This window comes from Schistocerca cancellata, chromosome 8 (assembly GCF_023864275.1).
Source record: "Schistocerca cancellata isolate TAMUIC-IGC-003103 chromosome 8, iqSchCanc2.1, whole genome shotgun sequence".
NCBI lineage: Eukaryota > Metazoa > Arthropoda > Insecta > Orthoptera > Acrididae > Schistocerca > Schistocerca cancellata.
The window spans coordinates 460,426,789-460,498,877 of NC_064633.1; the positions used below are offsets into that span (position 1 = coordinate 460,426,789).

Genomic DNA, 72,089 nt, shown 5'->3' on the forward strand with positions numbered 1-72,089 from the left:
TGTGTGATGTCCTTAGGTTAGTTAGGTTTAAGTAGTTCTACGTTCTAGGGGGCTGATGACCACAGAAGTTAAGTCCCATAGTGCTCAGAGCCATGAACTATGAAAATTAAAACGGTCTGATGTTTAATACAGAACTTTTATTTAAAGAAATCGAACTTTTATTAAAAGGTACTATACAGGACTACACAAGTAATATAAAAACAAACTTACTTTCTTACGACTGGGAATGGCTTTTAACACTTTAACAGCTCTGGACTTGTTAACGCGCGCGCCTTTGTACCTACCTGTCCCTGTGTGCTCTGAACGTGTTTACGCGTGTCTACGCGTAGACTCGTTCAGAGTACCAGGTAGAAGGACTGGTGGCGAGCATAAACACGTTCAGCGCACACAGGGACAGACAGGTAGGTACAAAGGCACGTGCGTTAACACGTCCATAGCAGTTTAAGGGTTAAATAATGTGTTTATAAATATGTTTATAAACAGTCTGCTGTACTAATCACCTCTCGTTTTTCTTTTACTTGATGTTATTTCTCCCCAATGTATAGACTTAAACAGTAAAGCGCAGGGACAAAAAAGGCAAAACCCGTTAAAGTTGACAGAGGTTTGATACATTGATGTACTTTCTCATTCTTCTTATATAAAATTAAACTGAAAAAAAGTTCGGAAGAACTGGAGTAGGAAGTTTGATAAGTTGTGTATCTAAACATATGAAGGTTGTCTGTACACTCCCTTGTTAGCTGACTACCAGGTTGCAGCAATGAAGAAGATAAGCAACATGAGGTGCAACTTAGTCGAGGATTAGGCCTATTCCAAATTAGGTCTTTCTGGAAATGTGAGAAAGATGGTGTATTTGAAAGTTGTTAAAAACACTGTAGATCTGAAACAAGAAAACACTACTACTGAACGATGGAAGCTTTACCATGGAAAACGGAATGAACATAGGAGTCCTGCAATAAATATTGAGTCAAAGTATGAAATGCATGCAGTGTCTCAATTCATAGCTCTGGCTGGTAAAATATAAGTCGATGCAATATCGATACAGTATCAATAGATAAAGTATACAGAGCAAGTCGTGAGCCGATAAGTACCTACAGAGCAGAGTGATAGCGAATGAACACCAACGAAAAAAAACATGGACGCGGTGGAGCTTATTTTAGATGAGTATGTACGCCATCTAGTTGTTAAAAAAGTAGCAGGAAATGAATGAGAAATCGTACAAACAAGTTGTCAAATACAACTAGAAGATTACAACAAAGGTAATAATATTGATGCAAACATGTCATGAGAATAGGGGACTACCGTTCGCTGAAAGAGCTGTGATACAAAAAATGAAAAGACTACCGCTGCCAACTCAGAAACAATAAATATATCTGATCATGTAGTGCAGACGTTTAAGCAATGGAGATCAGAAGAATTCGCCACAAAGGAAAACCAAATCCACTTTTTGAATTGTCGTATACATTTTGAAAGTCTGAACAGCTTCGTAAGAAAGTTGTCTAACAATATTTACACGGCAATTCGAAAGGTTGCACACCAGTTGAACCAGCTGATAGAGTATTTGGAATACAGCAATTTTGGAATAGGAACTTTTGAAGTCCCTTTAATTCAGCAAAAATAGTGCACTATTTCTGTGTACTTGCGTTCTGTGGGTGAAATTAGACGGGGCACCTTCACGCTCTTCTGTGCAATTACGTGACGAACTCAGCGCCTCATATTCCAGGCGTTAGATAAGAAGGGTGGGTGGGTGGAGGGGGGGAGGTGCAGTAGCATTGCCACCTCGCTACACAGATGTGACGGCCTTTAGCATATACAGTATATACGTGAGGGCACACAAAAGACTTGTGTGCGTGACACCAGTACCAGAAAAAGAAAAACTTCTTGTCAGGATGTCTGTTGCGCCTGATTCATGCGATGCCTTTTGTGGTTGGTAGAGAGCGCCAGGATTTTCTGCCATACTTCTATTTGTACACGTAAACATTGCAGCCGGAGACCGGCTTGTTCCAAGTGCGGAGCAGAAGATCATGCTAGAAAAAACTGCTGTAAAACAGGCATATGTATGCCCTGTATAAGGAGGGTTAAAAAGTCATGCGGTGCCACAGGTAGGACCTGCACCACGTATAAGGTGCTGTAGCAGCGTCTAATTTCAAGAACAGACTATGGCTGAAGACGTTACTGGGCCCAGGATGCCCAAAAGAATGTCTCCGAGCAAAAGGATGGTAGATGACGCAAGGGCCAGCAAATTTAAGCACTTTCTAAAGTTAACCTCAGCAGCTCGAACCTGTGTAGTGAAAACAGTGGATACTGGTATACGAACTGAGCCTCAGACTCCAATTGGAGCTCTCTCCTCCGACAGCCGGGGATACAGGTCGACAGACGACCGGGAACAGCAAATGGGGCGTCCTGTGGTGGTAGGTCGACCTGTGGTGACGCAAAGAAATGAAGTGCCAAGTGGCCAGCTTCAGGACACTACGGTGAGTAGTATAAATCCAAAAACTCCTGTACAAGTCACCTCCCCCCCCCCCCTCGCCGCCCTATTAGAGGGGTTGGAACTGATCCCGTAAGGGTATACCCAAATATAGAATTTGCCTTGCAACTTGCATGGCTAAAAGAGCCGGTTGTCCGGGCCACTGCTTTGCGGCACGTGGTCCGGGTAGGTCATAAATGCGGGAGGGTGTAGACAGGATACAGATGAAGTCGATGAATCTTCCCAGTGACTTTGGACAATGTCAAGAAGGTTTTCGAAACTCGAATCGAGACCACTGATTTGGACGGAATTTACGCTCAATCAGTGTTAGCCAACGGCGGTCTTGAGCTCGACTGAATGAAGACGTGGTCTGACTGTAAAGTCCACGCTTACTTCCCATAATATGGACGTGAGTGTAGAGCAATTAACAAGCATAACAGCAAACTTGTAATGCAAGAGCTACATAAAGTGAAGGAGGAGAGGAGACTGGATATGCTCTGTCTGCAGGAGACATACTCCCTTGTCGGACAGATTGCTTTCATGGCCAATACAAGGCAGGTTATAAGTACTGGTGATGAGCCAAAAGCCGTGCTAACCGTCATTAATAAAGCGCTGAGAACCACGATTACCTCGCCCACTGCGACGCCGTTGAGCTTCAGTGTTCACTGAGAGCGCTGTATATAGTCACTATGTACTTTCAGTATGGTAGCGACTTTGAAGAGCACCTGTACCAACCTCTGGTATGCTCATGGCGTTGCGGGAGCAAAAACTCTTCGTGGCGACTTTGGTTCAGTGGGATTCGAGACGGCAATGGAGGTTAGGCAGAGGAGACAGTCGTGTCCTTGCCAGATAATCCCCCCACCTATATTGGAGGGCCGTGACCGAGCGGTTCTAGGAGCTATAGTCTGGAACCGCGCGACCGCTACGGTCGCAGGTTCGAATCCTGCCTTGGGCATGGATGTGTGTGATGTCCTTAAGTTAGTTAGGTTTAAGTAGTTCTAAGTTCAGGGGACTGATGACCTCAGAAGTTAAGTCCCATAGTGCTCAGAGCCATTTGAACCATTTTACATTGGCGGTGGGGGTGGTGGGTCGCACATAGACGTCACTCTGGCGACACCTGGTGATCCGGACAATATTAAGAATTGGATAGTGCACAACAGGGCCACCACAAGTAATCACAATTTGATAACATTTACGTTAAATGACAGAGAGTGCCATTGGGATCTAGGGTGGTAATTTCAGCTTAACTACAAGAGATCAGATTGGGAGTGACTGGCAAGGATGTGTGCCAGAAGGCGACGACAACGTGGAGGAGTACGCCGAGGAACTGTTACGGCATTTACCATGGCAGTGTAAGCAGCTGTACCAATCAGGAGGAGGGCCGTAGCGGCCTCCCCATGACCACGGTCTGCCGATCTGGGACATAGGCATCAGTCTGTCAGAAGGATGAGGAGGTACTACCAGCGAAGTGTCGTCCAGGAAAATAATAATCTGTACTGGCTTCAGCAGTACCAGGAAGCCAAGGAGCTCTTTCAGAAGGAGCTAAGAGCTGTTAGACTCCGTAGCTGGGAGCGGTATGTGCTGAACCAGCTGGCAATTGATCCCTGGGGCGTTCCATACAAACTAGTTATAGAAAAAATTGGATTGCTTATGGTGTTGTCCACCGTCAGAGATGGGGACCGGATGACGAAGTCTATGTGGGAAACTGCTAAGGTCCCTGTTGCCCGACGAAGACGGGGAAATGGATACAGACGAGCAGCGCCGTATTAGAGAGGAAGGCAAAGTTGAGTATGTAAATAATACCATGATATGCCCGTTTTCGGGAGAGGAAGTATCTGCTCAAACAAAATCTTTAAAGGAGGTAAGCTCCAGGGCCAGACGGGATTGTAGAGGAACGAGCGCAGTTCCTCGCCCCACAGCTAGCTGCGCCTCTAACGAGGCTATACAGTGAGTGCCTGATATTGCAGAAATTTCCGGCCATCTGGAAGAGGGCCAACGTGGTAACCACACAGAAAGGTCCAGACAAGGACCCCGCAGTGGCAAAATCATACAGACCTATCTGCTTCCTAGACATCCTTGGTAAACTTTTTGAAAAGTTATCTGACAGATTTGCAGCACACAGTGTGCTGTGCGGACTGAGCGACAGGCAGTTCAGCTTTCGGCGGAGCGATCAGAGTCTGTCGCTTTTGCCCACTGGGCCGAGGTCTGTGGCTCATTTCCGCACAAGTACAACGTCGGCATCATGGTGAACATCAGTGGTGCCTTTGACCACCTGTGGTGGTCTTTGCTCTTCTCCTTCTTGCGGGAGAAAGAGTGGCCAGAACTGCTATACGCTTGTCAAAATGGTTCAAATGGCTCTGAGCACTATGTGACTTAACATCTGAGGTCATCAGTCTCCTAGACTTAGAACCACTTAAACCTAACTAACCTAAGGACAGCACACACATCCATGACCAAACCAGGATTCGAACCTCCGACCATAGCAGGAGCGTGGTTCCGGACTGAAGCGCCTAGAACCGCTCGGCCACAACAGCTGGCTATACGCTTGTCTGAGGAGCTATTGTGAGGGAAGGGAGGTCTGGCTATCGTCCCCTAGCGGGCGTGTTAGTAAAAGAATGACGATGGGGTGTCCACAAGAATCTGATCTGGGGCCGCACTTTTGGGATTTTAACATCGAACCATCATTGGAGAGTCTAAAACGCAGCGGTGATGTGCTAGAGGTGATAGCCTACGCAGACGACTCCTCCTGCTGGTGGGCGGCCGTAGCCGGGAAGACTTGTAACGTAGGATAGAGCGGGCACTATCTCTGCTATGAGAATGGTGTCGAAAAGCTAAAATTAAGATTTCCGCAAATAAATCTATCTATCTGTTGATAAAGGGACAGTTAATTAGACACCCAACTGTAAGGTTCGATGGTTCACCAGTTCTTCGGCGTCGCGAGGCCCGATACCTGGGAGTCGTCGTTGATGAAAAATGGAATTTCGCCACACACGTCGAGACCGTGTCCCAGAGATCGCTGGAAGTACATAACAATCTGATTGGAATTGGACATAAAAGATTCTACCTCCTGGCGAATCTAATTAAATTGTACCATAACAGTATCCTGCAACGGCCTTGCCGCAGTGGATACACCGGTTCCCGTGAGATCACCGAAGTTAAGCGCTATCGGGCATGGCCGGCACTTGGATGGGTCACCATCCAGGCCGCCATGTGCTGTTGCCATTTTTCGGGGTGCACTCAGCCTCGTGATGCCAACTGAGGAGCTACTCGACCGAATAGTAGCGGCTCCGGTCAAAGAAAACCATCGTAACGACCGGGAGAGCGGTGTGCTGACCACACGCCCCTCCTATCCGCATCCTCACCTGAGGATGACACGGCGGTCGGATGGTCCCGATGGGCCACTTGTGGCCTGAAGGCGGAGTGCATAACAGTATCCTGACCCAGATCGCGGGTGACAGCTCCGGAGTTTGGGCACACAGGCTCACGAGGGTTGTGCCTGCCATGATCGTGCAAAGAGTCCATCGGAATACTCTAGTATGTTCAGTCGGGGCGTAAAGGACAAGTCCGGGAGGGGCCTTGCTAGTCGTAGTGGGACTCTGGTTGCTCGACATCAAAATACGAGAGCAGGCAGCCTCGTACTGGGTGAAGAGGGGCAGAATTGAAAAGATAGCCGAGATCATGGGGGTTCAAGTAGGGGACAAAATTTCGATCAGACGGCTAGGGGAGGAGCTGTGGCAAGAGACCTGGAAGACCGACGAGGCTGGGCGTAGAACATACCAATTTTTGGCAACCATAAGGGAACGGATGCAACTTAAGTATCTGTAAGAGGTCTGTTGCACTTTCTCACGGGACATGGGCCCTGTCCGACATATCTGTGCCAGTTTGGGATACGGGCTGCGCCCTCGTGTGACTTTGGAGCCTCGGAGGGCACTCGTGACCACGTGATCTACGATGTGGCAGCTGACCTGAGGCGTCGGCTGCCAAACCATGACACCCATCACCTGAACAGTCCTCAGAATAACTTCGAGATCCTCAGCAGCTTGGCTAACGAGATATCGGCTAAGATCTTATGGGACTACTTGAGGGATAACCAACGAAGGTCTTAGTTGAAAAGAAACGTATCCACGCACTTGCCCTGTAATGCCGAGACGTGGACTGGCCAACTACCGTTACAGTCGAAATCCGCCACGTCACAGACTAGGAGGTGCGTTTCTCACCGATGGAGGAAATTGTGCTAGTTTTAAGTTAGTTAGTAATAGAGTAGTTAAGCAGTAGTTAGTATTCTGCAGCGACAGTCAAGTTCTTAGGGTCAGCCCAGCGCCAGGGGCACGCCCACTGGAGTCAGCTCGCTGGGTACCCCTGTAATGCTGCAGGTAGTGTAGTGCAGTGGGAAAGTAGTTCAATTGCAGTTCTTAGTAGCGTAAATACTACAACAGTAGCTTTCTCATTAGAATTAACTATATTAACACTACCAGACATTAGCTGCATCTTAATACTATTGAAAATTCTTAGGAGCTACTCATTAGTTAGGTAACGGGTTATTGATGTATCATCAACATTGTTACGAAAAATAATTTTTAAAAAAGTAATGCAAAAATTGTACATTACCTGCGCTGAACTTCAGTGCCTGTGCATTGATTGTTCGTGTTCTTCCTGACAGTCCAAGGTTTTTCTAGCTCAGGGAAACCCCGTCAGCCCATATAGTATCGAGAATGGATAAACAAAAAGTAGAGAAACGTTTAGATGGTGGTTTCAATGCTCCAGGAGTTCTACATAGTTTCCCTTCACTTGAGTACAACGCACAGATCATTCATACAACAATGTGAAACTATCACAGCCGGCCGCGGTGGCCGTGCGGTTCTAGGCGCTTCAGTCCGGAACCGCGACAGTGCTACGGTCGCAGGTTCGAATCCTACCTCGGGCATGGATGTGTGAGATGTCTTTTGGTTGGTTATGTTTAAGTAGTTCTAAGTTCTAGTGGACTGATGACCTCAGATGTTAAGTCCCATAGTGCTCAGAGCCATTTGAACCATTTTTTTTGAAACTATCACAAAAGTTCTTTTATGGGATGTTGTTTGGCTCGCGTGTCACATTGGCTTCAATGTCCGTTAGGTTCGTATTGATAACATCTCGTGAAGATTTTTTCCAGAAAAGAATTGTCTTCGTTTTGCATTTCAATCATTCTGGAGAATGTCTTGAACACTTCATATAGAATCGACGCGCAAGTCGCCGAAGTGGCGTCATATCGAAAGACTTGCACCAGGCGAGCGGTCTACCCGACGGGTGGCCCTAGTCACACGACTTCATTTAGAGATGTTGCCGCCCGCCTGTGGCCGAGCGGTTCTAGGCGCTTCTGTTCGGAACCACGCTGCTGCTACGGTCGCAGGTTCGAATCCTGCCTCGGGCACGGCTGTGTGTGATGTCCTTAGGTTAGTTAGGTTTAAGTAGTTCTTCGTCTAGGGAACTGATGACCTCAGATGTTAAGCCCCATAGTGCTTAGAGCCATTTGAACCATTTTGAGATGTTGCTCCATTGCGATTTGTGACACACTGTTGACACATTACAGTAGCCCGGCCTCTACTTAACACTTCCTGCTCACAAATAACTGATCGAATGTACATATATTGTTCAGCGTTATTGATTCAAGCTGACATCGTCAGTTACGGCGGTAATGTTACTTATACACCAGTAATGAAATCAGTCTCGGAACATTTTGGATGGAATGTGTTCTTCCCAGACCATAAGTTCTGATTTCAAATTTTGTGTACTTCGACTCCTGCATCAGCTTCTTCAGTTTGTGCACAACTTTATGAAATATATGAGAGATAGGTGGCAAAGGAAACGGGGGAGGGGTCGAGATCAGGGTCGGGGGGATGCTGTGTATCAGAAACCGTGCACTTCATTATAGTAAGCCCATTGTGTTGAAAGTTAATGTAACGTTACTATTTGTTGCCTAGTACGGATGAAACAGTTTTTAAGCGCCGTTTATCAGGGATTGGGGCGTAGCTGTCTGAAAGCGAATTGTCTACAGTACGCGATGGCGTAGACACCATCACATGGGATTCCTATACGGAGGGAGCTGGCTAAGATCCCCGTCTGTCGTTCATCATATAAGATTTCTGGTAGTTGTACTAAATAAATGTAGACGAATTCATCACGATTACAACTCGCCGATTGTCTCTCGCGTCCTTGTTCGACTAAGTTTCTTGAGCGCTTCAATGTTCTCGTCATTGACGGAAGGTAAGACTCTGTTTCTTTCACTTTCTTTATATCAAATTCACTAATTATGAGCCTTAATATTTGGTTCGCGATCTCAGTGGAATGTGTAAGCTGAACCTATACTTACCGAAGCTTTTGAAACATTTTTGAAGTTGTAATACTTCCTGAAATAAACGAAATAACCAAGTAAATAGTATCATACCTGAACATCGACATTTACGTTTATACTCCGCAAGATTTACGGTGTGTTGCGGAGGGTACATCTGGAATCAGTGTCATTTTCCCGCTTTTCCTGTTCCTTTAGCGAATGACGCATGGTAAGAACGGCTGTCGGTGAACTTCCACATGGGCTCCATTTCCTTTGATTTTCTTGTTGCGGTCACCTCGCTGGCTGTATGTAGGAGGAAGCAATACGTTACCCGAATCTTCTGGGAACGTACGGTCTCAGAAACGCACAGCGAGTGTTGCAGTTGAGTAAACCTCACCTTGACGCAAAACGGCTTCCCTGTAGCGTCTGCCACTGGAATTTGTTTAGCATCTCTGCAACGTTGAAGAGAAACTCCGCCTTATGCCAGACAGACTTTGTGGCTCTGAGCACTATGGGACTTAACATCTATGGTCATCAGTCCCCTAGAACTTAGAGCTACTTAAACCTAACTAACCTAAGGACATCACACAACACCCAGTCATCACGAGGCAGAGAAAATCCCTGACCCCGCCGGGAATCGAACCCGGGAACCCGGGCGTGGGAAGCGAGAACGCTACCGCACGACCACGAACTGCGGACGACAGACTTTGTTAATGTTTCCTTTATATACATATATGTCAGCACTTTCCGTGCCATATTCAATGCCTTTTTCGTCTGTTATTCTGTCTCACATAATTCCATCTGTCACAGGGCCTGAATAAAAATATGAAAACACTAGAAAACACAACACATGACCCACCTAATACGGTGTAGGAAGGCCGTTGGCATTCAAAACAACTTCCAACTGTCTCGGAATGTACACTACTGGCCATTAAAATTGCTACACTAACAAGAAATGCAGATGATAAACGGGTATTCATTGGACAAATATATTATACTAGAACTGACATGTGATTACATTTTCATGCAAATTGGGTGCATGGATCCTGAGAAATCAGTACCCAGCACAAACACCTCTGGCCATAATAACGACCTTGATATACTCGGGCATTGAGTCAAACAGAGCTTGGATGGCGTGTACAGGTACAGCTGCCCATCCAGCTTCAACACGATACCACAGTTCATCAAGAGTAGTGACTGCCATATTGTGACGAGCCAGTTGCTCGGCCACCACTGATCAGACGTTTTAAATTGGTGAGAGATCTGGAGAATGTGCTGTCCAGGGCAGCAGTCGAACATTTTCTGTATCCAGAAAGGCCCGTACAGGGCCTGCAACATGCGGTCGTGCATTTTCCTGCTGAAACGTAGGGTTTCGCAGAGATCAAATGAAGGGTACAGCCACGGGTCGTAAAACATCTGAAATATAACGTCCACTGTTCAAAATTCCGTCAATGCGAACAAGAGGTGACCGAGACGTGTAACCAATGGCATCCCATTCCATCACGCCGGGTGATACGCCAGTATGGCGATGACGAATACACGCTTGCAACGTGCGTTCACCGCGATGTCGCCAAACACGGATGCGACCATCATGATGCTGTAAACAGAACCTGGATTCGTCCCAAAAAATGATGTTTTGCCATTCGTGCACCCAGGTTCGTCATTGAGTACACCATCGCAGGCGCTCCTATCTGTGATGCAACGGCAAGTGTAATCGCAGCCATGGTCTCCGAGGTGATAGTCCATGCTGCTTCAAACGTCGTCGAACTGTTCGTGCAGATGGTTGTTGTCTTGCAAACGTCCCCATATGTTGACTCAGGGATCGAGACGTGGCTGCACGATCCGTTACAGCCATGCAGATAAGATGCCTGTCATCTCTACTGCTAGTGATACGAGGACGGTGGGATCCAGCACCGCGTTCCGTATTACCCTCCTGAACCCACCGATTCCATATTCTGCTAAAAGTCATTGGATCTCGACCAACGCGAGCAGCAATGTCGCGATACGATAAACCGCAATCGCGGTAGGCTACAATCTGACTTTTATCAAAGTCGGAAACGTGATGGTACGCATTTCTCATCCTTACACGAGGCATCACAACAACGTTTCACCAGGCAACGCCGGTCAACTGCTGCATGTGTATGAGAAATCGGTTGGAAACTTTCCTCATGTCAGCACGTTGTAGGTGTGGCCACCGGCGCCAACCTTGTGTGAATGCTCTGAAAAGCTAATCATTTGCATATCACAGCATCTTCTTCCTGTCGGTTAAATTTCGCGCCTGTAGCACGTCATCTTCGTGGTGTAGCAATTTTAATGGCCAGTAGCGTATAAACACTGGTCACGTAGGGTTTTCAACGGAATCTTGTACCATTCTTCCCTCAAAATAGTGGCGCGTTTAGGTAACGTTGCGCCGCAGGGTAGCCACGCGGTCTGAGGCGCCTTGCCACCGGTTCGTGCGGCTGCCCCCGTCGAAGGTTCGAGTCCTCCCTCGGGTATGAGCGGGTGTGCTGTCCTTAGCGTAAGTTAGTTTAAGTTACATTAAGTAGTGTGGAAGCCTTGGGACCGATGACCTCAGCAGTTTGGTCCCATAGGAACTTACCACCACAAAATCAGGTAACGATGATAGTGGTGGATAGCCGGCCGGTGTGGCCAAGCGGTTAAAGGCGCTTCAGTCTGGAACCGCGCGACCGCTACGGTCGCAGGTTCGAATCCTACCTCGGGCATGGATGTTCGTGATGTCCTTAGGTTAGTTAGGTTTAGGTAGTTCTAAGTTCTAGGGAGCTGATGACCTCAGATGTTTAGTCCCATAGTGCTCAGAGCCATTTGAACCATTTATAGTGGTGGATAGCGACCACGCACCCTTCTCTCGCAAGTAGGCCACAAAGGCCCAATAACACTGAGATTTGGTGGCGGTCGTAGTCAGGGGAGATATGCCGATTCATCCTCATGTTCACATGAACAGTCCTGGACGCTGCGAGATGTGTGAACGGGATCCAGCCATTTGAACCATTTATAGTGGTGGATAGCGGCCACGCACCCTTCTCTCGAAAGTAGGCCACAAAGGCCCAATAACACTGAGATTTGGTGGCGGTCGTAGTCAGGAGAGATGTGCCGATTCATCCTCGTGTTCACATGAATAGTCCTGGACGCTGCGAGATGTGTGAACGGGATCCTTGTCGTCTTGGAACAGGGAACTTACCTTGTTTCATGAGATGGACCTCACCAGCCAAAATGGTCACATAATCTTTGGCAGTCTCTGTCGTCCCTGCCGTCTTGGAGCACAGTATCGTCATAAGGGAACAAACATTGTACCATCGGATGGACGTGATGAGCCCAAAATGCTAACATAATCATTGGCAGTAATGCGACCTTGCAGAATAACCATGGGGCTAATGGAATATCATAGTATGGCTGCCCAGATTATCATCGAATTCTCGCGATGTTTCACTCTTTCGACGTAACGCGACCAGAAGTTGGAGACAGTGTGAAACAAGAGTCATCCCACCAAATTATTTTTTTCATTGCTCCAGAGTCCAGGTTTTATGGCTTCGGCAACACGTTTACTGTTTAAGACTATGTGCGTCACTGATGGGTGCCTTTGGAATTCCAGCTAGCCTTTCAATTCCCTACGTACGGAGCTCCCTTCGTGTTGTTTCGATACTGACAGGATTGTTCAAATGTGTGTGAAATCTTATGGGACTTAACTGCTAGGGTCATCAGTGCCTAAGCTTACACACTACTTAACCTAAATTATCCTAAGGACAAACACACACACTCATGCCTGAGGGAGGACTCGAACCTCCCCCGGGACCAGCCGCACAGTCCACGACTGCAGCGACTGACAGGATTTGCGAGTGCGACATTCAGTTCCGCAGTGGCTATTGCGGCTGTCTTCTTCCCATTTTTCGTCACAATCCTCTTCAATGACAGTATGTCACGATCAGGCAGTACACGATTCCTCCTGCACTCTGACTCACGCGATGACGTTTTCCCACTTTCACTGTATGTGGTATAAATCTTCGAAACGGTGCCTCTTGAAAGGCGAAGCATTTCCACTGCCTTGGTTACGGAAACGCCCACCGCACGAGCACCAACGATTTGCCCATGTTTGAATTCACTTAGCTCCGATATAATGCACCTGCAACTAATGTAACACTCTTTTGACCACGACGGGCACTTGCAACGTATTGATGGCATTTCACTGGTGCCGTTGTTGTCAAACAGCGCAACTTCCGGGTTTCGCTAGCATTAGCATTTACGTTCAAGCATGCATTACTCGCGGTTCTTCCGTATATTTGTCCAAGCCCATGTATAATGCTGGTAATTTTATATGTGCTATACATCATACGGGGCAACGGCCTTGCCGCAGTGGAAACACGGGTTCCCGTCAGACCACCGAATTTAAGCGCTGTCGGGCGTGGCGTGGCGTGGATGGGTGACCGTCCGGGCCGCCATGCGCTGTTGCCATTTTTCGGGGTCCACTCAGCCTCGTAATGCCAATTGAGGAGCTACTTGACCGAATAGTAGTGGATCCGGTCAAAGAAAACCATCTAACGACCGTGAGAGCGGTGTGCTGACCACACGCCCCTCCTATCCGCATCCTCAGTTGAGGATGACACGGCGGTCGGATGGTCCCGATGGGCCACTTGTGGCCTGAAGACGGACTGCATACATCATACACTTTCTCGTTGCTTCTGATACTGTACTCTTGTTTCTCATTATTTTAGATGTGTTAAAAACGCATATTATTCCCTGTGTCTGTTTTTTTATCGCTTCACACTTTTTTTTTACTGCGTAGATCCCGGAAACACAAAGTTTCTGCCGTCAGCTCACGAGGCCACCTCGTGATCGGTATGGCGACAGGACGCAGGACAGATCGCATTATTTTGTGTTCTTTGGACACCGATAACCGGTAGTGTCCACCTTGGATTACATTGTTATAAAAATGCGGGGAGAAACTGAAGAACCACAGTAGGGGATCTCTGTGCCTATTAACACACAGTATCCTAAATTTATTTACGTTCAGGTTCTGCTGACAGTCCTTGTGGGTCTGTTGCATCTACAGACATATCCATAGTCTGCAAACTACTGTTAAGTGAATCACAGATGGTACTACCCGATGTACGAGTTGTTAGGGTTTCTTCCCGTTCCATTCGCGTACGGAGCGCGGGAAGAATAACTATTTACATGCCTCTGTGAACGCTGTTATTAACTTGATATGTCCCTCACGATCCCTTTGAGAGTGATACGTACGAAATTGTAGCATATTCCTAGACTCGTCATTTAAAGCTGGTTACAGAATTTTTGTGAGTAGGCTTTTTCTTGATAGTTTCCTGCTGTCTTCAAGTGTGTCTCAGTTCGATTTACTCAGCATCGCGGTGATACTCTCCTATGGGTTAAACAAACCTGTGACTATTGGTGCTGCCCATCTCTGTATTATTTCAGTATCCACTGCTAGTCGTGGTTGATAGAGGTCCAACTCTCTTGAGCAATACTCTAGGATGGATCGCACAAGTGATTTGTAAGCAACCTCTTTTGTATACTGATAACATTTGCTTAGTATTCTACCAATGAAACAAAGTGTACTATCTTCTCTACGTGCAACTGAGTCTATTTAATCGTTCCACTTCTGACGCCTACGAAGAGCTACACCCAGGTGTGTGTAGAAGTTAACAGATTCTAATTGTGAGTTCTTGATACTTTAGTCATAAGATACTATGGTATTTAGTTATGTACAGTGCACAATTGTACGTTTGTGAACATCTCAAGCAAGTTTCCAATCTCTGGATCATTCCGAAATCTTATCATGATCGAAATGATCTATATTTTCCAAACAGTACTTCATTATGGTTAACTGCATCAACTGCGAAAAGTGTGAGATTACTATTGATATCGTTTGCAAGAATCATTAGTATACAAAACGAACGGCTATGGTTGCAACATACTTCACTGTGGCACACCTGAAGTTACTTCTTCATCTGTCGACGACTCTCCAGCCAAAATAACATGCTCAGTTCAAATGGTGCAAATGGCTCTGAGCACTATGGGACTTAACTGCAGTGGTCATCAGTCCCCTAGAACTTAGAACTACTTAAACCTAACTAACGTAAGGACATCACACACATCCACGCCCGAGGCAGGATTTGAACCTGCAACCGTAGCGGTAGCGCGGTTCCAGACTGTAGCGCCTAGAACCGCTCGGTCACTCTGGCCGGCCAACGTACTCAGTCTTCCCTACAAAAAAATCTTCAATCTAGTGACAAATTTCGCTTGATACACGATACGACCGTACTTTTGATAATAAGTTTGGGTCTGGTACTGCGTCAAATGTTTTTCGGGAATTGAGAAGTACTGCATGTACCTGACCACCTTGATCCTTGTGGCTTTCAGCATGCCATGTGAGAAAAGTGCGAGTTGGATTTCACATGATCGATGTTTTCGGTATCCATACTGGTTGGCGTGAAAGAAGTTGATGTGTTCGAGGCAACGCATTAAATTTGAGCTCAGAATAATATACTAAGATTCAACAACAAATGGATGCCAAGAAAACTGGACGATAGTTTTGTGGGCCCCTTCTGCTACCTTTCTTGAAGACGGGTATGACCAGTGATGTCATCCAATTACCATACACGGTATTTTAGTTCGAGGGATCTGCGATAGATTTTGGTTGAAAGACGGGCTAACTCAGCTATAAATTCGGTGCGAAATCTGATAAGAATTCCATCGGGCCGTGGAGCTTTCATCAGTTTCAGGCATTACAACTCTTTCTCCAATATCACTGACACTAATTTATGTTACACTCATGTTTTGTCTCTTTTAGCGGCTTGATACATTACTTAGGGGGAATTTCAATGTGTACCATGTCTCCAGACACGCAGCTGCAAACAAACACAAAAATAATTTCTTAACTTTTTTTTGTGGTGGTAATTGAAACTTTATAACCAATCTTCGTAAAGTGGAATACGTGTTATGGATGTAGATGTAACTGATTAATGATGGATGATGTTGAATTTCAATTGAATCGGCAATGCTACAAGTCGGAAGATAACCCACCAGTTTGGTAGGTTGATACCCGAAACAGGTCCGAAACTGCTTCTCGCAGTCTCACCGAGACGGAACGTTGGAGCTGTGGTCGTCAAACGTTTTTGCCCAAGAGCCAACTTGACACTTTCGGAGGGGGAGGTGGGGGGGCACCTCTGGCCCCATATGCACCTATCTTACTATTAGTTGGTAACTTACATAAATTAGTACGTTACGAATCCCCAGTAGAATATCAGTAATAAGGGCGCGGTAAGTCAGTCGCCGGACGCAAGTCGGCACCGTTCGGAACACTTCCTGTCGGCTGTTCCTCTTCTCCCTCTCGTATCTCAACGGCTGGCTGTTGTTACGTCTCGAAACCAAGCGGATTTAACAAAACTATTGTATTCTGTGGCCGTCCTACATCATGATTGGTCTAAACGTTATTCTTGCAATGGCAGGCGTTTAGGTGGCATCCTTTCGATGTGGTTATACCACCTTTTTTGGTAGTATCTACCCTCTTCTGCCAGCGACATCAAAACTGCGACACTGAAATTGCCTAACGAAGTGTAGTTGTGATGTCGGTGTGAGTTGAAGATTAATAATAGTAACTGTTCTGCATTGCGCAGTATGAGACGTGATTACAAATGTATACTAACTGATTTGAATGTCTTTCTCCTTCCGTGCTTTGCGTTGTGCACAACAGCCTTAATTTAATTTCATATTCTTTGCTAGAAGTGCGCACGGCTTTTTAAGATGACCAGTCTCCATAATGGGCAATCATGAATCCATGTTACTTTCGTATACCATAGCAGATGATTGTTGGAGGCTTGTGACTTATCAGTATTGGAAGACAAATAATAAAACATCACCCCCTCTCACACCATCGAACCCTGCAGCGGCCGCGCTACTTGCGCTCTGTCCCTGAGATAAGCGAGCAACTTCACTCACTTCACGTCTGTATTTGCCAACGTCAATTAAAAATTAAGCACTTAATAAAATCTCACTGTCCCTGTCAGTCTTTTTGTTTCCGTTCTGATAACTTACGAGAATGCAGCCGGGTGACGTCGTCGACAACCGCCGATACTTCGAGAGGAGCACACCATGCCGTTTTCAAGGCAAAACTGCAGCAAATAAAGCGCTGTGCAAGCGAATTTAAAACCTCAGTTTCCAGATAAACTCCGTAAAGATAACACAAACACACACACACACACACACACACACACACACACACACACACACACACACACACTATAAACGCTAGCGCCTACATACGCACTGTAAACACTAGCGTCAGAACAAACCAAAGACGACCGACGTCAGAAGTACGCTATCAACCAATTATGCACGGTGTAAGTGATGATAATACCAAAGTGGCACAAAAATCTACGGCCTTTTTCCTTACACAGGGAATATTTCGGACTGGGCTGGTCGTAGTTTGCGAAAGTATGATGACAAATGTGTTTTTCGACCACCATCTAAGATCGCGAGTCCTTCTAGGTTCCGTAAATCTTCGTTTGGTGTCTACCTTGTTCCTTGCAGTTGTGGTATGTCATATATTGGTCAGACTGTCACGATCGTGGAGGACCGGTGTACTGAGTATATTCCGCATGCACGCTTACAACAGCCGAGCAAATCCGGCCATCCGATGGAATGTAATGACACGGAGATACTGGTTGGTTGATTGGTTTGGAGGAGGGGACCAAACAGCGAGGTCATCGGCCCCATCGGATTACGGAAGGATGAGAAAGTAAATCATCCGTGCCCATTCAAAGGAACCATCCCTGCGTTTGCCTGGGGTTACTTAGGGAAATCACGTACACTATGTGATCAAAAATATCCGGGCACTCCCAAAACTATACGCTTTTCATATTAGGTGCGTTGTGCTGCCACCTACTGCCAAGTACTCCATATCAGCAATCTGAGTAGTCATTAGACATCGTGAGAGAGCAGAATAGGGAGCCCCGCGTAACTCACGGGCCTCGAACGTGGTCAGGTGATTGGGTGTCACTTGTTTCATACGTCTGTACCTGAGATTTCCACACTCCTATACATCACTAGGTCCACTGTTTCCGATGTGATAGTGAAGCTGAAACGTGAAGGGACACGTACAGTACAAAAGCGTACATGCGGACTTCGCCTGTTGATGACAGAGACCGCCGACAGTTGAAGAGGATCGTAAAGTGTAAAAAGGCAGACATCAATCCAGACCATCACACAGGAATTCCAAACTGCAAGTACTATGACAGTTAGACGGGAGGTGAGAAAACTTGGATTTCACGGCTGAGAGGCTGCTCATAAGCCACACATAACGCCAGTAAATGCCAAACGACGCCTCGTTTGCTCTAAGAAGCGTAAACATTGGACGATCGAACAGCGGAAAAACATTGTGTGGAGGACGAATAACGGTACACAGTGTGGCGATCCGATGGCAGGGTGTGGAAATGGCGAATGCCCGGTGAACGTCATCTGCCAGCGTGTGTAGTGCCAACTTTAAAATTCGGAGGCGATGGTGTTATGATGTGGTCGTGTTTTTCATAGAGGGGGCTTGCAGCCCATTATTGTTTTGTTGGCACTATCACAACACAGGCCTACATTGATGCTTGAAGCACCTTCTTGCACCCCACTGTCGAAGAGCAATTCGGGGATGGCGATTGCATCTTTCAACACGATCATAATGCACGGCCTGTCGCGGAGTGGTTACACAATAACATCCCTGTAATGGACTGGCCTACACGGAGTCCTGAGCTAAATCCTATGGGATGTTTTGGAAAGCCGACTTCGTGTCAGATCTCACCGACCGACATCGATATCTCTCCTCAGAGTAGCACTCAGTGGAGAATGTGCTGCCATTCCCCTAGGAACCTTCCAGCACCTGATTGAACGTATGCCTGCGAGTGTGGAAGCTGTCCGCAAGGCTAAGGGTGGGTCAACACCATATTGAATTCGAGCATTACTGATGTAGGGCGCCACGAACTTGTAAGTTATATTCAGCCAGGTGCCCGGTTACACTTGATCACATAGTGTAAAACCTAAATCAGGATGGCCGGACGCGGGTTTGAACCGTCGTCCTCCCGAATGTGAATCCTGTATCCTAACCACTACGCCACCTCACTCGATGGAGATTGGCATGCACTTCCAGCTATTGGGATGCAGTTATTAAGGAAGCTGTTTAAATTAAATTAGCAAGTAACCTTATAAATAGAGATGGTGGTTATTGTGTAGATTCTGCATGGAATTGTGCTCTCTCACTTGTCAAAAAGCAGAGGGACAGAGTTTGTGATAGCTCGCACGTTGACTATCAATTTTACCAACCGTAACTTCTGACGTCAGTCATCTTTGGTTTGTGATGATGCTAGTGTTAACAGTGTGTGTGTGTGTGTGTGTGTGTGTGTGTGTGTGTGTGTGTGTGTGTAATCTTCACAGAGTTCCTCTTAGAACTGAGGTTTAAATTCGCTTGCACAGTGCTTACTTGCTGCAGGTTTGCCTTGAAAACGCAGAATGTGCTCCTGTCGAAATATCGGCGGTAGTAGACGACGTCATCTGGCTTCATTCTCCTAAGTTACTTACATTGCATACGCCGGGAAAAACTAACGTCTCATATTTTTGTTTCTTACTGAATACGAATACGATACCCTTTTGAAACTGTTCATATTAGTTGTAGATTCGGCTGCTAATTATTAGACGCATATTATTATAAACTGAGAACTGCGAGTCCCGCGAATACTACATTCGGGCTGCATGCAGGCCGCGAGCCGCAGTTTGACGACCACCGAGTTGGAGGGTCCATCAGCTTTTCCTAGTGCCGGAGGGCCGACAGAGGCCAACCTGACGCAGCGCAGCCACTGGACGGCGAGGTGAAGGCAGGTCGCGAGATAAGGGGTCCACAGTCCGTGGGGCATCCCTGCTGCCCGCGTTTACACGGAGAGAGGAAGGCGGGCCGGTTCTGCGTAGCAGTAGCGCTCGCGGAGGCCCGGGCAGTGACGTTCCCGGAACGGAAGTCGCCCCGATCGGGCCAGGAGCGCCGCACGTGAAGCCTGACGTCACAGCGGGTGGATGGCTGGCGGGGAGGGGGTAGCGCCGCGTCGCGCTGTGCACAAAACGTGCGCCGCGCGCCGGACGGCGCACAGTCGGCGGCGGCCACCATCCACCCACCGGCAGCGTACCGCAGAAGCGTCGCCATGGCAACCGTGTGGAGCCTCGCAGTTCTGCTGGCGGTGGCTGCGGCAGAGCCGCTGGGCCCGGCGCCCCCCTCGGGGCGCAGGTTGCCAGCGCCTGCTGAGGTAGAGGTGGAGGACTTGCCGCCGCAGCTGCGGCCGCTGCTGCCGCGCGCGCCGGAGGTCGGCGACGCCTGCCTCAGAGATACCGCTCTACTGGCGGAAGCAGCCCGCAACCGCTCCACGTGGGCCCTCTCCAGTAAGTCCTACTGTCCTTCAATTTTAGGGTCGGTTCTGTGCCAAAGTCTGTTATAGGATAGTACTGCTCTCCGTCTGTCTGTCCACTGTTATACTGTATTCAATATACATGGTGAATTAACCTGCTGCCGTGACCCAATGGTACTGGGAAATGTCAGCATATGTGGGTGGTCTATTTCTTAATTTAAATCTTTTCCCAGATGTGTAGCAGGCCTCGTAACAAACTAGACATATTGCTGTTTTATTTTGAGCATGCGTCTATAGCACCACATTTCAAAAGAATTTAGCTTCTGGTCTTCCTCTGTCCCGAGAGTCCAGGTTTCACACCCATAGCATGCCACAATCCACACATATGATTTCAAAAATCTTTTCCTGATTTCAAGGCTGATGCTCTTAGATGTTAAGATTTTAAGGTGAGAAGAAAAGCTTTTGGAGTTTCATTATTAAAAAATAATTGCAATTTAAAGGCCATCTTTTAAGACATAAAGGACTCCTGAACACAATCATAGAGGGATATGTCGAGGGAAAAAGACCACGACTGAGGTACGTGGATCAAATCGTGAAAGATGTGAGATGTAACACCTATAAAGAAATGAAGAGAAAAGCTGAAAGACGCACAGAATGGAGACAAGCTGCCATTGTAGCTGTTGCAAACCGATCCTCGGATTGACCACTACAGAGGAAGAAGATTGCTGTTTCCCTCGTGGGGGACCATAGTGATAGAGATTTTTTAAAGAAATTCCTGCCATTTGACTGTCAGTTGTTCATTTATTTTCCACAATACCGATTTCGGCCTTGTAGGCATTCTCAAGTAAATGTTGAAAAGTTGAAATATGTCTGTCACCGATGACATGTCACAGACAGGTCAGACATGTTTTCACTTTTTAACATGCACTTGAGAATGACTACAAAGTCGAAAACGTGAATGTGTAAAATAAATGAGCAATTGACAGTTAAATGCCAAAACTTTCTTTAAAAAATGTATTAATAGTTCAATCGGTTCTTGGTAGAATATTTTATACGCTACGAATGGGAACACACATATCACCGGTGTAATATTCTAGAATGTTTATTATTTTCTTTTACAACAGGCCTTCGCCTGTTACGTCATCGTCAGGTACTATGATAAATGTGTGAATGTGAAATTTTTGTCGGATCAAATATTTTAAAGCACTGCATCTACGGAGTATATCAGTTTGCTTCCAAAGTTGACCATATTTTAAAATAGCGAATATACAGAGCATCTTAGTTCGTTTCCAGAGATGCGTCTTTGGAAACGAAAGAGATACTCTGTAGATGCCCTATCTTAAAACATCTAATCTACAAAAATCTCGCAGCCACATATATTTGCCTTTGTACCTGATAATGGCGTAACAGCTGAAAACCGATCTGTAAAAGAAAACAATAAATATTCCACAGTCCCATTGGTTATTCATTGTAAAATTTATAGCTGCGATTGCTTAATCTACCCCCACCTCACCCTTTCTTCCCCATCTCTTCAAACTCGAGCAGACTCCAAGGATAACATAAGCGTGCTTATATGAAATAGGAGATACCTTTACTTTGATCGTTTTTTAGTGTATGGTATCTTGGTGGTCTAGCTTCTAAGTCAATTCACTCAAAACATACGCCCTTTCTGTCAGCTATTTTGATACTCGAAAACCAACTCATCAAAACCTACAGGTACTTATCGTTGCCGTGATAGGTATGCCCCACGTTAGCCCTTCAGTAACATGGATGAGACGAACATTTTGCTATGTTAAACATATCCATTGATTCAACAATTTTTATATTCAAACGTGGCGTATGTTTATTGAAATATCTAATTACTTACGTGGGGAATTCACATACATTCCAATTTCTGGTACATATATCACTAAATAAAACTGGAATATACATTCATTCCATAAGCAAGTAATAGTACACAGTCAATTTATGCCTTATATAAGAAAAAAAATGTTGGATCGTAACCCACGTGAAAATTTCACTGCAGAAATCGATCACCTAACATTTTTGTTTCACTAGCACACACAGCAAAAACATCATACACCCGGCGTATGAAAACATACAAAATAGTGTTTAATTGATGATGACAAAGTGCAGCCGAAACTCGTCTGTTGCAGTAAATATTGCTGTTAAAGGTGAATGAAGCAGCAAATTGTGTTCTTTGCAAAATTTTATTGTAATTTATGAATTAAGTTTCCGTCAGAGTTGCAAAGAATATTTTTATTTGTGACTAGTTTCGAATTTTTCGTTCATTTTCGAACATTCTGCGTGCACAAATTACAGCAGTGCAATAAAGATGCAACATGTTTGAAAATATTGTATTTCACGTTTTGCTAAGAACATTGTATCTTCTAGTATAGGGAATGGTTTGATAATGAAGCACGAAACTACTCACTAACCAAGGTATTATTTACAACTCTGATGGAAATCTTAATTAATTAATTACAAATATAATGATTTGCTGATATTGATACCAACACAATAATGAAAGTACGTAAATTTTGTTGTGTTTTTAATTAAGGTGATTATTTTCTTTGCTCTTGGTTTCACCGGTGCTGAGAATGTGATACATGATTCCACTAGGACTATACGCACTGTCAAAATATTATGCCATGTGAAAGATTTCAGACATCCTCAGGCTCCATTTATCCATGTCGATTAATCATAAATGACCGTCTCTCTAGCCGAATAGTTGGCGTCGCTGCCTTCGGTGCGAAAGGACTCTGGTTCGGTTCCCGGATTTCCTCGGGTGTTTGAAAGATAGGGGGGTCCGGAACAGTGTTCACTCAGCCATCTTAGGAAAAATGACGATATGCGTGAATAAAGAAGCAGCAGCGCCATCAGGATTGATCTGCTGGCAATAACGGCTGGAGGGATTGGCGTCATGAGGATCACATGTCCCACGGTTACAGGGCGCTTGTTGCACGCAGCAGTTTGTCAGTCCGTCAGTGGTGTTTACCGTATTACTCATACTGGAAGAAATCTTTCTCCACAGTGTTTCTCACAGTACATAGCACAGTTGCGGTTGGCGCAGTGCTTAAAATTTCGTAAATCATTTGAAGTAAATTCTCTGCTCATCCCTTCACCAAGTTTTCAGTTAATGGTCGTTCCTGTCATCAATCAGGCCCAGCTGATGAGCTAGTGCTGTGCCTCTGGTGACAGCGACGTAGAAAGCATGTCGAACTCTAAGCTTCTCATCCCGTTCATAGCGCTCAGAACATTTCTTAGCTTAAGACTGCAGTTTCATTACACGGACTGCAGTACGAAACGGAATCGACCATTACGGTTACTTTAAGACGTAAGCATACATTTATGAAGCTGATATCTGACTTTATGGGTGACGCTTCACTTGATGGTACTATTTCCACGAGCCACCCGCAGATCGGATTTTTAGGTGTGGTGAAAAGACGTCGCCTCGCCATAGCGAATAGCAGCAGTTACGTGACCTTGTTGAGACGATTCACGCGTCCAGCTCGAAAGGAACTCCACGCTTTTTTGTTTCAACGACCCATAATCCACAAAACAGTATACTGGCAATTACAAAAATAGCTGATTAAAAAATTTTTATGTACACATGTTTAGGATTCACTTTAGGCCGTCAAACATCCATTAACCGGCGCACTTCGAGTATCCTGTTGGTTGGTAGCAGAATTCAGAACCTGTTCAGCCATTTTAAACGTGGAAGTTATGGTCAATGCAGTGACGTGTATCTCTTACATGTAAATTTACCGCCTATTTCAAATGTTCCCTTAGAAATGGTCAGGATTGTGTCACAACTGTTCCAGTTTAATTCCCGCACCACTGCAAAGAGGAGTGATATACCACTAGGTATTAATGTCAATGGCGTCGAGAAACAGCTGAAATCACTAAAGCTGAACAAGGAACCGGGACTCGATGGAATTCTTATCAGATTCTAGAATATCTTCATAAAGTGATTCAAAAATCTTGGCCACAGTCGTATTCAGGGATATGGCAGGAATGACCATTCGGAGCAAAAAAGTCTGCTAAACATAGGCTCCAAAATGCATACCTTAAGAGTTACGAGCACTTACTCATATCCGATATTGTAAAACGGATCATTTCTACCGCAAGCTCTTTGCTTTCCATATTTTGGGACGAGGTAGTAAATAACAAAACAAGAAAAAAACTGTTTAGTAAAAATGGGCTCTAAGGTGCATACCTCGAGACCTATGAGCACTTTTTAAGGAGGAGAGGTGTGTTTCACAGCAGAAGTTGAAGAAGTGGCCATGGCTTTTAAGGTATGCACTTCAGAGCCCATGCACTTTTTTTTTTCTTCTTGTGTTGGTCCATACTACCATTTTTCATAAAATGGAAAGTAATGAGCTTGCAGTAGAAAAGATTTGTTTCACAGTATCGAAGACGAAGGAGAGCTCAGAGGTCTTAAAGTGTGCATTTTAATGCCCATATTTACTAGACTTCTTTGCTTCGAATGGCCCTTCCTGTCATATCCTTGAATACAACTTTGTCCTATGAGAGAAGACAACTGAATCACTAATGTAGACTTTGTCGTATACGACATGACATTTGAAACACCTTGTTTATCTGTACTGAATCTTAGAACGTATTCTGAGCTGCACTAGCATAAATTTCGTAAACGTCGGTCATGAATATCCAATTCACGCTATTCTCGTATGACATCCTGAAAGCCACGGATCAAAGCAACCAGGTAGATGCAGTATTTCCCGACTTTCGAAAAGCATTTGACTCAGTGATACACCAATGCTTATAATTAAAAGTACAATCATGTGGGGCCGTGAAACGAAATTTGTGTCTGGACTGAGGAATTCTTTGTGGCGAGAACGTGCGTTCGCAAGTCCGCAACAGGTGCAGAAGTAAATTCATTCGTGCCCCAGGGAAGTGTTGGGATCCTAGCTGTTCAATTTGTACATCAATGGGTTATCAGATAACATCAATAGTAAACTCTGACTTTTCGCAGATGTTGCAGTTATCTATAGTAAGAAAAAAAGCTGCACGAATGTCAAATCACATCTTGATACAATTTAAAAGTGGTGCCAAGTTTTTGCACTTTACGAAACGAGAAAATCTAGTGTCACTTGACTACAATATCAGCGGGTCACAATTTGAATCAGTCAGTTTTGACATACCTGTCTTTAACAATTTGTAGGGATGTTATGTGAAATGTTCATAGCGAATCGTATGCTGCCGTTCCCCAGTTACTTTGACATTTATTTTCTAGGTCTTTCTTCGTAGTGACGTAAATGGCAACCCACTTACATCTGTGACTGTTAAAGGGAAACCTTTCGAATGCAGCAGGGGTAGACGCAGACTAGTTGGTCTTTCGTGTCATTCTCGCAAGTTCCGCATTCACCAGTTTGACTCTCGTCAGAGACCTCTGTGGTTACAGTAAAGGGAAAAAGAGTTTCTTGAAATATTATACCATGCGTCCCTCATATTATTTTAATATATTTTATTGTTGCAGCTAAATCCGCTACATTCCGCTGATGAAGCGTATCGTTCTCACATTCCCGTGGAACCTTCAACATTGAGTAGAAAATTAAGTTATTAAAACGATGATGATGATGTTTGGTTTGTGGGGCGCTCAACTGCGTGGTTATCAGCGCCCGTACAATTACCCAATCTTTGCTCAGTCCAATTTCGCCACTTTCCTGGATGATGATGAAATGATGAGGACAACACAAACACCCAGTCATCTCGAGGCAGGTGAAAATCCCTGACCCCGCCGGGAATCGAACCCGGGACCCCGTGCTCGGTAAGCGAGAACGCTACCGCGAGACCACGAGCGGCGGACAAGTTATTAAAACGAGAAACGATGCACGTAAAGGGAGAACTAGATACTCGGTATACTAGTGGATGCAGAATACGATAAATTTTAAAAATCTGATGAATTATTTACTAAATGTTTTCGTTTGGTCTTCCGAATGAATTTAATTGGCACATATTATACCTTGAAAAGATGTAAATTTCAATGTTTCACAAACTACACTATTGTGTGGAGTAACAGACTTCTACCCCGTCAGATGATGTGTTCTCAGCAGCGCTATTTCACGAAAGCACTGAGATCTTACAACGTTGGCGTCTGGCTGAAACTAGAGTTGTGCTCTACCAAAACTACAGTTCGGTAGTTTTGGTACACTACTTAAATGACGGAGTAAATGATAGGATTGTCGGTAGGATTGGTAGAATATACCGGGTGATCAAAAAGTCAGTATAAATTTGAAAACTGAATAAATCACGGAATAATGTAGACAGAGAGGTACAAATTCACACACATGTGGTTTTATTAGAACCAAAAAAAAAATACAAAAGTTCAAAAACTGTCCGACAGATGGCGCTTCACCTGATCAGAATAGCAATAATTAGCATAACAAAGATGTTCTTTACAGGAAATGCTCAATATGTCCACCATCATTCCACAACAATAGCTGTAGTCGAGGAATAATGTAGTGAACAGCACCGTAAAGCATGTCCGGAGTTATGGTGAGGCATTGGCGTCGGATGTTGTCTTGCAGCATCCCTAGAGATGTCGGTCGATCACGATACACTTGCGACTTCAGGTAACCCCGAAGGCAATAATCTCACGGACTGAGGTCTGGGGATCTGGGAGGCCAAACATGACGAATGTGGCGGCTGAACACACTATCATCACCAAACGACGCGCGCAAGAGATCTTTCACGCGTCTAGCAATATGGGGTGGAGCTCCATCCTGCATAAACATCGTACGTTCCAGCAGGTGTTTATCAGCCAGGCTGGGGATGATGCGATTCTGTACATATCGGCGTACCTCTCACCCGTCAAGGTAGCAGTCACTGACGTTTTGCTGTCCAGCGCCATCTGTCGGACATTTTGTGAACTTTGTTTTTTTTTTTTGTCCTAATAAAAACTCATTCATTCGAAGCATATGTGTCAATTTTTACCTCTCTATCTACATTATTCCGTGGTTTATTAAGTTTTCAAATTTATATTGACTTCTTGATCACCCGGTATATAAGTTATTTTGCAGCCAATAGAATGTAACCTGTACTGACATCAAATGTAATTGCTTTGGTTTCATAAAAGCGTGGACGTTATGCGATCAAATAATTGTTATTACTTATCAATTATAATTTATATTCTGTAAGGATATATTTTACTTAATCGAATGTTCATGATCAAAAGCAGGAGTTTCCTGTTGTTATTGATAAATACAAATGTTATTTAAAAACTGAAACACTTTTATATAGTTTCAACGAAGTATTGAAGCGATATCTGATATATTTTCGTTTTGAATTTTTTTTTTATTTTACATTTTATCGAGGAAATTGTGTTTTCTAGCGCTGTATGATAAATCTACATTGTTTTCTTTATTATTACTACAATATCCCTCTGTTTCATGTACCAAAATCAACAATTTTCGAATAAAGCCTGAATTAAACATTGACAATTTCAGTTTCACTGTAAATGCTGTTTATTTTTAAGTATCAAACAAGAGAATAATGATGTAGAACAAAAATTTTCCACAGCTTACGTGGTCCTTTATAAACCCCGACTTAATTTCTAGACGTTTCACTGCTTCCACTTTTTAGGGACATTTAGTAAGATACCGATCGCAAACGTAAAAAAAAGTTATTGTTATGATGTAACGACAGATAGGTATGCAACACACACGACATACAGGTAACGCGGTCACGACATTAACTGACTAAAGCTACTAGAAAGTAGTATGCGTGGAAGGCGCGAGATGTGACGCCGCTGCACTTCGCGGCTCGTATGCTGCTGGACATAGTCTGAGGTAGAGGTGGCGGGTGTTGCAGTGGTGGACGCGTCCAACCGGCGGCTGGCGCCGGGGGTGCTCTCCGGCAACACAGACCTGCTGGGCGCCTACGACCAGTGCGTGCAGACCAGGGGGCCCGCCTTCAAGGCCCGCTACTGCCTCGCCACGGTGCACCTCTCAGGGGTGAGTCACTTATCTCTACATTTATCTACACTCTGCGCCACCTGAGTGGTGGAGTGTTCTTCTGATGCCACTATCTCCCGCCCCCCCCCCCCCCCCCCGCCCTTTCGTATTACACTCTCTAATAACGCGAGGGACGAATTACTTTTGGTAATGCTTCATATTAACTCTAATTTCTGAGATTTTCTCGAAGCCGTCATTTCGCAACGCGACACGTATGAGGGAAGTAGTGCAGTACTATGTTGCCCGACTTTTCCCATGACGTACTCCCTCGGAATTTCAATAGTAAACCTCTCCGTGATAAGCAACGCCTTTCTAGTAGCGTCTGATACTGGAATTTGTTGGTCATGTCTGTAAAGCTCTCGCGCCGACGAAACGATCCCATAACGAAACGCATCACTCTTCATTGGATGTTGTCTATCTCTTCTCTCAGTCCATCCCGGTGACGGTCCCACACCGATGAGCAGTACTTAAGAATCGTCAGAACAAAGCGTTTTGCATGCCACTTCTTTCGTAAGTGAATTGCATTTTTAACGTTTTTTTGATGAATCGCAGCCTGGTATCTCCTTTTCCTACAATGACTATTCGGAAAGTAAAGTCCGATCGGTCGTGAAATGGAAACCACAGTGAAAATAAAAAATGTTTTGTTTGCGACATCTTCCATCTACTTCTCTACATCGCACCTGCGCCTGCTTAGACATTTATCGTAGCGTTATACAACTTTATCAATATCGTCGTTATAGAAGACAGCCGTCTGTGCTTTCCGACACGTCTCTGCGCCAGTGGTTCATGTAAGCAGAGATGAACTTCAGAGGGAGGCGAGTCCGGGTTGTACGGGGGGCGATCAAACACCTCCCACTGAAAACGCTGCAGGCACGCCCTCAGTGGCCCTGCAGTGTGAGGTCGAGAGTTGGTAGGAAATGCCTGACAGTTGCGTTATTTGGGGTTGCATGATATCAGGCGAAACCTCTCAGCCTGCACTCGTACTTTGTGGGATACGCTTATTGTTTTAGACCTCTTTACGTGTTCACTGTGTGCTCAGAACTGAAAAGAGCGATGTGACGCGATCGACAGGCTTATTAGAGATACTGCCCAGTACGTTTGTGCAAAGCTTGATTGGACTTTCACTGTCGTTTTTCCCCACTTCGCGACCAATCGGACCTTACTTTCCAAATAGCTCTCGTATAATTTGTTTTGTGTGGTCATTCCACTCTAGGGTGTTGTGGATGGTTACACCTAGGTACTTGACAGTGGTTAGTGTTTCCACTGATTTTTCACCAATACTGTAATCGTTGTTGTTATGGTCTTCAGCCCAGAGACTGGTTTGATGCAGCTCTCCATGCTACTCTATCCTGTACAAGCTTCTTCATCTCCCAGTACCTACTGCAACCTACATCCTTCTGAATCTGCTTAGTGTATTCATCTCTTGGTCTCCCTCTTCGATTTTTACCCTCCACGCTGCCCTCCAATACTAAATTGGTGATTCCGTGATGCCTCAGAACATGTCCTACCAACCGATTCCTTCTTCTAGTCAAATTGTGCCACAAATTTCTCTTCTCCCCAATTCTGTTCAGTACTACCTCCTCATTAGTTATGTGACCTACCCATCTACATTCCCTGAACTGAGGTTTATAAGTCTTTTCTGTGCAACTAAGTCTGTTTGTAATTTAGAGGCGTTAACTTGGAAACCTGTAAAGGGAAGTGAGTCAGCATTCACATGCTCGATGGCCACACAGCTTTCTAAGACTTGCACTTCGATATTAGATGAGTAAAGACCCAAAACGCATATTACCGTTAATAAGGATATAGAGGAAGTGGTCAGTTGTTGCAATTTTTCAAGTTCTTTAATCCACAGCTTCGGAGACCAATCACCAGTATAATAAATTAAAAGTACAGTATCTGAACAAAAGTATCCAGACACTTATTAGTGGACGTCAATATGGCGAGTGTCCGGCCTTCGCCTTTACAACAGCCTGAATCCTACTGGGGACACTTTCAGTCAACTGTCTGAAACCTGTGAAGGAATGGCAATCCATTATTACTCAAAAGCCGAAACCATCGAAAGTAGCAATGCTGGTATTTGGAGCGATATCGACATTCTTACCAGCCACGAAGGTGTTCCACTGATTCAGGTGGAGACTACCGGCATGGCAGTCCATTTCAGTAATATTATTGTCCACAAACCATTCCCTCAAAGATGCTGCTTTAGACAGAGTGCATAGTCATGACGATACAATCGTCACTTCTAAACTTTTCCTCTACTGTACACAGTACACCATGCTGTAAAATGTCTTCGTATGCCGGCCAGGGTGGCCGAGCTGTTCTAGGCGCTACAGTCTGGAACCGCGAGACCGCTACGGTCGCAGGTTCGAATCCTGCCTCGGGCATGGATGTGTGTGATGTCCTTAGGTTAGTTAGGATTAAGTAGTTCTAAGTTCTAGGGGACTGATGACCTCAGAAGTTACGTCCCATAGTGCTCAGAGCCATTTGAACCATTTGTCTTCGTATGGTTCCTAATCCAGTTATTCCTTAAGTGCAATAAATGGATCAAATCCTAAGCAAGAAAAACGTCCCTGCCCCGTACACCACTCCTCCGTGTCTCACTGTTTGCACTGCACCTGATATGAGGCATTCACTAAGGCCATACCCTTCCACTGGATTGTCATACGCAATATTGTGATGCATCACTCCAAATCACTTGTTTCCACTCATACATTGCTCACTGGCGTCGCTCTTTACACCGCCTGAAGCGTCACTTTACACTGACTGACCATCACGCACAGCCATTGTGTTAGATGGATCGCTCGTGGCACTTTGAGCTCACGAGTAATTCCTTCCAATGATTTCATGCGATCTTCACAGCCACCATCCGCCATGTTCGCCACTGCCCGTCCGTCAGTACACGAGGTCTGCCTAGTCTTAGTTTAGCTGTTATTTAGACCCACGTTCGAAGTCCATGAGCTCTCCTGACCCATCAATTCTTCTGTTACTGCTTCTCTACTGACAACACAGTAGTCCCCGCCTCCTTTCACATTGGCAGCTCCGATTATCGTTGTATCTAGTGGCGACTTCCTCATTACATCGGATTGTGTATTCCGAGGTAGAGAGTGCTCTCGATGAACGGCTGAGGGTAGTGGGCCGAGTGTTGGAGGTATCGATGAGAACTGCTGTTGCTAGCAGTGTGCTCGGACTGGAGCGCGGTCTACGTGTTGCAGGGTGCGGCTGACGGGCGGCGCCTGCGTTGGGGTACGTGCGTGCCAGCGACGTGCTCGGCGAGCGACGTGTCGGCGCAGCTGATGGTGGCTTTGCCCGCTGCACTGGGTCAGGACGCTAGCGTCCACATCTCGCCGGATGACTGCGCCACCGCCGACGGCATGCCCTTGGAGCCCGCAGACTGGTGCTTCGTGTGAGTACCCCCACCATCACCTGTTCTTCTTCTACTTCCTCAGCGTCTATGTCAAATAAAAGAACTTACTTCAATCTAGCTCGCAGTCACTCACTGATCAGTCTGGCCTGGCAACGGGAGACAGCAAAACGAAAGTTGAAATTTTAAATTTAGCATTTGAGAAATCTTTCCCGCAGGAGGATCGTACAAACATACCGCCGTTTGAGTCTCGTACAGATTCCCGTATGGAGAACATAGTGATAGACATCCCTGGGGTTGTGAAGCAGCTGAATGGGTTGAAATAAATAAATCGCCAGGTCCCGATGCGTTCCAATTCGGTTTTACAGAGACTACTCTACTGCATTGGCTCCTTACTTAGCTTGCATTTATCGCGAATCTCTTGCCCAACGTAAAGTCCTGAGCGACTGGAAAAAAGTGCAGGTGACGCCTGTGTATAAGAAGGGTAGAAGGACGGATCCTCAAAATTACAGACCAATATCCTTAACATCGGTTTGTTGGAGGATTCTCGAACACATTCTCAGTTCGAATATAATGAATTTCCTTGAGACAGAGAAGTTGCTGTCCATGCATCAGCACGGCTTTAGAAAGCATCGGTCCTGCGAAAGGCAACTCGCCCTTTTTTCACATGATATCTTGCGAACCATGGATGAAGGGTATTAGACGGATGCCATATTCCTTGACTTCCGGAAAGCGTTTGACTCGGTGCCCCACTGCAGACTCCTAACTAAGGTACGAGCATATGGGATTGGTTCCCAAGTATTTGAGTGCCTCGAAGACTTCTTAAGTAATAGAACCCAGTACGTTGTCCTCGATGGTGAGTGTTCATCGGAGATGAGGGTATCATCTGGAGTGCCCCAGGGAAGTGAGGTAGGTCCGCTGTTGTTTTCTATTTACATAAATGATCTTTTGGATTGGATGGATAGCAATATGCGGCTGTTTGCTGATGATGCTGTGGTGTACGGGAAGGTGTCATCGTTGAGTGACTGTAGGAGGATGGTTCAAATGGCTCTGAGCACTATGGGACTCAACATCTTAGGTCATAAGTCCCCTAGAACTTAGAACTACTTAAACCTAACTAACCTAAGGACATCACACACACCCATGCCCGAGGCAGGATTCGAACCTGCGACCGTAGCAGTCCCGCGGTACCGGACTGCAGCGCCAGAACCGCTAGACCACCGCGGCCGGCAACTGTAGGAGGATACAAGATGACTTGGACAGGATTTGTGATTGGTGTAAAGAATGGTAGCTAACTCTAAATATAGATAAATGTAAATTAATGCAGATGAATAGGAAAAAGAATCCCGTAATGTTTGAATACTCCATTAGTAGTGTAGCGCTTGACACAGTCACGTCGATTAAATATTTGGGCGTAACATTGCAGAGCGATATGAAGTGGGACAAGCATGTAATGACAGTTGTGGGGAAGGCGGATAGTCGTCTTCGGTTCATTGATAGAATTTTGGGAAGATGTGTTTCATCTGTAAATGAGACCGCTTATAAAACACTAATACGACCTATTCTTGAGTACTGCTCGAGCGTTTGGGATCCCTATCAGGTCGGATTGAGGGAGGAGGTAGACGCAATTCAGGGGCGGGCGCTTGATTTGTTACTGGCAGGTTTGATGATCACGCGAGTGTTACGGAAATGATTCAGGATCTCGGGTGGGAGTCTCTGGAGGAAAGGAGGCGTTCTTTTCGTGAATCGCTACTGAAGAAATTTAGAGAACCATCATTTGAGGCTGACTGCAGTACAATTTTACTGCCGCCAACTTAAACTCGTATTTCGCGGAAAGACCACAAAGATAAGATAAGAGAGACTAGGGTTCGTACATAGGCATATAGGCAGTCATTTTTCCCTCGTTCTGTTTGGGAGTGGAACAGGGAGAGAATATGCTAGTTGTGGTACGAGGTACCCTCCGCCACGCACCGTATGGTGGATTGTGGATTGCAGAGTATGTATGTAGATGTAGCTCTCTCTCTCTCTCTCTCTCTCTCTCTCTCTCTCTCTCTCTCTCTCTCTCTGTCACTGCACTAGTCGCCTTGTTGTGCGAAAAAATGGCCTTTTATGTTTAGAAGATTTTCGAGAGTGCAAAACATTTAGATATTATCACCACAGTCGCCCATAGCTGGCAACATGGTATGAAGCGGTAATCAACAATGTGCTTGTAAGTGAGAAGCTGGACGGAGCCAAATTTGCACAGCGCTCGCTCTGCGTGCATTGTCTAATTGGTGATACCACCGAATATCCATATTTGTGTCGAGAATAAAACGCCATTTGGAATTCGAAATGAATGATAGTGGATCTCATCAGCAGGACGGCGCCTCACACAACCACATCACAGTTGTTAGAACCAGACGAGGGATACTTCTTGCATGGCAAACATTACAGCTACGTGTGGCGGGCTGGGCACTTCGCGTACTATGCCTTACAGACTGCACATCTCCGTGAAAATCATCACTGGTATCTAACGAAGCGCTCGCGAAGGAGATACAAACTTGGAAATGGAAATGAAGTCCCATGGTTCTTGACAGTGCGTAGGGGAACGATGCGGGAGACCGGCACCGCCGTACTAGGCAGAGTCCTAATGGAGGTGGTTTGCCGTTGACTTCCTTCGACCGTAATGGGGATGAATGATGACGCAGCAACACCCACTCATCTCGGGGCAGGTGAAAATTCCTGACCCCTCCGGGAATCGAAACCAGGACCCCGTGCTCGGGAAGCAAGAACGCTACCGCGAGACCACGAACGGCGGACCCCAGGTACAAACATACCTCTCATAATTTCATCTGCCTTATAATGTCCTCACCTTAAACCGAGACCAAGCCTCTCCAACCTGCATTCCCATCCCCAAACTCAGTTACCTGACCTCCCGCACCCCTCCCCCTCCCCCTCCGTCCATTCTACAAACTATGGAAGAGAATTGGCTACTTAAACGTTTTGTTTTATAATCAATACATCCGTGTGTTTGTGAGAGAGGCCAGTGACTCAAGCAGCATTAGGTGTGTTAGGCATATTCAAAAATCCAGCGTATTAGGCTGTGCAAGGGTTAATTTGTTTCATTTTAACAGCAGATTCCTTTAATTTGAACACCCTCAAATCAAATCGACGTCGACGCTGGTAATAATTCCCATTGATCTGACTCAGATAGAGTACAGCATCGAACTGCCAGCGTTATTTTCAACGTGGCCTAAACAAAGAAAGTATACGGAAATCATTAGAGCGATTGGTACCGGGCCACTGCCAGTGTCTTTGCCTCCAACAGAATCTGGGACTGTAACAAGCACCAACAGTAGCGATGGTCTTCCGATGGTACATCACACTCATCTTGGTCTCCAGCAGTATCTAGCATCATCCGATTTTAACGTTCACCTTTTGTCACAATGAAAGTAATATACCTCGCGCTGGCTCTGATTTACTGTCTCTAAACTAGAAATTTATTCTTTGTTACAGGGCGCTGATGGTCATGTTTGGAGTGGCCTTAGTGGGCTCCACTGTCTTCGATGTGTTCTTTTCCGAGAAGGTGGACATTAAGAAAGGTAAGGCTCGCACAACTCATGGAACAATAAACTACTTGTATTGCAGTAATGGCACTGAGTATTTCAAATGCCGCATATAATTACACTGCATGAATGTCAAAGTCAGAATTCTTGTAAAAACAGAAAACTTTAACGTAGTATCATCCAGGATTTCAGAATTAATAGTACATCGGATGTTTACAGATGCGCGAAAATACTGAGTTATGAAACGAGAACACCATAAAGAATGAGAGACTTATGTGTTAGTTTAAATTGAAAGTAACGATAATGAAATGGTTTTAATAGTAATCGGTTATTTTATTTCAGTCCAGCCTGCGCGAACATACAAGTGGTTATGACCGTTTTCTGTCGTTACCGGCCATTTTCAGATCTAGGTTGGTTGATTACAATGTAAAATGCCACAATTCTTGACGCATATTTCTCTACCAAGATTTTTGACTAAAGACGGTATTTTGTGACTACCGAGTTTAGAAGACAATATAAGTGGAGTTGTGAAACAAGAACATTTTCGTCTGGTGGCTGTAAGGATGAATTAAAACTATCCTGAAGCCGAAGGTTGATTTGAACACCCCAGAGATCTGCTAGTGATTTCATAATTTTTGGCGCAGCACAACGTGTTGAATATTTGATGCCGTCGAAGTCCACTTCCGTACACAATATCATAAATCATACACAGGCAGTGTACCAGAATCACCAAAGAATGGAACGTGTGATGCGTCATTGATCGCACGAAGTGGCAACAAAAGTGAATTCGTACTTGAAGTTTCAAGTGATGTGCTAACTGTATGAAAAGTGTTGGACATAGAGGTGAAATTTCTTTTTTTTTTCGTATTTTCCCCACTACTGAACTTTTGCAGTGCCTCACAAGCAATCATTGCAGTCTGACAAACCTCGTGGCGCCTCGCTTGCTTTTCACCGCTAACCTGGCGCTCCCTTGTCTTTGCAGACAGCGCGTGGTTGGCGTTCTCGGTGCGCAAGAACTGGCGCTCCCTGACCCACGTCAGCAACTCAGGACTGACCAGCGTGCACGGCATCAAGTTCCTCAGCATGGCCTGGGTGGTGCTCTTCCACAAGTACGCCGTCATGGCCGACACACCGACCATCAACAGCGATATCGTCGAGGACGGGGTAAGTCGTCACAGATCGCCAAAACAAAGGAGACTCTTCAGCCTTTTGCTCTCTGATCAAATAGTCACGTGCCAGTATTACTTCACGTTCAAAATGCGTGCTACAACCATAACCTACCAGCGGCGATATTCCCACTGTGCATGTGAGAGCTGGACTTGACGTTTAGAGTTTAGATGTAATTATTTTTCTAGGTAATGTTCAGCTTAATCAGACAAACACAGACTTCATTCTCTGTCTCCACTTTCCCTCACAAGCACAACTTGGTCCTTGAAGAGCATTTTAAATCAAATTAAAGCGCCAAATAGTGAGACACGGAGACGTATCCTTCGCAGCACGCGACGACGTCGGGAGAGGCCAGTGTGATATATCTTTATGAGACTGACTCAGCCTGGTATCGCAGTGCTTAAGAAATTAATTTCGTATGCGGAGGACTTGCAAGGCCGCTATTATCCGTGCAGAACCGCTGACTGACTAAAAGATGTACTTTCAAATGCAGTACCTCGTTTCTTGAGTGAAGTGATGCGACCGATGACTGTCGACACCTACAAAAATTTCTAACCAATACCTGACAATAACCCAAATGATCAGCCGGAAATATACTGATTGGGGGAATGGAAAGAAATATGCTAGAACTTGGTTATTTATATGAGAAGGGCGTTCATTTAAGAGTCTACACAGTACATAGAGTTTGAAAGCACACTTCATTATTGTATCAAATTTTATTAGGAAGCTTTCTTCTTGCTGTTAAAATGTCAATAATTTTAAACAAATCAATGTGTTTCGTGTCTTCTCACTGTAACATGGTGCATCAGAGTTCCGTATTGCAGCCATTCTACGAAGCGTCAGTAGGTGTGCGTGCCTGCAATGTCTTTTTCCCTTCGGAACGTTCTTTCGTTGCTGTTCACTTGGGCAGGCGTGACTCATTAACAGCCCCGCCCAGGCGGGTGGTATTAGGCGAAAAATAAAATCATGGCAGATGATAAAACCATACATCAGACACAGTTATTATACTAAAAAGCACTCTCAAGCCACGAGTGGCCTACCGGGACCATCCGACCGCTGTGTCATCCTCATCTTAGGATGCGGATAGGAGGGGCGTGGGGTCAGCACACCGCTCTCCCAGTCGTTATGATGGTATTCTTGACCGAAGCCGCTTCTATTCGGTTGAGTAGCTCCTCAATTGGCATCACGAGGTTGAGTGCTCCACGAAAAATGGCAACAGCGCATGGCGGCTGGATGGTCACCCATCCAAGTGCCGGCCACGCCCGACAGCGCTTAACTTCGGTGACCGCACGGGAACCGGAGTATCCACTGCGGCAAGGCCGTTGCCACAGTTATTATACACGAATATAAAGTACATAACATGAATGAGTGTACTACCTGTCGTAGTTTTTATAGATTGACGATATAATTTGTACTATGATATAGTAACAGTGTCCAATTCATGGTTTTATCACCTGATGTTAGTGATTTTATATTTCGGCTAATATGATGCTGTGAATACTTTTATGAATCTGATGTTGGTCAGTCTACCAAAAATGGTTGTCTAAATAATTTTATCGGCATCTCAAGGTTGTAACATGACATTTTTCAAATACTTAGAGTTGCGCAGCTCCAATACATGAAAATGTATGAATCATAACGATGTCAAAAGAGTCATTTTACATTCACATTACACATTCATGTATAAAATGCCTACATGCTCAACATTTACTTTTTTTAATATTGATGTGAGTTCACAATTCCTATCCACTAACATTTACGTATCACATAGGTAGAAATTCTTCTACTGAAAAGAAAGAGTTGTTAAGGAAAAACTTTTTCAGCTTGTTTTCAGACTTAACTTTACGTCTGGGAGACATTGTGAAACAGTGGACAAGTGATTAAAATTTTTGGTGGCAGAATTGTGCAGCCGTTTTAGCGCTAAAGACAAACTTAATGTGGGATAGTGGATGTCATTTTTCCTCCGGCATTGTAAATGCCTTCGTCATTGTTTTTTTAGAACTATATTCACAACGAACTTCATGAAGCCGCGCGGGATTAGCCGAGAGGTCTGCGGCGCTGCAGTCATGGACTGTGCGGCTGGTCCCGGCGTAGGTTCGAGTCCTCCCTCGGGCATGGGAGTGCGTGTTTGTCCTTAGGATAATTTAGGTTAAATAGTGTGTAAGCTTAGGGACTGATGACCTTAGCAGTTAAGTCCCATAAGATTTCACACACATTTGAACAGCTTCATGAAGGAATAAATGCACTGTGAAGCCTAACTCCTGAAACTGATACCGCCAAGGTGGTCGTGGATGAGCACGACATATTATTCTTACAGCACGTTGTTGAAGTATGGAAACTTTCTTTGCTAAAGATAAATTACCCCAGTACATTATCCCGTGCGTCATTACTGAATAAAAATATGTGAAATATTTTAACTTACTGGTTTGTTTCTCTCCAAGATTTCCGATGGTTGGAAGTGCAAATATGGCTAACTGAGTTGTTTTATGTGTTGAAAGATGTGTTTTCTCCTGTTTAAATTCTCTAAAAAATTTTATTAGTGTTGTACCTGTAGATGTGCGGAACTGAATATGTTGTATTAGGAGTGACTTATGCCCACGTTCACTGTCACCTGATTCTAAGCCACGGAACACTCGCGCAGTTGGACGGACTCGATATCGACCGCAGTGATAGTCCAGTTTTACGGCGGCTCGTAGTGTAGCGAGCGCGCTCTAACGAGCGTCGTCGTGTTGCAGCTCAAGTACGACTGGACGCAGATGCCGGTGTCTAACGGCGGCAGCCTGGCCGTGAACACGTTCTTCGTGGTGAGCGGCATGCTGCTGTCGTTCGTGTTCCTGCGCGACCGCTCGCAGGGCCGGCCCTTCGGCCTGGTCAACTTCTACGTGTACCGCTACATCCGCCTGACGCCCGTCTACGCCGTCGTCATCTGGCTGTACGCGACGCTGTCGCGCCACCTGGGCTCCGGCCCGCTGTGGAGCGGCGTCATGGCCGAGGAGACGCGCCGCTGCCGCGCCTCCTGGTGGCGCAACCTGCTCTACATCAACAACTACCAGCCGCCCGGCGAGGTGGTGAGTCCCCGCTCCGCTTCCTGCCCGCACCTCCTACATCTCACAGCAGTCAGACTGCCAGTGTCTAAACAAAGCACAGTCTAGATCAGTATTTACCGGGTGATCAAAAAGTCAGTATCAATTTGAAAACCGAATAAATCACGGAATAATGTAGATAGAGAGATACAAATTCACACACATGCTTGGAATGAAATGGGGCTTTATTAGAACCAAAAAAATATAAAACTTCAAAAAATATCCGACAGATATCTGATCAGAATAGCAATAATTAGCATAACAAAGTAAGACGATGCAAAGATGATAGTCTTTACAGGAAATGCTCAATATGTCCACCATCATTCCTCAACAATAGCTGTAGTCGAGGAATAATGTGAACAGCACCGTAAAGCATGTCCGGAGTTATGGTGAGGCATTGGCGTCGGATGTTGTCTTTCAGCATCCCTAGAGATGTCGGTCGATCACGATACACTTGCGACTTCAGGTAACGCCAAAGCCAATAATCGCACCGACTGAGGTCTGGGGACATGGGAGGCCAAGCATGACGAAAGTGGCGGCTGAACACACGATCATCACCAAACGACGCGCGCAAGAGATCTTTCATGCGTCTAGCAATACTTTTGTTTTTTTGGTTCTAATAAAACCCATGTCATTCCAAGCGTGAGTGTCAATTTTTACCTCTCTATCTACATTATTCCGTGGTTTATTAAGTTTTCAAATTTATACTGACTTTTGGATCACCCGGTATTTATACGGTCAGTTTCAGCCGAAGTAGGCCATCTTCAGAGCTAAAACACGCATAGTACCCAATTGTCATAACTGAAGTTCAGCTACTCACAGAGATCCAGTATGGATTGTAATTATCCCGTCGCAGCGAAACTTGTTACATAGTCCAATGCTGTAATCCGGCAAAGATCTTCGTTGAAAAACAATAGTTCCAATCTTGGCCACCAGGTGCAAACTTGGCACTGTGAATGCAAGAAAGACGTACAGAAATGTTTCCCTATGTAATGCATTAGGAACGGGACGTGAGCGTAAAAAGTAAATAAGTGAGAAAGGAGTACCGCTGATATTATTACTAACCGCCGCTAACCCTATTTCACCAGCATGATCACCAGCGTTGTCGACAAGTTGCTGTACAGCAACAAATTTGCACCCGGTGGCCAAAATTGTAACTAATTTGCTTCCAGTGTAAATCGGTTCGCCATTAACGCATTAGCATATCTACCAAGATTCACTGCCATACAGTATAATTATAGCCCGCACTGGAACTCTGTAAGTAGCTGCAGTTTAACCACCCAGTACAGTAGCTATTGACGGAATGTGCTATATTACTCTGCACATTTTACATCTCAACATCAACTATAACCCAAGTGTAATATCTTGAGGCAGCCAGAGGCGTCTGCAGAAATTTATCGTAACAACGTATGAAGACGAACATGTAGATTCTGTCTCCCTCGATTCCTGTAAGTCATTTGTCACTGTACCACATGGTCAATTATTAGCTGAGATACAATCATACAGAGTATCTTCACAAGTACTTGACTGGCTCGAGGAATGTATGTTACAATGGATGGTGAGTGCTCAAGAGAAACGAAAGTAACACCACGTGTGTCCCAAGGAAACGTAACAGAGCTTGTAATGTTTTCAGTATACATAAACAACTTATAAGACAAGATCAGAATCATTTTGTCACTGACAATTCTTGTGCGTACAGGAAAATATCATCGTTGGGCGATATGAACGAATCTCAGAAACACTCGGACATAGTTCCCCTTCTTGTAATTTTGGTATTACAGCCTGGCTACTCTGAAAGCCCGCCAGAGAGCGTAGATCTGGACCTCGGCCGCTGTAGTCAATCAGCGTTTAAGTTGATCCCTGACAGCTTTGCATGCCTGCTACAACCTATCGGGTAACGCGATTTTGTAAACGTATCCACGGCAACGCTTCAGTGTTGCCACAGATCTATAGATGGCTATTGTATTCACCTGCAGCCGCGTGAGCTTCGCAGCTGGTAAACTGGCGACGACGCTGCCAGCTGCCAGGGATCTTCTTTTGCTGATTCTACTATATGCAGAGCAATTCCAGCTGCCAGCGCTATCATCAGCTGCTGCAGCGCCTCACACCATTTCAACGGCCATTTAGAGCCAGTGGTTGGCCTACAAGTTTCGTCGCAGCCCTACACAGAGTCCTGTGCTTCGACTGTACAAGCGTACGGTACTGTCAAATGTACTCTGTGACAGTAGTGTCTGAGTTTTAACGAGTAAAACTTGTCTGAAGGAAATACCGAAGTAAATGTATTAGATGTACACTCCTGGAAATTGAAATAAGAACACCGTGAATTCATTGTCCCAGGAAGGGGAAACTTTATTGACACATTCCTGGGGTCAGATACATCACATGATCACACTGACAGAACCACAGGCACATAGACACAGGCAACAGAGCATGCACAATGTCGGCACTAGTACAGTGTATATCCACCTTTCGCAGCAATGCAGGCTGCTATTCTCCCATGGAGACGATCGTAGAGATGCTGGATGTAGTCCTGTGGAACGGCTTGCCATGCCATTTCCACCTGGCGCCTCAGTTGGACCAGCGTTCGTGCTGGACGTGCAGACCGCGTGAGACGACGCTTCATCCAGTCCCAAACATGCTCAATGGGGGACAGATCCGGAGATCTTGCTGGCCAGGGTAGTTGACTTACACCTTCTAGAGCACGTTGGGTGGCACGGGATACATGCGGACGTGCATTGTCCTATTGGAACAGCAAGTTCCCTTGCCGGTCTAGGAATGGTAGAACGATGGGTTCGATGACGGTTTGGATGTACCGTGCACTATTCAGTGTCCCCTCGACGATCACCAGTGGTGTACGGCCAGTGTAGGAGATCGCTCCCCACACCATGATGCCGGGTGTTGGCCCTGTGTGCCTCGGTCGTATGCAGTCCTGATTGTGGCGCTCACCTGCACGGCGCCAAACACGCATACGACCATCATTGACACCAAGGCAGAAGCGACTCTCATCGCTGAAGACGACACGTCTCCATTCGTCCCTCCATTCACTCCTGTCGCGACACCACTGGAGGCGGGCTGCACGATGTTGGGGCGTGAGCGGAAGACGGCCTAACGGTGTGCGGGACCGTATCCCAGCTTCATGGAGACGGTTGCGAATGGTCCTCGCCGATACACCAGGAGCAACAGTGTCCCTAATTTGCTGGGAAGTGGCGGTGCGGTCCCCTACGGCACTGCGTAGGATCCTACGGTCTTGGCGTGCATCCGTGCGTCGCTGCGGTCCGGTCCCACGTCGACGGGCACGTGCACCTTCCGCCGACCACTGGCGACAACATCGATGTACCGTGGAGACCTCACGCCCCACGTGTTGAGCAATTCGGCGGTACGTCCACCCGGCCTCCCGCATGCCCACTATACGCCCTCGCTCAAAGTCCGTCAACTGCACATACGGTTCACGTCCACGCTGTCGCGGCATGCTACCAGTGTTAAAGACTGCGATGGAGCTCCGTATGCCACGGCAAACTGGCTGACACTGACGGCGGCGGTGCACAAATGCTGCGCAGCTAGCGCCATTCGACGGCCAACACCGCGGTCCCTGGTGTGTCCGCTGTGCCGTGCGTGTGATCATTGCTTGTACAGCCCTCTCGCAGTGTCCGGAGCAAGTATGGTGGGTTGACACACCGGTGTCAATGTGTTCTTTTTTCCATTTCCAGGAGTGTATTTCGAGAGGGTATGGATACTGGAAAATTGCAGACTTGCACCACGACTCCTGTAAGGATAGCAGTAAATGGATCTAGACCTTCCTATGTGTAGAAAACCCCAATAAAAGTTGTGTTTTTGTCCTGTCAAGACGATGTCTCCCATTGGTTTGGATCTCCCTGTGTGCTGCAGTGCGTGGTGCAGTCGTGGTACCTGTCGGCGGACACGCAGCTCTACTGGCTGAGCCCGCTGGTGCTGTACCCCATGTTCCGGTGGCCGCGCGTCGCACGCGGCCTGCTGGGAGGTCTGCTGCTCGTGCCCCTCATCGTCGCCTTCTGCCTCACCTACATCCTCAAGTTCCCCTGGGCTGACGTCCGCAGTCTCGAGTGAGTATACCCTCTCTCACTCAACTCTCGCTCATAAACTTACTTTCCTCTTTCGTCGAAGATCAACTTCAATGTTGGGCAGATGTAACAGCTATACGAACGCTTTCGAGGAATGCGAATCTCACAGACGGAAGATTATTCCACCATTAAAGCTTTAGGTCTTAAATGCAGTGACTCCTACACCGGGAACTGGCTTACTAGTGGGGAAACAGACTATTTACTCGTATATACAGATATCGGCTAAGAGAGAAGCAGAAAAATACCTCGTATACAGACTTATTCTTAGCTCGTATCGGCTATTTCACTTTTTGTTTTCGTTCGTTCCTATTTGTGGACGGTGACGACGCACTGTACTGGTCTCTCCTTTCTCTCTCCCGAATTCCTCATATAATTTTAATTAATATTGTTTTTATACTGGTTGCTGGTTAGGAGGAAAGTTAGTTATTAGTATTTTATTAATGATCTCATTCATAAGCAGCCATATCACAGTCATCACAGTCGCTCAAGACAGTTATAAGTAAGCTTTACTTGTTTAATCAGAATCCGACGATGACTCTCCTTGTCCGCAGTCTCGATGATTCGAAGCGATCTGCAATCCTGTGTAAATAAAATGTCTTGCTTTTTCTTGCGTTGCGTAGTCAGTCGGGAAATCTCAGATCAAGCGGAAAGTTTGCTTTGATAGAGTTTAACTATCCGATGAAATAATGGAGCTCTGGGATCTAACAATTGCAAAAAATGGTCCAAATGGCTCTGAGCACTATGGGACTCAACATCTTAGGTCATAAGTCCCCTAGAACTTAGAACTACTTAAACCTAACTAACCTAAGGACATCACACACACCCATGCCCGAGGCAGGATTCGAACCTGCGACCGTAGCAGTCCCGCGGTTCCGGACTGCAGCGCCAGAACCGCTAGACCACCGCGGCCGGCTAATAATTGCAGGTTCGTTTCCAATTCTTCGGAAGTTCCCTTCTGACTACCAACGAAACGACACTTCCGTGCAAACTTCCAATTAGAGAATACATATATAATGAAATTTCTTACACACCTTTGATGTGAATGCTCACTATATATTTCCTTGAGTAGCATACAATATATTTTCCATCTCTTTCTTCCAGTAATCTCTATAGCAAAATTACAATTATTCAATGCGGCTATTCGGCACGGAGAAGAACCTAGAAGTCCTCACAACACACCAGAGAGAATATTACAAAGAGTAATTATACGCTCATGGAGTAGTACTACTTTGCGCATCGATTCTGCGAGTATATAGATGGTCAAGTAGGAAACGTAATTCACTCATAGAACTGTGCAGCGATAATTAATAGAAGGTAAAGAGATATTACACTAACATTCCTTTCTTTCTCTCTCTCCTTTCCCCGCCCCCTCTCTTAATCTTCTTTCTCTCCACACCCACCATTCTCTCTCAGTCCTGACTTCACTACCTTTCTCTCAACAAGCCTCTCTCATTCTTTCTGGCCGCCCTCCACCTCCATTACTCCCACTCTCCTATCCCTTCTCATTTTTCTCGTCCATGGCCTCCCCCCTCCTTCCACCCTGCCCCGCCATCCGACAGTGGCTCGGTGGGTAACTGGGTGATAGAGTAAAAATCTGAAAGTAGTTCGAGTTCAATCAGTGGATCACCCTAGAATTTTTCATGTCACATATCGCTTGTTTCACCGCTTACAATAATTCCTACTACAAGAAATACCCAAGTTTCACTGTGACTTGAAATACACAGTAAACTGTAGGTTCCCCCATAACTGGTTTCTAAGTCAAATGAAAGCTCATACGAGTGCATACCATCTCCAATGCGGCCACCACTAGTTCAGCACTGTGGTGCCAACCCTTGGGTTATATATTGGAAGTATTGCAGTTATTTCTGTAATCTTCCCCTGTTCGTAACAGTATTTTCCCCTAGGAAGTCAATCCTAATTTGCGAGACAGTAAAATTGTCCAGGAGTTGCTGTTTCTTGCACCCAACCTTAAGTCACTTACATAATTTTTACCCTTCCGCCTTGTACTTGTTTGTAGAACGATATTTTGCCTCGCAGTTACGCTTTTTGACCAGAGAGTGCCTTGTTAATGGAAGAACTGTTGCCATGATACAGGGTGTTTCAAAAATAACCGGTATATTTGAAACGGCAATAAAAACTACGAGCAGCGATAGAAATACACCGTTTGTTGCAATATGCTTGGGACAACAGTACATTTTCAGGCAGACAAACTTTCGAAATTACAGTAGCTACAATTTTCAACAACAGATGGCGCTGTGGTCTGGGAAACTCTATAGTACGATATTTTCCACATATCCACCATGCGTAGCAATAATATGGCGTAGTCTCTGAATGAAATTACCCGAAACCTTTGACAACGTGTCTGGCGGAATGGCTTCACATGCAGATGAGATGTACTGCTTCAGCTGTTCAATTGTTTCTGGATTCTGGCGGTACACCTGGTCTTTCAAGTGTCCCCACAGAAAGAAGTCACAGGGGTTCATGTCTGGCGAATAGGGAGGCCAATCCACGCCGCCTCCTGTATGTTTCGGATAGCCCAAAGCAATCACACGATCAGCGAAATATTCATTCAGGAAATTAAAGACGTCGGCCGTGCGATGTGGCCGGGCACCATCTTGCATAAACCACGAGGGGTTCGCAGTGTCGTCTAAGGCAGTTTGTACCGCCACAAATTCACGAAGAATGTCCATATAGCGTGATGCAGTAATCGTTTCGGATCTGAAAAATGGGCCAATGATTCCTTTGGAAGAAATGGCGGCCCAGACCAGTACTTTTTGAGGATGCAGGGACGATGGGACTGCAACATGGGGCTTTTCGGTTCCCCATATGCGCCAGTTCTGTTTATTGACGAAGCCGTCCAGGTAAAAATAAGCTTCGTCAGTAAACCAAATGCTGACCACATGCATATCGCCGTCATCAATCCTGTGCACTATATCGTTAGCGAATGTCTCTCGTGCAGCAATGGTAGCGGCGCTGAGGGGTTGCCGCGTTTGAATTTTGTATGGATAGAGGTGTAAACTCTGGCGCATGAGACGATACGTGGACGTTGGCGTCATTTGGACCGCAGCTGCAACACGGCGAACGGAAACCCGAGGCCGCTGTTGGATCACCTGCTGCACTAGCTGCACGTTGCCCTCTGTGGTTGCCGTACGCGGTCGCCCTACCTTTCCAGCACGTTCATCCGTCACGTTCCCAGTCCGTTGAAATTTTTCAAACAGGTCCTTTATTGTATCGCTTTTCAGTCCTTTGGTTACATTAAACCTTCGTTGAAAACTTCGTCTTGTTGCAACAACACTGTGTTCTAGGCGGTGGAATTCCAACACCAGAAAAATCCTCTGTTCTAAGGAATAAACCATGTTGTCTACAGCACACTTGCACGTTGTGAACAGCACACGCTTACAGCAGAAAGACGACGTACAGAATGGCGCACCCACAGACTGCGTTGTCTTCTATATCTTTCACATCACTTGCAGCGCCATCTGTTATTGAAAATTGTAACTACTGTAATTTCGAAAGTTTGTCCGCCTGAAAATGTACTGTTGTCCCAAGCATATTGCAACAAACGGTGTATTTCTATCGCTGCTCGTTTAGTTTTTATTGCCGTTTCAAATATACCGGTCATTTTTGAAACACCCTGTAGCTAGCTGCAGGAACGGTTGTCTCCGAGTGCAGAATGTTCACAGCATCCGCAGCGCCTTGTGTCTAAACTGGAGCCCTCGTGTTGCAGGGACGATGTGAGAGACGCCTTCTTCCCAGGAGTGTACGCGGCCACCTACACGCGGGCCAGCCCCTTCCTCGTGGGCCTGGGGCTGGGTTGGCTGCTCTTCCACACCAAGGGCCGCAAAACGCACCTCTCTATCGTAAGTACCACCACTGTGCTCTTCCACTTTGCGACTACTCTTGTGTGCAACAATTAAAGTAGGGGCTCATTATGATTATGTCGACACAGCTGGAAATTTGTGGCAGACCGGGACCTGACACGAACTTTCTGCTTATCACGAGCAGTCGCTTCAACTGTTAGATTTGTGCCCTACTGAATACAAACGCAAATAGTTCTCTATGTACACAACAGGCGAGTTTAGCTACTCGGAGCTCGGAGTAAAGTTCAAACTGGTACGAATGACGTTCACAAATGGTACAAACCGGCAGATGCGGAAGCGGGACTTCACCACGGAAGTTGCAAGCCGAGAAATGCCTGATCTGGTGCCACGTCGATGGTAAGAAATACGCAGATGGCTCCAGTTGTATGCAAACAGAAATCGAATTCCACATCAAGGTAATCAACGCAATAATATAATGGCGCATAGCGGAGAGCTCGGTGTACACTTGGAGTAGAACACTGAACACAGTGACAAAAGGAAATAGCGCAAGAGACAATAAAAACCGTATTACATAATTATATGAACAACAAAACAAAGTATTAACTACGGAAATATAGTTTTCATTTGTGATAAGCCTATCTTCGTTTTCCTAAAGAAACATCACTCAAGTTAGATTGAGTATAAAAATCTTTCCCCGGCATTATTTGAAGTGCTTATTTCAATAGTGGTACAAGTCCATTACTTCCACCTTTCTGTCGATAACGCTTCTGAAGTTAATGAGCCAAACAAACAGAAATAAAGGTTAATCTCTAGCAAGAAGCCATATGCTTGAATATTTCTCGTATCTCAACTGCAGATTTTTCAGCGCTCATTTAACTTTAGGGCTCTGTATCTTAATATGAACAAAAATGGACTTGTACCACTATTGAAATAAGCCGTTCATTGGGCTAATAGCTGCATCTAGCGTCATTGTTCACATTGGTGTTTATGTCTATTCAAGCTGAAAAAGGTTATGAAAATGGTGATACCACATCGAGCGAAAGTTTTTTTAAAAAAGAGAAAATTGCATATGCCAACACGCAAAGTAATATCTATCTGTCGAATAGTAATAAAAATTCCTCTGGATGATTGATAAAAGCTTGAAATGACAGTTCAGGTGATAAATAACGGAACAGAAGCATCCCGAAGCAAATTTCCTGGAGAAGTGGATGCACCTGATTTTTCTGGGCAGTTTAGAAATAACCGACTCTGTTACACGAGGTTGACACTCTCTGATTTGGTAGAATTTAAATACTTGGAGCTACCGGTATACAGACTAGATAATCAGAAAATATGTGTGTTTCAAATGATCGTCCACGCCCATGCAGCAAAAAAATAAAATTAAATAAAATAACGGCCGAGGAAGAATTTATAAAATGACTCCATTTGTTGGTAACAGTTGTTTTCACGGCTCTTGTTCATACAGCTGGATTTCTTAAACATCACGCAACTCAACTCAGACTCGTCTGGTCTACAAATGTATCCCTAAGGCGTAGAAGAGGGTGCTGATAAGTGTGTCCACGTCCGTAGACCCAGCACGTTTACAGTGTCAGTCTGCATTCTTTCGTGACTGTTGGCACTGTAGATAAAATCGTCTGGGTCGTTAGTCTGCACCATATTCCCTTCTTTTCCAAACTCGACGTGTCGACTCCTCTACAGGAACCTTCTTAAGAAGTTGTTTTTTTTTTTTCTTAGGAAGTGGAGTTATGGGTAAAATTCGCCATTCATCGGTTTAAACAAAAAGTCCGGGAAAACTGCATGTTGTAAGCGAATACGACACTGGCATTTTACAGTGTTTGACAACTAGAAGACTCCTGAGGGATATATCCCAGTAGAAGTTCGAAACGTCGAGTCTCGGAGAAGAAGTGGAAGAGTAATGTGAGGCAACACTGTAGCTTCGTGTGTGCGCCGAGTCTGTTACGCAGCACCGTTGCTCTGTCCCCGCAGGCGACGGTGTGCGTGTGCTGGGTGGCGTCGACGGCGTGCGCGCTCGCCGTGGTGTACTCGCTGCACGCCTACTACGTCAAGCCGTACAACCCCCTGGAGGCCGCCTTCTTCAGCGCGCTGCACCCGCTCGCCTGGGCCCTCGTCGTCGCCTGGATCATCTTCGCCTGCGAGCGAGGATACGCAGGTAGGCACCTGCCAGACCTCTATCCTGTCCCCTCCTCTGATACCGGAGGCGTCGCTTCCTTGCCAGAGGCCACGTCCATCAACTGCCACACTAATGCACCTACTGTCTTGAGGTGGCTGTACAATTCCACCGGCAAGTGATGTACCAACATTCCGTTTCCCAAAGGGATACTGAAACTGTGATAGAGGTTCAAGAAAAGAGTGTATAAGTAACTTTTATTACTCAAACGCCTTTTTGTTCCTACAATACAATATTCAATCACGCTCCAGACGAGTTACTCCTTTTACACTAAAGATGTCTGTAATGGATTTTTGTCCGAAATAACGCAGGTATTTTTGTATATGGGATAGCTATGGATTCGAAACATTGGACACCATTTTTATGGATCCGTACCTCAATCGATAAAAACGAAACTCTTACACGATAACTGTTTTTTTGTCCGCATGTGTGTCTGTCGGATTGTTAAGACGAATTTTTCTTAGGAACCAGCTGAGGCATGAAGTTGAAATCTTGTTTTTGTTGGCGCTGTAAAAGCTGACGCTTCTAAGTCAGAGTAATTAAAAGATGTGGCCGTTTACACTACTGGCCATTAAAATTGCTACACCACGAGGATAATTTAACCGACAGGAAGAAGATGCTGTGATATGCAAATGATTAGCTTTTCAGAGCATTCACACAAGGTTGGCGCCGCTGGCGACACCTACAACGTGTTGACATGAGGAAAGTTTCCAACCGATTTCTCATACACATACAGCAGCTGACCGGCGTTGCCTGGTGAAACGTTGTTTTTATGACTCGTGTAAGGAGGAGAAATGCGTACCATCATGTTTCCGACTTTGATAAAGGTCGGATTGTAGCCTATTGCGATTGTGGTTTATCGTATCGCGATATTCCTGGTCGCGTTGGTCGAGATCCAATGACTGTAAGGAGAATATGGATTCGGTGGGTTCAGGAGGGTAATACGGAACGCCGTGCTGGATTCCAACGGCCTCGTATCACTAGCACGTTGGAAGCGTGTATTCGTCATCGCCATACTGGCCTATCACCCGGCGTGATGGTATGGGGTGCCATTGGTTACACGTCTCGGTCACCTCTTGTTCACATTGAAGGCACTTTGAACAGTGGACGTTACATTTCAGATGTGTTACGACCCGTGACTCTACCTTTCATTGTCCGCAGCTCGTGGTCGTGCGGTAGCGTTGTCGCTTCCCACGCCCGGGTTCCCGGGTTCGATTCCCGGCGGGGTCAGGGATTTTCTCTGCCTCGTGATGACTGGGTGTTGTGTGCTGTCCTTAGGTTAGTTAGGTTTAAGTAGTTCTAAGTTCTAGGGGACTGATGACCATAGATGTTAAGTCCCATAGTGCTCAGAGCCATTTGAACCATTTCTACCTTTCATTCGATCCCTGTGAAACCCACATTTCAGCAGGATCATGCACGACCGCATGTTGCAGGTCCTCTACGGGCCTTTCTGGATACAGAAAATGTTAGACTGCTGCCCTGGCCAGCACATTCTCCAGATCTCTCACCAATTGAAAACGTCTGGTCAATGGTGGCCGAGCAACTGGCTCATCACAATAAGCCATTCACTACTCTTGATGAAGCTATCGTGTTGAAGCTGCATGGGCAGCTGTACCTGTACATGCCATCCAAGCTCTGTTTGTCTCAATGCTCAGGCGTATCAAGGCCGTTATTACGGCCAGAGGTGGTTGTTCTAGGTACTGATTTCTCAAGATGTATGCACGCAAACTGCGTGAAAATGTAATCACGTGTTAGTTATAGTATAATATATTTGTCCAATGAATACCCGTTTATAATCTGCATTTCTTCTTGGTGTAGCAATTTTAATGGCCAGTAGTGTATATCACATATTTTGACACTCGCAATCTCACCCATCAAAAATTGTAGTGTACTGTCCATTGACCTAGAATCATGAAACCTGGTAAGAAGCAAGGTTCCAGACTACAAGTAACGGAAAAAAATACGAAAGTTGTTAGTTTGCAATTACATCATTTTTTTATTTGTAGCATTTGCTGTCCTTCTATCTGTCTGTCCGTCTCTTGAAACCACTTTCTGTCAGGAACAGCTAGAGGTATCAACGTGAAATTTATGTCAAATACTGAGGTTTACGACCCAAACCGGCTTAAGAAATTTAAACTTAGAAATCAATGCAATCAGTAGAGAGGGCCATATGTGTCACATATTTCGATGCTCGCAAATTCAGTCCTCAAAACCTATAGATGAACTACCTGTACACTTGTAGGGTTTGGTGGCTTACTAGAAAATGCGTGCCTGCAAATTCCACCTCCCAGTGATGTGAGGAATCGCCAGAAACAACACGTGGATCGGATTCCAAGTTAAAATGTAGGTTGCCTTTTCCCCGGTTGCGTAACTGGGGTATGTTAATGACATGTAAATAGGCTAAGTGGTATCCAATAGCAAGACTTGCAACAGGTCATTGAACCACACGCAGTTGTTATCATTATCTACGCACGTAAGTAAGAGCGCGAGTCCTAGTCTCACATTTTTGGTTTTCTAATCACTCCGTCGTTGCTGACAACAATATTCTGCCCGTTCCCGATACGAACATGTCAAAGCCAAAGCCGTCATAAGCAGCGCATTGAATAGAAACCGCTAGTGGGAGCCAGAAAGTCCACGTTCATAGCAGGATCGTAATCTGTGTAGTAGGAAGGCGTGACCGGTAGTAACCCATGTGATGTACTCTGCAAGACTTAAAGTAGTGGCTGTCTGCGTGTCCTCTTTCCCATAACAGTGGATAGACCCACGAGGTGCACTGTATACGGCTCATATCGGAGATAGTCAATCTCAATAAGCAACACCTCTGAGCTGCTAATGGTATCAGCCGTTTGTGGGGATATTAAAGATATCATCTCAGAGGCTTGTAGTCGCGATGTATTTTATTGTGAAGTGTTAGACACTTCCTTAGGCTGTACTCATTGATGCTGATTATTCATGATCGATTATGGAATATACGTTCTATCATCAGCTGCGTCTAAAAAACCTACTTCTACATCAATTGAATGAAATATGTCCACATTTGGTTACCCAGCGGTATCCTGCGGTACCAGTTTGCTCCTAGGTAAAATCACTCCAATTTACGCGAAAGCTTTTTTGTCTTGTTTTGATATCAACTTACTTGGTTCATACACCAACCCAGTCTTCTTGAATTACTGTCCCACTAAATCAGTTCAAACGGTTCCCGTCAGAACACCGAAGTTAAACGTCGTTGGACCTGGCTAGTCCTTGGATGGCTGACCGTGCGGATCTGCCGAGTGCCGTTGGCGATCGGGGTGCACACAACCCTTATGAGGCCATCTGAGGAGCTATCTGGTTGAGAAGTAGCAGTTCTGGTCACGAAAACCAACAACGGCCCCTTCATGCCTGTCATGCCTATCGCCTGAGGATAACACGATGGTCTGTCGGTAACGGTGGGCCTTCCGATGCCTGCTCGGACGGATTAAATCAATTCATATGAATGCTGCAACAGTTCCTGAATTCGAGCAGAGCTCTCTTTTCCCTTTGTCATCCTCGTCTCGTCACTAATTCGCACGAGGATGAATCGTCTCTTTTGTCTGAAAATACCAGATGGCTGCCTAAAATTTGAAAATCGATTTTACTGCTTAAATTTCGTGTACCGAGCTAGGTGGCGCAGCAGAAATACATCAGACTCGTTTTCGGAAGGACGGTGATTTAAATTTTCCTCCGGCCATCCGGATTCAGGTTCCCGGTGTTTTCCCAAAACCGCCCAAGGTAAATGCCGGAAAGATTCCACGATGGGACACGGCGACTTCCTTCCTTGCCCGAGCTTTAGAAGGGACATTAATGCCACGCTTCTAAGTGTTTATTATGTGAGATTTCATCTCTGTAGCGATGTGTTTGGAGTTGTTGACGAGTCTGCAGCGGTATTGTCCTGCGGCAGGTCCCGTCCGCAGACTGCTGAGCTGGTGGGGCTTCCAGCCCCTGGCCAAGCTGTGCTACAGCGCCTACCTCATCCACTTCCTCGTCTTCTACTACGAGCTGGGCGCCCTCAGGGCTCCGATCAGCTACGATCACTTCTCGGTGGTAAGTATGCAATCACAGCACTTGCATGGTCATGGTGAAAATTAGTTGTAGTATTCCTACTCCTAAAGCTCCTTCTTAAGTCGGTGACTGCCATGTAATGAATTGGGGTTGAAGATCGTAATAGAGGTGGCTGTCTACAACTGTTAGATAAGTTGAGAAAAGCATGTTTGCGCCGTCAGCCGTACAATTGTATGTTTATTCTCTACCGTTTTAGATTATTACAATCATCTCCGCAGGAGAAAAACAATATATATATCAGTGGATCAAACATACATTTTCGTCATGTAAGTGCCAACCAAATATAGAAGACGTATAATTTTCATAACACTCTGTCTTAACTTACTCCATATAAACGTGCTGTGGCTTGGCACACTTACTATGGTGCATACTTGATGATAACTGCACCCTTAATAATATACTGAAAGAACGTGAAAAAGAGCTTTTTCGTCCCGTGCATTTTTTGATAACCATAGACTTTACACTGCCGCGCGGGATTAGCCGAGCGGTCTTGGGCGCTGCAGTCATGGACTGTGCGGCTGGTCCCGGCGGAGGTTCGAGTCCTCCCTCGGGCATGAATGTGTGTGTTTGTCCTTAGGATAGTTTAGGTAAAGTACTGTATAAGCTTAGGGACTGATGACCTTAGCAGTTAAGTCCCATAAGATTTCACACACATTTTTTGAGACTTTTCAGACGTGCCACCTCTTGTACTTTGTCTTAGCAGTGACCGTCTGTTCTGTTTGCAGGTACACATCGCACTGGGTGACGTCGCCATTGTGCTCACGTTATCCACAGTGTTCGCCCTCACTTTTGAGCTGCCCGTTCTCAACCTGGACAAGGCTTGGCTAAAACCTGGTATGTGTCTTTCACCAACTACGTTTGTTGTCTCTCTCTCTCTCTCTCTCTCTCTCTCTCTCTCTCTCTCTCTGCCTCTCTTCCCCTACTCTCTCTCTCTCTGCCTCTCTTCCCCTACTCTCTCTCTCTCTCTCTCTCTCTCTCTGTCTAAATGCTCCTATCCATGAACCCTTTTCACATCTTCATTTTGGCCACATATTCAAAATTTCCAACCTTTACACTGTAACAAAACTTACTCATATTTACCACTCTGCAATCTAGTTTCTTTCAATATTACACTTATTGTACTTCTAATTCACACATTTAGTTCCAACTGCTCTTTCCTGTCTTTATATTTTGTGTGGGCTGTGTTTGATAGATGTTAAAAATTGCGTTGTATAATAATAGTCGAATTAAATAAGGTGATGCTGAGGAAATTAGATTAGGAAAGGAGACACTAAAAGTGTTAGATGAGTGCTGCTATTTGGGCAGCAAAATAAATTATGATGGTCGAAATAGGATATAGCAACTGCTAAGGTAAGAGTTTCTGAAGAAGAGAAATTTGTTAACATTGACTATAGAAAGAAGTGTTAGGAGATCTTTCCTGAAGGTATTTTGCTAGAGTGTAGCCATCTATGGAAGTAAACCATGGATATAATCAGATAAAACAAGAAGAGAATAGAGACTTTTGAAATGTGGTGCTACAGAAGAGTGTTGAGGATTAGATCAGTACATCGCGCAACTAAAGAGGAAGCACTGAACAGAAATGGAGAGGCGAGAAATTTGTGGCACAACTTGACCAAAAGAAGGGATCGGTTGGTATGGCACATTTTGCGCCATAAACGGATCACCAGTTTAGTATTGGAGGGAAGTGTGCCTCAAAGAACAGACACCACGTATCCATATCAATGATTCGTCTCGATGGGCAATGTACCCACAACCTTCAGTATGGATGATGATCAGGGAGCGCGTCGAGATGGTTCGAGTATTTGCAGTAGACACTGTGTCCGGGTGGCGCAATGGTTAACGTAACAGCCTTTTTTTTTTTTTTTTTTTTTTTTTAGAGTCATCAGTCTTCTGACTGGTTTGATGTGGCCCGCCACGAATTCCTCTCCTGTGCCAACCTCTTCATCTCAGAGTAGCACCTGAAACCTACTTCCTCAACTATTTGCTGAATGTATTCCAATCTCTGTCTTCCTCTACTGTTTTTGGCCTCCACAGCTCCCTCTAGAACCATGGAAGTCATTCCCTGACGTCTTAATAGATGTCCTATCATCCTATACCTTCTCCTTGTCAGTGTTTTCCATATGTCTTTTTCCTCTCCGATTCAGCACAGAACCTCCTCATTACGTACCTATTAGTCTATCTAATTTTCATTATTCAGTTGAAGCACTAAGTCTCAAATGCTTCGATTCTCTTCTATTTCGGTTTTCCCACAGTCCATGTTTCACTATCATAGAATGCTATACTCCAGACGTATATTCTCAGTAATTTCTTCCTCAAATTACGGCCTATGTTTGATATTAGAAGACTTCTGTTCGCCAGGAACACCCCTTTTGACAGTACTAGTCGGCTTTTGATGTCCTCCTTGCTCTGTCCGTCGCTCGTTATTTTACTGCCCAGGTAGCAGAATTCCTTAACTACTTCGTAACCATCAATCGTGATGTTAAGGTTCTCGATGTTCTCATTTGTACCACTTCTCATTACTGTCGTCTTTCTTCGATTTACTCTCAATCTATATTCTGCACTCATTAGACTGTTCATTCCGTTCGACAAATCATGTAATTCCTCTTCACTTTGACTGAGGATAACAATGTTATCAGCATCGTATCACTGATATCGTTTCCTGCCTAGTAGGCAGGAAATCCGTGGTTCGTGTCCCGGTCCGGCACACATTTTCAGTCGTCGCCGCTGATTCCACTCAAAGTCCCGAGGCTAATGATATCGTTAGTTCCTTCCCTTTCGTTTCCTGTCCTTTCCTTCCATTCCCGTTCAATTTCCATAAAAAACTGGGTAATTTCCAAGAATGATTGCCTATCGAAGTGGCGGCGTCCTAACGATACATCTCGAACGTGCGATTGTAAATCGATCAGGCGACTCTGCTGTCGGCGTTATGATCAATTATTTGTGATCGTCATTTGTATCTGTTACCCGTCGCTCCCTCTTATTTGCTCCAAGTTACATACCTCCGCGAATTAATAGAAAAAAGGGAATTGTTCCCGTAACGTACATATCATATGGCCTTTCACATGACGAAAACACCGACGACGAGTAAGGTAAGTCATCTCCTTTGTAGTTACAAGTATTTTTGTAACGGTCTTCTTTTGTCATTGTTACAGTACCACCGTAAACATACTCATAACGCCCGCCAAAAAAGTTGCGTGATCCGTTACAAAAATACTTGTAATTACAAAGGAGATGACTTACCTTACTCGTCGTCATGTGAAAGGCCATGTGATGTGTACGTTACGGGAACAATTGCCTTTTTTCTATTAATTCGCGGAGGTATGTAACTTAGAGCAACTAAGAGGGAACGACGGAAAACAGATAAAAATGACGATCACAAATAATTGACCATAACGTTGACAGGACAGTCGCATGATCGATTTACAATCGCTAGTTCGATATGTACCGTTTGGACCCCGCCACTTCGATAGGCAATCATTCTTGGAAATTACCAAAAACTGAATTAGTCAAACTGGGTGCAAGCAGTTATACAAAGCAGGGGAGAGATTTACTGAAGCTCTTACTGATAAATTCCTAGCTATTGTCGAAGAAATGTTCTATGCTACTTGAATATGGAGCTTTAACAGTATTAACGCCCGGGGTTAAGTTTAATAAGCAATGTTTTTGGTGATAAATTCTTCAGTGGAGTAGACACACACAGAACATACTGAACAGCTGGACTGTTGCGCTTTAGCTTACGAGTTGCTGTCGCACCTTTACAGACAGCAAGCCCTCGCCGGCCAAGCCCGCGTCGCCCGGCACGGCGACGCCGCCGGCGTCTGTGCTGTCTAGCATCCAACCGCCTTCGACGCTGGGGCAGGCGGCCGGCAAACCGCAGGACAATCCCGCCTTCGAGAACACGGAGGCCGCCACAGTGGCGGCGTCGGAGGCGACCGAGACGCACCCCGCCCCTCCCTGCGACGGTCGACTCGCGGAGGTGCGCGTCGACGCCTCGTCCACGCCGGCCAGCTGTTAGCGGTTTCCGTGGCAACGACCTGCGGCCGGGGACGCCGCTGCACGAACCTCGACGTCGACTGATAATGCGTCGACACGACCTTCGCTTCAGCATTCGAGATACCGCAGGCTATGACGTCGCACTAACCGCCGACGTATTTTGACAGTCTCTTAACCGCAAGATCGACATGCTTTTGAGGGGGAAAAGTCGAATAAGTGTCTTTCATTCATACTTTTATAGCAATATAAGTCAGTTCCTTGTGGAAAACAGGCTGTGAAACTGTTGTGCTGTTCCTTCTTTAGTCCGCGCATTGGTTCGAGGTCAAACGACACTCTCCATTAACGTCACCAGCTACGACTCGGAGAGAAATGGGCGCGTCTGCTCCCGACAGGTCAGAGAACACTGGCTGACGCAACGTTCAGGCAAGCGCTGCGCTTGCTAGATCGTTTTGCCACCGTTCGCTGCGATAGCCAGATCGCGGATTCGTACCGCCTTGCTAGTCGTCTGTTAACCACCTGATCACTCTAACCTCTCGTAAAAGATCGCTTTTGGCAGTCTAGCCGGAAATACTACCAGAGAGTGCTTTCTGCAGCGCTCTCTAATGTTAAATCTAGATGCAAACAGTATTGGCGAAAAACAGGCCAGTATTTATTAAGTGATATTTGTTTTTTCATTTGTGTAGCAGTACAACATTTTCCACAGTAAATTCATCGCATATTTCGCACTTCGTCTTTCACCTACTCTGCTTCAACTAGTGTCTTTGCCAAGAGAACTTTATGTTAAACGAGACACCAGATGGCGAGGAAAATGTTGTTACTGCGAAGAAGAGTAGCTATTTATTTCGTTGTCATTTGTTACCTACGTATTTCATAGATATTTATATGTTTAAGAAATATACATATCAAATGAAGTCGAGGCCCTTCAAGGCCTCCGTTTGTTGTGTTTAATGAAATCAGTATTATATTTTGTTAATAAAAAACCTTAATTATAACAAAAGGCTGTAACTGTTTCTTCTCCATTTGATACGATTAATGTGAATCATTTCCTACAACATACCAACGGAAGTCGACCCTACTGTAATGTCCACCAATTTTAGGGAAATAAACAGCTATCATACATTATATGCGAAAAACTGAACATGGACTCGTCCTAGTGACAATATCACCAATTAAAAAATTAATGGAATACACGATGTTACTACAGGCAATTGACACAATATAATACTGCAGATTGCCGTCGTTTGATAAAAAGAACAATATCAAAAGAAGTAATTTCAGTCCCTGATGCGAATGTGGTGACGGTTTTAGACATTAAGCATAAGGAACATTAAACTTCTAAAAACACACGAAGATAACTACGTACAGTTATTCTTAGAATTGGTTCAACGTGATATTGTAAACCAATTATTTAAAAAAATGCAAAATATTATCGGACATGTATCAAAATTAGTACAACAGCTACTTGTGGTTAACTAATCACCCAGAAAAATGAAAATAATGAAATGTAGCGTACAGGAGTGCTCACCTTTCTCACCTACTATCACATACAGGAAAGATATAACGATGCTCTAGTTCCTTCGTAATCTAAAACACTGGGCACGTCTATCTGTAAGGACACTATGTTTTTTCCAGTGCTCAGTCTGCAGTTAAGAGTTGATAATACTCGCAAACTAATTCAGTTGCTCGGGAACAGCGTAACTTCCTATTTTCGCAGCAGGTTTCTGTGCGCTAGATAGATGAGGACTCTTTTTGCGAGAGATAAGGACTGCTCTAACAAAATCGCTTAAGACGATAGAAAACTGCCTACGTACAAAAGTAGTTGACCAATGTACCAACAGTTGAGGGCGATGATAAGATAATACTACATAAGAAATATTATAATGATCACAGATATCCAACTCCAAGAGAAGTACAAACACGCACAGAGCTTTAACGAACAGAAAATGGGATGATTTATGATTTCAGCAGTTAGACTTTCCTACTCTGTAAGACGTCAACATCCAAATATCAAGATTTCACCACACGAGAACTAATGACAACTGTCGTATCATCTTCTATAGGCCAAATGAAAAACATTTAATAAACTTAGGAGAGAATTTTCAGGAACTTCGTGTGATGGAGCGTACAAATGCTGCCGGTACAACACCTTCGTCTCTGTCAACAAATAAAACTTACAAAGTTTTGAACCAGAGAGGTACGACTTTAATGTGGCAGAACGTCGGGAAGGCTGCATAGTACGTAATGATGAACATTTAGCCCAAGCAGGACATGGAGAGCAACATAAGTAATGTTGCAATTGCTTCAGACCAATCCAACTGTACCGGTTCCTTTCGATACGACGGGAAGGGGCAGAAAATTAGTTACTAGAACTGTTTACGGATTACACTTACTGCTCCAACACCCGAACTAAAGAAGTATGCAAATTAATTGGGACAATTTAAGTGTGCACGGTATGCATAAAACTAACTTTAACGGGCTTCTGAACACGTTGTGGCATAGATTCGACCAGGTTAGGACAAGTGTTTCGTTGTTCGTTGTCATGACACCATTCTTTTAGCACTGTTACTAACATGCGTTCTTTTGTTGAGCAATTCATTTTACCAAGACACCTTTTCAAGATAATCCACAAATAATTTTCGATGGGGTTTAAGTCGAATTACCAGGCCTCTGAAGCGCATTAATATTGTTTTCATCCAAGAGGTTAGAGTCTTCCCTCGAGCATGGGTGTGTGTGTTTGTCCTTAGGGTAATTAAAGTTAAGTAGTGTGTAAGCTTAGGGACTGATGACCTTAGCAGTTGAGTCCCACAAGATTTCACACATTTGATTTTTCATCCAAGATCAAATGGTTCAAATGGCTCTAAGCCCTATGGGACTTTAAACATCTGAGGTCATCAGTCAGCTAGACTTAGAACTACTTAAACCTAACTAACCTAAGGGCACCACACCCATCCATGCTCGAGGCAGGGTTCGAATCTGCGACCGTAGCAGTAGCGTGGTTCGGGACTGAAGCGCCTAGAACCGCTCGTCCACAGCGGCCGACATCCAAGATCGTCTTGACTGTTCTAGAAATGTGACACAGGGCCAAATCATGTAGAAATGTTCATCTACCATCTGAAAAGCTCTGTAGGAATGGCACAACCGTGTGCCTAGCGAGTTCAGTGTATTTACTTCACTTCATCATGTCATCAACTGGAACTAGCGCCCCAGAGCCATTGCAGTGAAGAAACCCCAAAACATTTCTTGGGAGGGTATTTTGTAACCTGTTCGAGATTCTCTGCTCTCACTGCTTCTTTAGTGTCTCTCCTTAAAATCCTTTCTGAGTAAACTTGAACAACAAACTTTAAGTCATCCGTGAAAATTACACGTTTCCAGTCATTGGAGGCCCAAGATTTATATATTTTGTCCCATGCCAACCTATCTTTCGTGTCTCTCGCCCACAATCAAGAAACTTTCAGAGTCAATTAGAACCCCAGTAGCCAATAAATACACTCCTGGAAATTGAAATAAGAACACCGTGAATTCATTGTCCCAGGAAGGGGAAACTTTATTGACACATTCCTGGGGTCAGATACATCACATGATCACACTGACAGAACCACAGGCACATAGACACAGGCAACAGAGCATGCACAATGTCGGCACTAGTACAGTGTATATCCACCTTTCGCAGCAATTCAGGCTGCTATTCTCCCATGGAGACGATCGTAGAGATGCTGGATGTAGTCCTGTGGAACGGCTTGCCATGCCATTTCCACCTGGCGCCTCAGTTGGACCAGCGTTCGTGCTGGACGTGCAGACCGCGTGAGACGACGCTTCATCCAGTCCCAAACATGCTCAATGGGGGACAGATCCGGAGATCTTGCTGGCCAGGGTAGTTGACTTACACCTTCTAGAGCACGTTGGGTGACACGGGATACATGCGGACGTGCATTGTCCTGTTGGAACAGCAAGTTCCCTTGCCGGTCTAAGAATGGTAGAACGATGGGTTCGATGACGGTTTGGATGTACCGTGCACTATTCAGTGTCCCCTCGATGATCACCAGTGGTGTACGGCCAGTGTAGGAGATCGCTCCCCACACCATGATGCCGGGTGTTGGCCCTGTGTGCCTCGGTCGTATGCAGTCCTGATTGTGGCGCTCTCCTGCACGGCGCCAAACACGCATACGACCATCATTGCCACCAAGGCAGAAGCGACTCTCATCGCTGAAGACGACACGTCTCCATTCGTCCCTCCATTCACGCCTGTCGCGACACCACTGGAGGCGGGCTGCACGATGTTGGGGCGTGAGCGGAAGACGGCCTAACGGTGTGCGGGACCGTAGCCCAGCTTCATGGAGACGGTTGCGAATGGTCCTCGCCGATACCCCAGGAGCAACAGTGTCCCTAATTTGCTGGGAAGTGGCGGTGCGGTCCCCTACGGCACTGCGTAGGATCCTACGGTCTTGGCGTGCATCCGTGCGTCGCTGCGGTCCGGTCCCAGGTCGACGGGCACGTGCACCTTCCGCCGACCACTGGCGACAACATCGATGTACTGTGGAGACCTCACGCCCCACGTGTTGAGCAATTCGGCGGTACGTCCACCCGGCCTCCCGCATGCCCACTATACGCCCTCGCTCAAAGTCCGTCAACTGCACATACGGTTCACGTCCACGCTGTCGCGGCATGCTACCAGTGTTAAAGACTGCGATGGAGCTCCGTATGCCACGGCAAACTGGCTGACACTGACGGCGGCGGTGCACAAATGCTGCGCAGCTAGCGCCATTCGACGGCCAACACCGCGGTTCCTGGTGTGTCCGCTGTGCCGTGCGTGTGATCATTGCTTGTACAGCCCTCTCGCAGTGTCCGGAGCAAGTATGGTGGGTCTGACACACCGGTGTCAATGTGTTCTTTTTTCCATTTCCAGGAGTGTATCTCTGAAGGTCCTCCCTTGTCTTGTGAGGATGAATTTTACTGCTTGTAAGTTGAGTCTTGTCAGTCCTGTGGATGGTTTTCCGTTTTCGTCCATATTTGCCTTTTGTTTATGGAGACAATGATACAGTAACTCTATATGTCCTACTAAGTCGTGAAACACCAGATCTATAGTCATAGATGCTGTCTCCATGAAGATCAACTATTTTTACAGGTATCGTAGGTGACACAAATTTTTGCTGTCGAGAGTACAGGAATCACACATGCCGTTGCTGCACGTACAGCACGCAACTGAACTGAAGGGGACCTACACTTGTCAAGTCCGCCTCGAATACAAACTGATTACAGTTAACCAACTTCAGTTAGTTGTAAAACATAAGCTTGTTCCAATTAATTTCCACAATACTATACTAATCTATTTATTCTTAAGTTGTGTTACTACTCATTTTTGTCATAATTTTCACTTCGGGTTTCAAATAAAAAATGAATTTCATTATATTACATCATCCAGAAACCCAAGAGAAAGCAATACCGATGGAAGAAAGAACGAATATTAGAGTTTACCGCATCCCATCGGCATCGAGGGGGCTAGAAGGGAAGCGGTATTTAAAAGAACCATCCCGAAATTCGCCCGAAATGATTTAGACCAACCACGTGTTACATAAAACGGGATGACCACATCAGAACTTTAATCCTGCTCTTCCCTAATATGAGTTCAGTTGCTACGATGCGATACACTTCCACAAGAAAATAAAGGTCATAGCCTCTGTACTAATCATCAAACAGAAATGCTGACGGGTTATACGAATATTAGAGATGGAACTGAAGAGCTGACTTAACACGTATGTGTGGATCTAGATGTAGAACAAATATGGTAGGTTGTGGAACATAGAATTATCTATTACGAAAGGAAACAGTGTAAGGGTATGTTGTATGTGGAGCTTAAGAATGGAATGAATGTCACTGCTGCAGAAAGTATAATGTTTGAGTCTTTAATGCTACTCAGACATCAATAAATGGAGAGGGTAGACAAGTGGGAGATAAAGAGAGAATACAGTTAAGAACAATGGTGAGAGGATTCTTGACTTCTGTGAAGTAGACAGCCTAGTAGCAGCAAATACGTTTACATTCAAGAGACCTCATCAATATAGTAGGGAGAAACCCAGTCAGGAACAAACAGCGTTAATAATCTAAACAGTCGTGAGAAGTACCATTTTAAGCTTATGATGGATTGTTCAGGCTTTTAAATGGGGTGTTATCATTATCTATTGATAAGTACAACCAAAATAAGCGAAAAGGAGGGCAAGAGAGATCCAAGGAAGAATAAAGACGGGAAAACTGAAGTAACATAACTCAGAGAGGACCAGAAAATGGAAGAAGGGTTTCGCAAGCTATCGAGTAAATGTGTTCAGAAAAAAAAAAAAAAGAAAAAAGAAAAACAGAGTATAAGTGAACCGGACTTGGAGAAGAAATGGAACACATTTATGACGATAATTCTGGAAGGGACAAATGGAGTATGGAAGTGTGAAATAACTGTGCTGGGGGTTTGGGAGCGGGTATAATGATAATATCCAGGATGCGAGGAAGAAGAAGGAAAGATAAATTTGAGGATGAAGACCACTAGTCATTAACATATGAGTGATACAAGCAACAAAGAAAAAAAGACAAAAATATTATTAAGGAGACAAAAAAATTAAGTCACGGGAATAATATGAAGATATAAAAAGGAATACAAGAAAAACTGTAAGTTATTCTATAAGGTACTAAAAACACGAAGATAGAAAAGAAATGCCCTTTGAAACTCACAAAAAAAAGCAAGAAAGGAAAATATCTTAATACAGATTGTAATAATGGAGAAACTATTTCCAATAAAATCGGATAAAAGGAGAGTGTTGATAGTAGTGGATAATAGGTTAAAAGAAGAAGGGGGAGAGGCTGAGGAGATCTGGAATCAGCCGGAAAGGAGATAGCTAGGAGAAAGCTTAGAGACGGTAAATCTGAAGATTAGGATAATTTTACGTCATAGATGATTCAAAATATAAAGCACAAACACGAAGATTTGCTGTTTACCATCAAGGTTGACACATAACTTTAGAGACACGAAAGTCGCAGTAAAACATTCGTGTGTTTAAGAATCTAGAACTCACAGGGGCATTACTGTAATGAAAGTGATTAAAAGGCCGTTCTGAAGGAATTTAAAAGCCAAATTGGAAATGACAATTTCTTTCAACTTAGAAGAAGGACAGTGACTGTCACTGAATAGAGGCATTCAGTGCCCCATATTCACAATCCTGCCCTCCATAACATTTACCTGGACCTGAAACAACCAATCGACAGGACCCAAAAAAACGGTGTACCTTTTTCTTTATTGTAAAGCGATGTTGCTTTCATAGAAGAATAAACAGGCGGTGCATCGACGATCGTTTAGCACGGCTGTCTCGCTTCGTAGCTGCAGCAGAATCAGACCGCACAGCGGAAAACGCCGAGGCAAACCCATCCACAGAGAAGAGGCGTGTACTACGCAAAATGGAAAGAGTTTGAGAGAAATATTGTTGAAAATAAAGGACTGACTGACAGAGACCTTCAGAAAGAGATCGAAGACGTGTTGGCCAACATCTTAGGAAGGGTCATTTGCTATATAATGTATACTGGGTAATTCAGCTGCTAAACCGATGTCGTTTTATGCAACCCGCAACGTTATATCCGGCCTTCAAAATGCACGCGCGAGATTTTCATCCACGCGCGAGATTTTCGTATCCTCCCGCTTGCTAAGCGCAAACTATTAGTCCTACTGAAATAATGAACAAGATCTTTTTGTAGCAAATTTACTGTAGTACTGGGATACGTTTTCACTGGAGGCCGTAGTTTTCGAATTACTCCAGAAAAACACACAAAAGTGAACTTCATACGCACCTCCATCCGCCCCCCCCCCCCTCCCCCTTCTTTCCAACTTATCCCTCGCCAGTCAGAATTTCCATACCTTCTACCATTGCACAAAAATTTCTAACTACTTGCACTACTCCCGATATTCGACCTTTTTCGGTCTCTGTTGATTGCGCTATTACACCACCAGCATAGTCGCCTATTTCGTTAACTTATTAATTTAAACTTGCTAGTGACGGTAATAAAAGACAAAACAACTTTGGTACACTTTACGCTAAAACTAATTACGTTGATATTCTATCCGAACTTTAACCTTACGGGCATTATAGTGTTGTAGGCAGAATATCAGATGAAAACGACGCTGTAACTGTTTATTTTATGTTGTTCAGATTCGAAAAATTGTTAGGTAAAACTTACAAAAACGTCAGTTTTACAATTAGTAAGTCCTCGACTAAACCGGTGGTGTAATAGGGCCAGTCAATGAAGAGCGAAAAAGGTCGAATGTGGGAAATAATTCGCGTAGTCACCAATTTTCGTACAGTGGTAGAAGAGAGTGCAATGGACAATATACTACAAATCCTGACCGGTGGGAGCTGAGTGTGGGAGTGGGGGTGCGTTTGAAGGTATCTTTCTTGAATAACTTGAAAACTACGCCTCTAGCGAAAACGCATCCCAGAACAAAATTTAAATACATTAAATTTTCTCCAAAAAGTTATAACAATATATTTATTTTGTGCGTTAACATACAACTATAATTGGCGGTGGAAATATATTTGCAGAAAAAAGCACATAATGATATATATTGTATTTTAGGCCAATAGACATAACTAGTTATTGTAGTGGTTTTGAATACCTTTACTGGTCAGGGTTAAATGACTATTGAAAATATAATTGGTTTTGGATAGCTCAACGCGAATTTCATAAGGGACCGTAGTTTATTATGCATTTACCAGTAGAATAAGGTGCTGAGAAACTATTTCGACGAAACAATTTGTGAGTGTGAACCATCAAAATTTGCAGAAACATAAAAGAAAATTAAATACATATGGTCATGAAGTAGTGAGACATAGCTTCTATACTAAATAATTAGTCCATACACAAGTTCCATTTAACTTTGAATTTATGGTAGTCGATATATAACGAACTTAAATCTTTTAACATTTCCAGATACACGTCGCACAATATACACTCCTGGAAATTGAAATAAGAACACCGTGAATTCATTGTCCCAGGAAGGGGAAACTTTATTGACACATTCCTGGGGTCAGATACATCACATGATCACACTGACAGAACCACAGGCACATAGACACAGGCAACAGAGCATGCACAATGTCGGCACTAGTACAGTGTATATCCACCTTTCGCAGCAATGCAGGCTGCTATTCTCCCATGGAGACGATCGTAGAGATGCTGGATGTAGTCCTGTGGAACGGCTTGCCATGCCATTTCCACCTGGCGCCTCAGTTGGACCAGCGTTCGTGCTGGACGTGCAGACTGCGTGAGACGACGCTTCATCCAGTAACAAACATGCTCAGTGGGGGACAGATCCGGAGATCTTGCTGGCCAGGGTAGTTGACTTACACCTTCTAGAGCACATTGGGTGGCACGGGATACATGCGGACGTGCATTGTCCTGTTGGAACAGCAAGTTCCCTTGCCGGTCTAGGAATGGTAGAACGATGGGTTCGATGACGGTTTGGATGTACCGTGCACTATTCAGTGTCCCCTCGACGATTACCAGTGGTGTACGGCCAGTGTAGGAGATCGCTCCCCACACCATGATGCCGGGTGTTGGCACTGCGTAGGATCCTACGGTCTTGGCGTGCATCCGTGCGTCGCTGCGGTCCGGTCCCAGGTCGACGGGCACGTGCACCTTCCGCCGACCACTGGCGACAACATCGATGTACTGTGGAGACCTCACGCCCCACGTGTTGAGCAATTCGGCGGTACGTCCACCCGGCCTCCCGCATGCCCACTGTACGCCCTCGCTCAAAGTCCGTCAACTGCACATACGGTTCACGTCCACGCTGTCGCGGCATGCTACCAGTGTTAAAGACTGCGATGGAGCTCCGTATGCCACGGCAAACTGGCTGACACTGACGGCGGCGGTGCACAAATGCTGCGCAGCTAGCGCCATTCGACGGCCAACACCGCGGTTCCTGGTGTGTCCGCTGTGCCGTGCGTGTGATCATTGCTTGTACTGCCCTCTCGCAGTGTCCGGAGCAAGTATGGTGGGTCTGACACACCGGTGTCAATGTGTTCTTTTTTCCATTTCCAGGAGTGTAGCTTCTCACATGAATCTACTGCTATGCAGTATGGCACTTCCACATTAAACTAAAATAATATTTTTAAATTATAATAATGCGGTGGCAAGACATTCACGTCCGACACAAATTACGAGAGACAGAAGAATGAGTAACTGTTCATCGAGAATATCTCGTACATCAAAAGAATGAGTAAAAATGTTCTTCTTTTGTCCGCCTTTCGCGCCGCGGCTTTCAAAGTCAATAGCTCAGAGCATCTCTGACGGCGATTCCACTATAAACACGTCACGTCACAGGACGTTATTTGCTAACTGTAGCTGTTGCTGAGTGTCTGCTCGGTTAGTGAATGATTTAAAATGGTAGGGCAATCACGTAATGTTACAAAGTCCTGTTAATTTTTTCCGTAGGACTAGTAGTTTGCGCGTAGCGAGCGAGAGAATACGAAAATCTCGCTTGTGGTTTTTGAAGGTCAGGTACAATATTGCAGGTTGCATAAAACGACATTGGTTGGAGCAGCTGAATCATGTTCTACATCAGCTCTCGCAGTCGTAGTGAGCGATTTGAATGATAATACGACACTTTTAAGGCAGCAGACCATCTTGGCCTATTGAAGCTACTTGCCAATTCAATCCTGTCACGAAAGAGCGTCTCACCCACGTGGAAAATCAACCTTAGTTATTCCGCTTGTTCAAAAGGAATACATTGATGTAATAGCATTCATTGTACCTTCGAGTTCAATCAGCAAAATAATGCGGAGTTTTGTTCGGTTTGACTCTGGACCAGGTGCATCGTGAGCAGATTTCGCAAGCTGTCACGTATGTGGACAAATAACTGAAGGCATTACAATAAAATTTGAATGAATCTTTCCGTAGGATGACGGCGTCGCGAGGGGCGTCAGACGAAGAAAAGCCAGTGGTTGGGAGGTTTACAGAGATGGCTGAGCAAGAAATGGAAAAAGCGAACAAAGGAACGCTGGACTGTCTTCATGCGGAAACAAAGGGAAGCAGATCGGATGGATTGTTGGCACAGGGGGAAGCATAAAGGCGATCTTTGCCCCCTAGGCGCCAGTTACATTATTTACGCCACTGAATTGAGGCGATGCTGGAAAAACTAAGGCCATGATGGGAAGAAAGACGTAACATCAAAATGTACAGAAAACCATTTAAAACAGATAGCCAAATTCATTTACTTTGACTCCGTCATAAGTCGATTGCCAAAGAAAGAAATTAAGGGAATGACTATGTAGGCTTTCCCGGCGTATTAGTATATCAGATTCTTGTCGGGTTTCCAGCCGGATCAAACCGTCATCTGAACACAATATTTCCGCGGTCCACTGGTCGCCATCATCAGGTGAGAAAAGCTACGCTGCTCTCGCCGATAACTGATTCCATTCTCAAATGACTGTACCATTATATACATCGAAAGTACAACAGCGCATGCGCTAAATACGGTGCGAACGCGCTCAATCATTCCTGCTGCCACATGGGACAAAAAGAGTTGCAACGCCTCCGGTGGTGAATACTGTTGAAAACGATATATCATTGCAAATGATTATTCATAGCGGGCCGATTAAGATGCCGTTGTTTCTTCATATCTGATAAAACAGGATTCCACGTTTTACTTAGCGGGTATCCATTATCACGATTTATGATATTATCTGCTAGTCTGATTTTCAACAGATTCTTTTAAAACACAATCCCAGTACCGCGAAGCATTTGTAACTACTACTTGCGTCTCATTGTATAGCATCCTGTGTCCCTCTGTAAGGCAGTGCTCAGCCACCGCAGATTTATCTGGTTGTAATAATCGCATATGACGATGATGTTCAATACATCTATCGTTGACGGTACGAATAGTGTAGCCAGTGTAAATTTTACTTCTCACCTGATGACGGCGGCCATGTGGACCGGTGAAATATTGTGTTCAGATGGCAGTTTGATCCGGCTGGATACCCGACAAGAACTTGATAAGCTAAGGGAATAGTTGGATCGGCAGAAGTCCAGCTAATGCCATCAGACAGATCTTTTGACTGTGTGAATCCCGATGTCCTAATAGAAACATTAAAGGGAGGAAGATTGGCATTTAACATCCTGTCGACATCGAGGTCATTAGAAACGGAGCACAAGCTTGGATTGATTCAAGTCGGCGAAGGAAACTGGCCATCCCAGCATTAGAGAGGAATAGCGGAAAACGAAAATCAGGATGGCCGGACACGGGTTGGAACCGCCGTCTTCACGAACGGGTGTCCAGTGCGCGAACCATTGCACCATCTCGCTAGTTAGAAACATTAAAATACCATGTCATAGTAGACACAGCGAGCTTATCACTTTTACCTTATCTGAATAACGGACTCAATATGTATCAGTTCCATGTCAATTGCATAACGATAGCCACTCACAGTTTGATACAATCTGGCGTGGTGTACCACAAGGTTCCATTTTGGTGACCATATCGCTTCTGCTACACATAAATGATCTTCTAATAACTGTGGAAGATATAAATTTTGCAGTACCAGTACCAGTAGCCTTACTCAAAAGGCAGCTAATGAAATAATCGAAAACATCAACGGATGGTTCAGCCCAACTGGGTTATCACAGGAGTGCACAAGCTACAAAAATAAGTTTCTTAAACAACGAAATACAGGAAGTAGAATGTGCTACGTTATTTGGGCCACAGGTGTATGGCAAACTAAACTGCAAAACTCAATGCCTAAAATTAATAAAGCGCCATGATTCAGCCATGTTTGCAGTACGTATGGATTACTGCTAAAGTCGATTTAAAAAAGGAGAGACTAGTTATTTTTCATATAGCCTCTCATTAATGAGCTACGTAATCATTTTCTAGTGAAATTCAAAAAAAATAATCGTATGCCATTGATCGTTGGTAGTCTCCACCTGGGGAACTTCTGGCCTCCGAGTTGCTTTCCGGGTGACGACAATCTGAGTGATTTGCGTATCGATGAAGGCATACTATTTTCAGAATACAGAAGCATGTTATAGTAATCCCATATGGTGTTAATTCTAGAACATCCTACAGAGTCCTTTTCAATATAGTAGGTATTTTAACAAAAAATAGTGAAAATTATGAATGGAACAGTACCGAGAGGAGCCGATACATGGGTACACATGTACTGAACAACGTACCAAAGCACATTAAAAGTGCTGCAGGCAATGTGATGAAGTTCAAGATTAAATTCAGTATCTTGCTGTTGGAGAACTCTTTCTCTTCGACTGAAGAGTACCTCGACACAGAATCTCTCAAATTTAACGTTTTAGGTTAGTTTATTATTATAATTAGCACTGAAAAAGAGCAATATAATGTCGTTTCACAATACAAAATTTTCGAGGGTTTCTTGATCACTTGTTAAGAGGCTTCTGTCTCGGGAACATCGGCCAACAGGCACTATGTCATTTCACAACACTCCACTTAAATAAAATTAAATGAATAACTTTGATTTCTTACCACATCCCGGAGTCCACTGTCAGTGGGATCCTCGAAATGCGAATAAATTAATGTAAAATGAACGGGACGTAGGTATCTTCATACGCTCAGGAGCAAGTGAGTATGAGATAGCTGCTATGTTGGAGATAAAGCAACGGCGAGTGGAATAGGTGGGCTCATCTCGGGACTGGGACGTCTTCCGACAATGAACTAGCCGTTGGCGTTACATTCGAGCGCCGGATGGGATTTAATGAGATTTAATGAGATTCTTTAGAACCACTTTCTGCAATGCTCGACGATCCCTGTCCGCCAGTACATGAGGTACGCCCGCTCTTGGTGCAGCTGTGGTTATTCCTTCATGTTTCCACTTCACAGTTACGTCACCGGCAGTCGACTTGGGCAGCTTTCGAATGGTTGGGACGTCGTTGATGGATCTGTTACTCGATGTCCGATGACTAGTTCACGTTCGAAGTCACTGAGCTTCTGCTGTGCTGTTTGTGCTTCTCTGCTTACAACATAGTAACTCCCAGCCTCCTTTTATGCCGGCGGGTCTCTTCCTTTGTTCGTTTGTTTCGCTTTTGTCACTGTTAAAATGCTAACCATTGAAGAACGTGTGTTTTTGGTCGAACAAGTGTTCAAAGCCGGCGTAAATACACAGTTTCAGTTCGTCAAACATTTAATTCTGTTTTCCCGGAGACAACACTCCCACATTGCGATACTATGCGAGATTTGACTAACAAATTTCGAAGTACAGGTTCAGTGACAGATGCACCGAGAAGTAGTCGTCGTAGCGTTTTGTCTGAGAATAAACTACACGATATTTCCGACAAAATGTCCATAAGTCCGAACAAGTCAGTAAGAAAACTCGCCCAGGAAGTCGATGTTAGTGTCGGAACGGCCCACACAGCTGTAAGGAAAAAGTTAGAACTTTTCCCATGCAAAGAGACAGTCGTGCAAGAACTGAAAAATACTGATCATGGCAAGAGACTGCATTATTGTTAATGGTTCAACAATTTCGTTCAACAGAATGGAAGGGATATTCACGTTTTTCGTTGATGAGACGTGGTTTCACTTATCCGCGTACATGAACTCGCAAAATTCTTATATGTG

General features: G+C 45.0%; 1 protein-coding gene and 1 pseudogene across 1 annotated transcript; both read left to right on the forward strand.

Annotated features, from left to right (window-relative positions):
• Positions 1–5,568: 5,568 nt before the first annotated feature.
• Positions 5,569–5,686, forward strand: LOC126096116 (5S ribosomal RNA; annotated as a pseudogene).
• Positions 5,687–19,889: 14,203 nt separating this feature from the next.
• Positions 19,890–58,471, forward strand: LOC126094778 (O-acyltransferase like protein-like). Its single transcript, XM_049909334.1, has 12 exons — positions 19,890–20,204; positions 28,004–28,146; positions 31,359–31,549; positions 35,003–35,088; positions 36,035–36,216; positions 38,955–39,287; positions 43,188–43,381; positions 47,127–47,259; positions 49,207–49,390; positions 53,328–53,470; positions 54,214–54,322; positions 57,250–58,471. Exons 1-12 carry the CDS (start codon positions 19,970–19,972, stop codon positions 57,501–57,503), a joined length of 2,187 nt encoding a protein of 728 aa, XP_049765291.1. The 5' UTR covers positions 19,890–19,969; the 3' UTR covers positions 57,504–58,471.
• Positions 58,472–72,089: the final 13,618 nt, after the last annotated feature.

What these genes read in the sequence shown, in the direction of transcription:
- LOC126094778 (XM_049909334.1), top strand. Translation starts at nt 19,970, where the DNA reads ATGGCAACCGTGTGGAGCCTCGCAGTTCTGCTGGCGGTGGCTGCGGCA. An exon ending in GAAGGTGGACATTAAGAAAG is followed by an intron (nt 35,089 to 36,034) that starts GTAAGGCTCGCA and finishes TTGTCTTTGCAG; the next exon opens with ACAGCGCGTGGTTGGCGTTC. An exon ending in CAAGGCTTGGCTAAAACCTG is followed by an intron (nt 54,323 to 57,249) that starts GTATGTGTCTTT and finishes GCACCTTTACAG; the next exon opens with ACAGCAAGCCCTCGCCGGCC.